Source organism: Kryptolebias marmoratus, linkage group LG4, assembly GCF_001649575.2.
Source record: "Kryptolebias marmoratus isolate JLee-2015 linkage group LG4, ASM164957v2, whole genome shotgun sequence".
NCBI classification, from domain to species: domain Eukaryota; kingdom Metazoa; phylum Chordata; class Actinopteri; order Cyprinodontiformes; family Rivulidae; genus Kryptolebias; species Kryptolebias marmoratus.
Genome location: NC_051433.1, coordinates 18,241,912 through 18,313,190, shown reverse-complemented (window position 1 = coordinate 18,313,190; position 71,279 = coordinate 18,241,912). Strand labels below are relative to the sequence as shown.

General features: G+C 38.3%; 4 protein-coding genes and 1 long non-coding RNA gene across 9 annotated transcripts in view; 3 read left to right on the top strand and 2 right to left on the bottom strand.

Annotated features, from left to right (window-relative positions):
* Positions 1-14,122, top strand: part of LOC108239883 — a 37,222-nt gene extending 23,100 nt beyond the window's left edge. For 2 of the 5 annotated variants that reach the window (XM_025007348.2, XM_025007347.2), the window contains exons 8-24: positions 46-162; positions 2,257-2,355; positions 2,437-2,585; positions 3,703-3,841; positions 4,043-4,165; positions 4,317-4,514; positions 4,622-5,562; positions 6,650-6,902; positions 7,315-7,404; positions 9,273-9,497; positions 10,112-10,282; positions 11,301-11,478; positions 12,136-12,252; positions 12,352-12,606; positions 12,916-13,190; positions 13,327-13,387; positions 13,509-14,122. In XM_025007348.2, the coding sequence (XP_024863116.1) occupies positions 46-162; positions 2,257-2,355; positions 2,437-2,585; positions 3,703-3,841; positions 4,043-4,165; positions 4,317-4,514; positions 4,622-5,562; positions 6,650-6,902; positions 7,315-7,404; positions 9,273-9,497; positions 10,112-10,282; positions 11,301-11,478; positions 12,136-12,252; positions 12,352-12,606; positions 12,916-13,190; positions 13,327-13,362 (3,366 nt within the window). In that variant the 3' untranslated portion in view covers positions 13,363-13,387; positions 13,509-14,122. Of the gene's footprint in view, positions 1-45; positions 163-2,256; positions 2,356-2,436; positions 2,586-3,702; positions 3,842-4,042; positions 4,166-4,316; positions 4,515-4,621; positions 5,563-6,649; positions 6,903-7,314; positions 7,405-9,272; positions 9,498-10,111; positions 10,283-11,300; positions 11,479-12,135; positions 12,253-12,351; positions 12,607-12,915; positions 13,203-13,326; positions 13,397-13,508 lie in introns of those variants that run through there. The other 3 variants (XR_003039414.2, XM_017422913.3, XM_037975290.1) reach the window with 3 other exon arrangements.
* Positions 14,123-16,441: 2,319 nt separating this feature from the next.
* On the top strand, positions 16,442-27,183 carry tgm2b (transglutaminase 2b). Its single transcript, XM_017422762.3, has 13 exons — positions 16,442-16,577; positions 19,573-19,752; positions 20,597-20,815; positions 21,083-21,201; positions 21,578-21,706; positions 21,823-22,000; positions 22,157-22,286; positions 22,415-22,518; positions 22,597-22,836; positions 24,028-24,303; positions 24,394-24,554; positions 25,968-26,104; positions 26,646-27,183. Exons 1-13 carry the CDS (start codon positions 16,568-16,570, stop codon positions 26,794-26,796), a joined length of 2,034 nt encoding a protein of 677 aa, XP_017278251.1. The 5' UTR covers positions 16,442-16,567; the 3' UTR covers positions 26,797-27,183.
* A 746-nt stretch (positions 27,184-27,929) lies between these two features.
* vstm2l (V-set and transmembrane domain containing 2 like) lies at positions 27,930-47,527 on the bottom strand. The gene is made up of 4 exons (XM_017422778.3): positions 47,248-47,527; positions 32,923-33,092; positions 31,817-31,861; positions 27,930-30,848 (listed from the first exon to the last, which is right to left on the bottom strand). Exons 1-4 carry the CDS (start codon positions 47,357-47,359, stop codon positions 30,660-30,662), a joined length of 516 nt encoding a protein of 171 aa, XP_017278267.1. The 5' UTR covers positions 47,360-47,527; the 3' UTR covers positions 27,930-30,659.
* On the top strand, positions 42,132-45,070 carry LOC112450735. The gene is made up of 3 exons (XR_003039410.2): positions 42,132-42,219; positions 44,199-44,286; positions 44,387-45,070. It is a non-coding gene; the product is annotated as an uncharacterized LOC112450735 (long non-coding RNA).
* A 21,601-nt stretch (positions 47,528-69,128) lies between the features above and the next one.
* LOC108239874 (keratin, type II cytoskeletal 8) overlaps positions 69,129-71,279 on the bottom strand; it is a 4,081-nt gene continuing 1,930 nt past the window's right edge. Inside the window, exons 3-9 of the mRNA XM_017422895.3 lie at positions 71,175-71,235; positions 70,992-71,087; positions 70,720-70,884; positions 70,501-70,626; positions 70,192-70,412; positions 70,046-70,104; positions 69,129-69,936 (exon numbers count right to left, since the gene is read on the bottom strand). Of these exons, the coding sequence (XP_017278384.1) occupies positions 69,830-69,936; positions 70,046-70,104; positions 70,192-70,412; positions 70,501-70,626; positions 70,720-70,884; positions 70,992-71,087; positions 71,175-71,235 (835 nt within the window). The 3' untranslated portion in view covers positions 69,129-69,829. The remainder of the gene's footprint in view (positions 69,937-70,045; positions 70,105-70,191; positions 70,413-70,500; positions 70,627-70,719; positions 70,885-70,991; positions 71,088-71,174; positions 71,236-71,279) is intronic.

Sequence of the window (71,279 nt, the reverse complement as noted above, 5' to 3'; positions counted from 1 at the left end):
TTAGTACAACATTCTTACCTCTTGTTTGTTTGTGCTGGTATTTAGATTGACTTGGTGACTTCAACAAGAGCCCTAAACAAGACGGTGGAAGCTTCCCAGCTGACCTCTGAACTAGGCGGGACTTTTATATACAATCACTCTGACTGGCTGCAGTTCCATCAGGTACAGCATTTTAGAAACTATCGTTCTGATTACCAGTCAAGTTTCACTTCAGAACTCAAGAAAAAACACATTTTATGCAGCTTTTATATTAAGTACATTGTTGCAAATTCAAAATCTTGTATTTTATGATGTTAGAACTTTTGTATTACATGTTATGTTGGGAAAACAGACTGAAGAGATGCTTAGAAAGCACAACTAACATTACTTTAAGGGTAAATACCATAAAAACATAATAAGGTCTTAAATCTTGTATCTTAAACACAATGATTTGTTTTGCTTTCGTAAGGCTGTAACTGTCTTGCCATCATATTTTTCTAACGACCCTTGAAATGTTCAACATCTCACTCCTCTTAACGTAACAACATGCACATGTTCTTGTGCTGCTGATTACATTCCTGCAACAGACAGCTCACTTTAGTTTATCTATAAATGCACATAAATAATCCAGCTGCCCTCTCTAGCATGAGGAGGCACCCAGGTAAAAAGAAGAGCAAGAAAACATCCGCTCTTTATTCGGACAGTTTAATTGACAAGATTAATTATATGCAGATGATTTGTGTTTGTGTTATGGTCTGTGATTTCTCAATTTCATCATAATCATTTAGGCTTTCACATCAAGTCAATAAGCTCTTCCCCTATGGACAAAGTTGGTTCCAGTTTCTTTAGTTATGTCTTTAAACTGTCAAAAAAAAGTGTATTCAGCAACTTAGTATAGAACTGAAGGATGGTGAATTTTTATGAAGCATGTTTTATGAAGCATGTTGGTTCTTTGTCTGCCATCTATAAACAACAATGGTTCATCATGTAAGTAAAGCTTATTTTAATACTTGAACACTTCGTAGATCTGTGTTTTGTGTCTTAAAAGTTACAATTCCTCCAAAACAGTCTGGTACAAGGACTGGTTGTAGTTTGAGGTGATGATGTTTGAGAGAGAGATAAACAGGACAGAGAGGCAACAGGTGGACTGGATGAAAGAATAAAGTTCTTTATTTACAAAAAAAAGAAGAAGCTTAATCAGGCTGTACGAGTGCTAGAAAAAAACAGTGAAATGATACAAGAGCCAGACAGGCAAAGGAATGACGAGGCTGTGACTGGAAGCAAATGAAAACCAGGGACTGCATATGCTGACTGAAGATAACGACTCACGCATTGTAGGTGGTATGATTAGTTAATAGGAACCCGATGTGCAGGGGAAGCAGAGGAGAAGATAAACTCAGACCACAGGGAATAAACTGAGTAATGAAACAAGAAACCAAATCAGATAGTGTCATAGAAAAACTTTAGTCAAGACAGACTGAAAATAAACATGAACACAGACAAACCGAACAAAAACCTCAGAAACTGTAAACTATGACACCAGGATTAAAATGAGTTTAAAAAAATGTAGCAAATATGTCAAACAGATGCAGAGATTTTGCTTTGGGCCACTATAAAACCAACAAAAACACCTTGGAAACAAAATAAAACCAGTCATTTTTAAAGGAATACATATTGTCCACTGCACTGCATGCAATCTGTTAGCACTCGGAGTACGTGATGAGGATGACTCTCAGCTACTACCACGCCAAATTTTAATTCAATGTTTGCTAAACTGAATCAGTTGAAGCCAAATGTTCTCAGTTGTAGATGTAGGTTCAGTGGTTACTTTTTGAGAGTTTCATTCAAATCTGTCCAGTGGTTCATGAACTATTTTCTGACAGGCACACACACATGCACACAAAGACAGAAAAATTATGACTGCTTGCCTTTCATGGCAGCAGGAGACTAAATTAGGCATTTTTCAAACATGTTATATTATAAAGTTTCATTCAATCCCTTAAAAACCATTTAAGAAAGAGTGTAAACTGATAATGTTTTATATACAAGCACCTATCTTGTCAGTCCTGTCTGTCAGTTTCCAAATTTTCTGAGATCTTTCAAAGCCACCATATAAGGTTCATTGTCCACCATGTTTGTAGTTCATAGCTAATAATCAGAAATCAGCATGCCTGCTGCCTGTGGTGCTCTCCATTCTCTACTCCTTTATAGAGTCTTTATATAAAGTTTTTATGGGTTCATTACGGTACATCATGTCTTGTGTTTAAATCATTTCAGAAACTAGTACCTTTCATGGCCGACCTGCGAGGGGCCAACGGTTTGCTGCAAAATGCCATCAAGAAGGTGGATAGTAGGAAACAGATGGACACTGCCCAGGTAGGAGGTGTTCACGTTGGGATGCGGGTCTAGTTTGTTGCAAGTTTCACACGCTGACTGCTTGTCGCGTTGCTCTTGCAGGAAGTGCAGCAAAGCATTCAGGAGCAAAGGGTTTTAATGAAAGAGGTGCTGGAAGATGCTGGACTGGTAACTCTGCAAAAGGAAGGAGGAACGTTACTGGCCAGGATGAAAAAAGAAGAGTTCAGATTTCCACAATCTGAGGACTACAGGTATCATATTGGATTTATGATTTGTTCTATCTTTTTAAAGTACTGAACAAAAGTCTTGAATCATCCCTCGTTTCTTGATAACTCGTTTCCAGAGTTGTGTCAACAGATAATAGACAAGTTGACAAAAAATTGGGATTAATAGGCACTTTGTTACCACAGCTTTTCACAACAACACAGCTTGTTTCCATTGATTCAGCAGGATTTATTTAAAATGCCAAAATTCACACAGTTTGACACATAAAATAGGATTTTAGCTCCAACAAGGTGATTCCCAGAGAGCTGAAAATTTTACATACAGTGCAGCAGATGCTCATTCATGTCTCAAGTCCTGCTGATTTTGTAAAGACATGGTTTTCAGATATTATTCATCTCCTATAGACTTTTAGGCCTGACATTCCTTCTATTGTCCTCTGCTTGTCCACTTTTTGTATTTTTAAACAAATACTTCACAATATGGTGTCGTGATTTGGCACAAGAACTTCAAAAGACCTTTTTATCAAGACAACTCTAAAAGATTATAAGTCTAGCTCATTTGAAGAAAACTGTATAAATTGTAGCATCTGTCACTGTGGTCCATTGTCTTCAAAGAGCTTTTTGTAAAAGTCTATGGTTTGTTTTTTTACTCTAATAATGCTTCTAAGAATGGGATGCTGCACCTTTAAGAGACGTCACTTGCTACAGTTTTTTTCTGCTTTTGTCTGGTTTCAGTTTTTGGAACCTTGTGGTGTGAGGTGGACATAGCTGTGAATGGATTCGTCATGCTGAAGCAGATTTTAAAGAGAACAAATGTTTCAGATGGAATTTAAGAGTCTAAATGTATTTATGTGCATACAAGTTACAAGACAAACAAGTCATAACAACCATCTTTTGAATCAACTGTAGGTTTTGGTAAATAAATGGCTAAAATAGCACAAAGTCTGCAGAAGTAGTTAGACTGCTAAAAATGTACAGAAAAAAAAAATAATAATATTAATAATAAACACAGGAAAACAACAGTGTGAATGATGAATCATTCATTTTCTCTTTAATGCAAAATATTAGAAGTTTTCCCCCAGAAGGGGTTCATAGTGAAAGTTAGTGGTCAGCTAACTTTTTGTCCCTATTTTTTTCTGTGCAGAGATGCTTTGGAGACTGTGACTAGTCTGTACAACCAGGTGGAGGAGAAGCTCCACATGCTGGTGATGAGATCGAATGAGTCCCTGCAGCAGCTGGAGTTCCTCCTCAAACTCAGAGAGATGGAGGCCAAAATCATCTCGGTACCTTTGGTTCTTTTATCGCCATCATAACTTTCTTTAAATCCACAATGAGCGAAGACACATCTAAGGCTCACTGATGGATTTGTGTGGCCATGAATGTTGGTCTGGTTTTGTCCACATGTGACTGTTTCTCATTAACCGCATGTTGAACCCACAGCACTGTAAGGTAACTCCGCATACGTTCTGCTTTCTGTGTTGCAGGCGGGGATATGGTTCAGTTCAGAAGGTGAACAGAGCCTGAAGAGCTCTTACACAACAAATGACACAGCCATGACCGCAGAAAAAGTGTTGCGGAACTTGAATCTGTTTCTCAAAACGTCTAAGGTATTAAAAACTTACTGTTTGGATGTTCATGTGGCATATTGACATTTTTGTCATATTTTTCCATTTGTTGCAAAAATTATAATTTTTCACATGAATGCAGTAGGTGTAAAATACAGAGAAGTACATATGTGACCCCTTCTTTTTGCTTTAGGAAAAACAACAGCATGCCCTGAGCCTTGTGGCGGAGGCAGAGAAGCTTGTTGGCAACAGCAGCTCCTGTCCTGCAACAGATATCTTTCGGACACTCGTTGGCACTTTCAGATCTAACGTAGATGACTTTATGTTACGGGCAGAGCAGAAGAAGAAGGAACTGGATTCACTGGTGCAAATGTACAGCTTTTGTGAAAAGGTTTGTTTTACTAAAGCTTGACATTTTCCTGTTTATATCAATTTTCTTCTCTTCTTGAGTGTATCTTGATTTAAATTTCCTTTGAATCTTTCACCCGCTCTGCCTAGGTGACAGCTTTGGCCAAAGAATGCGGTAACTTCTTGGCGCAGGTCGAGGAGGGATGTCTGTCTGCTGAGACACTAACCACACTCCAGTTGTATCAGGAAAGGTTAGATGGTGAATTTTCCCCCCGACACTTCCAGGCCCTGAAAGCGAAAACCTGCGCCATGGTAGCGGGGGCCTCTCAAGTGATGGGAGTGTGGAATGCAGCCTGGATCCGGAGCCAAGAAGTCAAGCAGCGTCTTGAGGAGATGAAGAAGAAGAAGAAAAAAGGCATAGATAAGAAGCAGATCCAGCAGACCACAGCTGCAAACCCTCCAGGAAAACATGGAGAAACAAAGAAGGAGGGTGAAAGGAGTGAGCTGGGGGAGGCTGAGAGCTCTCTGATGCTCTCTCAGAAGGAGGTCAACAATGCTGCAGAAAGTCCAAAAGAAAGCATCAACGTTGCATGCTGCAAGCACAACATTAAAACCGATCTCAAAGAGACTGAAAACCAAGGATCAAATGCGCAAACACAAGCTGAAAGTGCACCAAAGACTCCAGTTTTGCCAGAAATTGGCAACTACCCTCCAGAAAGCAAATGGAGACCAAGAGAGCATCACAGCGAAGCAGATCTGAGGAGTTTAGACTCCACGAAAGACGGGGAGGATTTTCCATCGCACCAAAATCTGGGCCGGTCTCTAAGCGAGGGCATGTGCGTGATAAACTTCTCTAGCTTATCACCTTTGAACATAAGTCCCAAACACTGTCACAGCAAGAAACACTCACTGGATCAAAATCTGCCACCCTCCAAAAATCATCATGTGAATTTATGGCCCGAGAACCTGAACTGTGAGCCAAAAAGAGAGGAGGAGGATGAAGGATGTATGGTCTCTGCTACGAGCCCTGAAATGTTAAAGACTTCAGAGACATTACTCTCACCAACAGAAAGCAATGGCAGCAATGTTTTGTAAGTTATCCTCCCTACAACTGAAGCTCAGTTAAATGCTGAAAAATTTAAAACTGCATTTAAATTTAAATTAGAATTTAAATTGCATTGCATTGCATTTAAATTAGAAATTTACTAAAGGATTTTAAAAGGCGTTAATGTAGCTACTGGCCAAACTTCCAACAAGTTAATGAGCAGCAGGCAGAAACAGACTAAAAATTAGGATTAAACAAACAGTTGTGCAAATACTATATGTAAGATCCTTAAAATGATTGAACGGTGGGCATCAGAAAACTCTGATGGTCCACACATGTAAAGGTTTATGTTTCTGCAGTGTTTGATGTAGCAGAAGTTCAAAAGACTCTTCACTTCCAGCTTTGAAAAGAAAATTTTGAGCAAAAACATAACTGAATCTGGGGAAATTTAGGTGTGCTCTGCATTCTGACGGGATTTGAGAGAAAACCCTAAGTCCTATATCAGTGAGAGAAACACTGGGTGAAAAAAGACAAAAAATATCTTTGTTTTAATGTAAGAAGAGTTTGTTTGATAAAGATAGGAAAATTTTAAACAGCTCAAAGTTAGTGTAACATCATCAACTGTCAAAAACTCAGATAAAATTACAAAATCTAAACTGTGATTGTGTAAAAACCGTAAAAGATGTCAAAATTTCTGTTCAGTTGTGTAAAGTCCAACTGTGATCTGATTAAACTATGAATCATGTTTTTAGTGTGAAATATGTATGGAATATATAGCTTTGAAAAGAGCTGAGTTTTCTTATCTGATAAGCTGAAATGTCATTTATTTCCATTGTTGTTCTTGTTCCAGTTTAATGTGAACTTTGTCTACATCATGTGGTGTGTCATAGCACACTACTCTAGATTGAGACACATGTTCTGGTGCATAATTTGCATGTTTTTTTCAAAAAGCAGAGTAATACTGGTGCTTCAATGCATTGGCACCCTTAAATGTACAAAAAACTTTATTCAGTAGCTGTTCAACTTATACATAATGTTAAAGAAATAAAGCATGATTCTGAGCTCACCTGTGTTTAGTTAGAAGCTTTAACACAGTAAATGATTCAACATGTTTTCATTTCCTTAACTCGAAGCAGGACAGTACAGAAGATCTTAGAGGAGCTGCTGTCCACAGAGAGGGAGTACGTCCAAGCCCTGGGTTATGTCCGCGAGCACTACTTCCCCGAGCTGGAGAGAGCAGACGTCCCTCAGGACCTCAGGGGACAGAGGGGGAGCATTTTCGGGAACTTGGAAAAGCTCCATGACTTTCACCGCCACCATTTTCTGGATGAGCTGGAGAGCTGCATGGCCGAGCCCTTCAGAGTAGGACGCAGCTTTCTGCGTCATGTAAGCACCTTAAATGGTTTTGTGTTAATCACTTTAAGATGAAGAGTTTGCTTCCTGTGCAAACTAAACATTCTTCGGCTCAAACTGACTTTGTAAAAATGAAACACGTACAAACTAGACCTATCATTGTTTATCGGAAAGCAACACAGTTTGCAACATGCAATTTTGTGTAATTTCAAGAAGTTGCCCAGATAAAGAAGTTTAATCAGTTGTAAAGTTTCCAGATGTTTCTTAACTGGAGGCTGATGCATCTTTGGCTTCCAAGACTTGTTTTTTTTTTACCAGCAACTTAAGGGCTGGTTTCACTGAACCGATACTGGAATAATTGTGTTGTTTACATTTTTTGCATCATAGATCTTGGTGGTTTTAATGATGGTAACTAATGGTGTTTATTTATTCCCTTTATTTCCAGAGAGAGAGCTTTGCTTTGTATGCCCTTTACAGCAAGAACAAGCCACAGTCAGACCGTCTTCTCATCAATCATGGGAAGACTTTTTTTAAGGTGAGAACCACCTCCAGCCTCAGACTTTTTGTCTCTCATCAATCTTCTCAAAACCAGCTTGTGAATTTCCTACAGGAAGGGAAAAGCATATTAAAGGTATATATTTTAGACCAAATTATTATGTGTATAGTAGACTGACTGATGGACTGAAATATTGTAAAAAATAATAAAAGGTAATATACCAATTTTTTTGTCTTATCTTAAAGATTTTTCTGTTTTTTGACAGATGTGAAAATATACTTAAAATTACAGAAATTTCCTGAAAGAATTATTTCTGTAATAAATAAACAATGTTGTAATAGAATTTTTGTTTTTAATATAAAAAAGACTGTTGAAATACATTTGTAGATTTGCCACAATTTCACTAAAGTTTATTTTTAATTTGAGAATAATCTAATTAATTTAAGTTTAATCTGAGTGGGTTTTCTTCCACAGCCAAAAACCATGTATGTTAGGCTAGTTTGTGATGCTAAATCCTTTTAGTGAGTTTGTACAGTCATTGGCTTTGTGCCTCTGTGTTGGTTATGTGATGGACTGGCTGTCATGAAGTAGTGGTGATAAGACTCAAGAGGCAGATAACTATGATGTAACAAACTCTAATCAAAAATAAAAAGTTGATAGAGCAGCAAACCTAAACCTAAAACCTAAATAGGTGTAAATACAAACAATAACACAAAGTACAAATACCAAAACACAGGACGAAACCTGTGTAGAGTCAATTTGTTAAAATAGAAAAGACTGGTTAAATATACATAATATTGTTTGTAATTTCAAACCTAATTATTTTTTATAAAAAAAATTCTATATATTGGTCATTTATTGTCATTAAAGGTCAAGACATTCTTCACTTAACAGTACAAAAATTCATAACATTAAAGGTAGAAGCTGTTTTAATTATTGCTGTATTTTTGTGACACTTCTTCTTATTATTATATTTGTCAAGTTATTTACTGTGCTTCCCCACTTGACAGGGATAGACATTCACACATCATCTTCACTGGCTTTCATCTTTCTTAATTTCTTCCTTTATTTTCAGGTTATTTTTTCAGATTATTTTTTCCAGGTGCATCTTGTATGTTTTGTTAGAGTGAAAGTAGAAGACTATTAGCTTGAATAAATACATTTTCATCAACAGTATTAAACTTACAACCAACCTGTGGCTATCTTCAAAATCTACCAAGTGCTTTATCCACAGAACTTTACAAAATTTAATACCAAGAAAATATTCTCATTATCTCATAATGCCACAAAGACACAATAATCAAATGTTTCACATTATCTCTTCAATGAGCCCATAAATCTCAAGACAGTTAACATTAAACATTTGGTAAAATCAAACAAAATCTAAACAATTGTTGCAAAGCAATCAGTCCATGACAAACGTCACAGAGCAGAAATGTTTGAGCCACACCCTTCAGAGAAATTAGCTCGGTGACTGCTTCACCTCCAACACCATCTCAGAAGCAACAGAGTTCGGACCATTATTGGTTCAAAAGTTTGTTTTCTTACCGGCTGCCTCTCTGGTGTTTGTAAATGTCGGTTCTGCACAGATTTTCTGTCTGGTTGGCACCATCCACAGCATTCAAGTGTTGTGCACCATGTTTCTGGTCCCTGTGTCATCAGGTTATCACAGAATGGTTCCTCTCTTCTAAGCTTGACTTAACAATATCAAAGTTTTATTCTGGTTGCAAGAATATGACTATGTTTAACTGAATAGTTATTTTTTCTATAAATCCTTCCCTTCTCTTAAAGCCCAAGTGTTTAGTTACTTTTTCCCAAAGTCATTCCAACACGAAGTCACCCCAGCACCTTCTGTCACGTTCCACCTCCTAACTTTGGCGCGCCGTTCTCCTCTGCTCTTGTTCCAGCAAAAGCAGCTGAAGCTTGGGGACAAAATGGACTTGTGGTCCTACTTGCTGAAGCCTGTGCAACGCATCAGTAAGTACAGCTTGCTGCTGCAGGATGTGATGAGGGAGTGTGGACCGGAGCAAAGCAGAGAGATCGCTGAGATCAAGGCAGCCCTCGAGGTCATCCACTTCCAGCTTCGCCATGGCAACAACCTGCTGGCCATGGATGCCATCCGCAACTGCGATGTGAGCAGGGTCTCTCAACAGTTGTTTTAGCTTAGTGTCAGCAAAATGTCAAGATTACCTTTCAAGTTGCACTTATTTATTACTTACATCAGATTAGGAAACATACTGATCATTCTCATTTAGTACTGTACAAGCATCTGTGAACATTAAGATATGTGCAGGATATTAGGATATTTCAGTATTTAATAACACACAATGAAGGATGTTTTCAGAAATATTCAGTTTGCATTGACATATGGGTGGTCAGTACAGATATGAGACGGAAAGGGATGAGAAGAAGCGATAAATCCTCATATTTCCACACTTTTCCAGGAAATTTATCAGGAGTTACTGTGGGGAGGGCATACTGGAAATCCATTGTTTGATGAGCCAAAACAAAAGGAATGGAGTTAGAGTTATTTTGTTAGTAATTGATAACCAGCAGATGGTTTCTGTTAACGATAAAGTGAAAATTCAGTGTTCTTTTGTTCACAGCTGTATGTTCACATCTTCTGCAGTAACAGCTGATGAGCTAAAGAAGAACTGGCAGTGGAAATTAGCACTTTGCTCATGTGAAGCACTTTTCTTCCCTGACTGCACTGGAAATGACCTCTGTTTCCTTTGTGTCACTGCAGGTTAATCTGAAAGAGCAGGGCCAGCTCATACGTCAGGATGAACTCCTGGTGACATTCAGGAAGAAAAAGTGTTTTCGACACATTTTTCTCTTTCAAGAACTCATCCTCTTTAGCAAGACCAGAAAAACGGACGTTGGAAATGACACATACGTCTATAAGCAATCCTTTAAGGTAAGCTCACTGTGCAGTATGTGCACTCTCACCCACAGAGAGGAGAAACTTCTCCCTATGTGTCACTATGATAGCAACATTTTTAACCTCACTTACACACTCAAGGACATGACAGGACAGGACTGAACATGACTTCAGATTTAAGACAAACTAAAGTAGCACTTAATTTAAACATCCACCTATTTTCTTTACCCACTTCTCCATTCCGAGTCACGGGAGCCTATCTTCAGTGTTCCAGTGTTCTTTCGAGGAACTCATATCACTCACTAACTTTCATATCAGAGTTTTAAACTAAGAACATCTCGTGATGAAAATGGACAGTTATTATCGTTTTGGTCAAAACTTTTAAAAGGACTTTATGTGCCATCTCATGTGAGAATGATGCGTTGAGGATGCCACTCAGCTTCTACCACACAAAATTAGCTCAATATCTGTAAATCTGACTGTGTTCTAGTTGTTTTTGTGTTGGCTAAGTCTGATTAGCTGTGGTGGCCACCTTGACCTGGGATGACTCGAAAAGTTGATTAGTTCTAGATGTAGAGTCAATAATTAATTTCCTAGTGTTTCATTAAAATCTGTCCATTGGTTTATTAAGATATTTTGCTGTAAGACAAACAGGATTGACATCAATGGGTAATCCCAAAGTTTTAAACAAAGATGTACAATATGTAACGCCTAAAATATGTATAAGAATGATGCTCAGCTACTATTACACAAAGTTCTAGCTCAATATCTGTCTATATGGACAAATTTGAGCCATTTTTGTGTTGGCTAAAGTCAACTAGCTGTAGCAGCCAGCTTGAATTGGATTAACTCCTAAAGGTAATGAGTTGTAGATGTGCATTTACGTTCAAGGATTACGTTCTGAAAGTTTCTTTGATTTTAACTTTCAGTAACCTCTCAGGCTGACTTCGTATTAAAGCAGTCATAGATTCTTCTCTGTGTTTCGATTAACTTTGATTAACACTGAAACTTCAACCTTATGAGTTCACATGATTTTTATTTTGTCTCTTAATAGACGTGTGATATAGGCATGACCCAGAACAGCGGAGACAGTGGCTTGTGTTTTGAGATCTGGTTCAGAAAGAGGAAAAGCCAGGACACGTACACCCTGCAGGCAGTCAGCCGGGAGACGAAGGAGGCCTGGACCAAGGACCTGGAGCGGATCCTGTGGGAGCAGGCCATACACAACAGAGGTATGATAAAAAAAAAATAATGTCATTTATGTTGTTTAAGACGGGCATTTTATTTAAAATAAGGGATCTTAGCTGCTGTTATTATCACTTACCACCATTAAAGACAGGGAATCATGTAATTGCCTCTGTGTCTGTTCGTCTGTCAACAAAACATCTCATAAAAGGTTAAACTGATTAACTTTGAAGTCAATCTGATTAAAGATGGCTACAACTAACTGATCTGTCTCAGTCAGGTTTAAAGATATTGAGCTAAACTTTGGTGTGGTAGTAGTTAGGAGTCATCCCCAACATACTCTGAGAGATAACTGATCATGCAAGATCTTTGTTTAAAACTTTGGCATTCAAGATGGAAGGCAACATTCGTCCCTTCAAAGTATGCTATTTTAATGTTTTTATACATTTCTGAGCACATCTTTATGTGCAGATGTTGTAATAGAGCACACAATCTTTATGTGGATACTCAACAACAACAACAAAAAAAAAAAAAATCCAACACAAACAGCAGATTTAAATAAAATAAAGACAGTAATCTGTTCCATGAAAACATTCCTGGCAGAGCTCAATCGAGGATTTAAATTCAAAGTTATCTGTTCAGCAAATGTGTGATGTAATGTCAGTTTCAAATATTTGTCTAATGATGTTTTGTGTGTTTTTAAGAGGTTCGCATGCAGGAGAGAGTGTTCCTGGGAATTGGAAACAAGCCTTTCATGGACATCCAGCCCAGCGAGGCAGCTATCAGTGACAGAGCCATAAACTGTGCGCTGATTGGAAGAGGTACAATTTGATCTTTTTAAATCAATATTTGAGTTTGTTGTTTTTTTTAACCTAATCGTACTTCCTGTTACTGAACCTAATGTCCCTTGTTCTCTGCAGAAACCAAGCTGCTCTCCTCTGTGAGATCCTGTGGGTCACATGGTGAGCTTCCAGCAGGGCGACCAAAATCTGTTGGTTCAGGCAGCAGCTCTTCTTCCTCCTCTTCCTCTGGACGAGGCTCCCTGTCCCCCGTCGGATACGCGATTGGGCCTAAGAGGAGGGTGGTTTCAGCAGGGCTTCCAGGATACGTGTCCCCCTCCGGAGCTCTGGAGGAGGACGACATGGACCATGAGTGTGGAAACCAGAACTTATTGTGTGAGTAAAAAACTATTTTCATATGGAGCACAGGAATCTGCTGAACAGAAAAGGTATAAATCTCTGCAGAGGCAGATCCTCCTATTGCTGCTGGAGTGTTTTTTGATCTCGGGGTGTCATACTTCAAGCCAGATGACACCTCCTCTACAAAACTGGAAGGCAAAAGGTCAGAGGTCTGGGTAAACACCTCTGAATCATGACAAGTTTATTTCAGGAGTAAAACTTATTCCTGACACCGTGTTTGCTTAGCTGCTGTTCATGCATTTATGATTTTTAATCTGCACAAAATAATTCTTCCCTTTTCTCCAGTGGACAGCTCGGAGTCTTCAGGGGAGAGTGTGAGCGGTTTCAGCAGCTCCAGCCACAGCTACCAGTCAGCTGTGGGAGAGATGGAGGACAACTCCTCCGTCTGCGCCTCGATAATCACTGTCAAAGAGGTCGGGGCTGCTCATGCGACTGAAGCCTCCACCGTCATCCAAAAAGCAGATGCACTGCCAGGATCTGCAGTGAAAAAACAACCACAAGTTGCACCTAAGCTCCAAAATCAACACCAGTGCCAAAACAAAGATCTGCCTTGCAGCAAGGTGCAGTAGAAGGCATGTCTGAGTGACATTTCATAAGATTCGATTCAAAATGTTAAAAATGCTGAAAACATTTGTCATATTGTAGGTTAGTCACAGTTTCTGGTTTACACTAAACAATTGCTTTTTTTCATCTCAGACCCTGAGCACAAATGTAAAGTCCACAGAGGTTTGACCTGTGAGAAAAGGCATAAAGTGAAGTAAATATGGCACCTTTTCTTCTACAATCTGAAACTAGAATAAAACTTCAAACTCTATTCAATTTTTATGCAAGTAATCTTTTGCTCTGTTGTTTTTTTTTTTTTTTTAAATATTTTTTAGAACCATGAAAAAAAGAGAATCCTGTTTGTATAAGAAGCCATGAAGAGGAAAATATTCTGAAGAAAAACATCATCATTCCAACCTGTTACTGTAATGACCTGTTACCTGATTGTAAATAAAGTTTAGTTTTTGTTATTATTTTTTCCACTAAACCAACAGGTCAGTTGTGTTTGTAACTGCTCTAGGTTATGAATATAAACCGGGATCGTTTTGATTTTGAAACACATAGACAAATAATGCATTACATACATTAACACACTGTAAAGGCAAACAAACAATGAAACACACCGTCGTTGTGTGACTTATTCATAACACAATGCCACAGTAAAGTGTACTGTAGTCTGAAAACAGGTAATTAAAGATGTCTAATACTAAGTGTGCTGTCCTGTGTGCAAAATTGAAATACTTAACACAACTTAACTGCGACAGATTTGTGCATTTGAAATTAAAACAAGTGTTTTCTTGTAATTATCATCTTTGTCACTGATAAGAATTGTTGCAGACCTGTTTGGCTTTCTGTAATTGAAAACAAATTGTTTGCAGTGATGCCGGTTTGCTCTGATATGTTTGTTTTTACACCTCTTTTTTTGTAATAAACATAACCGTCACTGACAGCCAGTCTGAAATGTCCTTTCTATCATCAAAATGTCTCTTTAACACAAGCTAAAGTTAGAAACTGATAGAAAATACAGATGTGTTGAAGTTAAAGTGAACAGACTTTAGAACCTTTGTTTTTATTTGCTGTTTTGTTAAAGGTTGTATTTAACTCCCTTTACTGCAAAACATGCAGCAGTAAAAGTGCCATGGGTGACATATAAAAATGATATTTATATATAAAAATGGTTATAAAAAATATAGAATTGCCGAAGTATAAATGTGTGCAGTATCAGCTTTGCAAAGGACTGCAGTAAATCCCAGTTATAACCTGCATAACAGATCCCACTTCCCTGAATACCCACAGATGGATTTAATGATAGTGGCCAAGATGATAAAGCACACAAAGTTTTTTAACCCTCTCGTGGCTTTTGGGTCAAATTGAGCCAATGTTACAAGGGCTTCTCTACCTCCCTTCATCTCTCTCTCTCTCTTGAGAGTTTCAGGAAGGTTAAAAGTCTCATGATGATGAAAGAACGGAAATAAAAGACTGAAGATATCCAATAATAAGGTTGCACTTGCAAGTTTTCCTGGTATGGTGCAGTTACAAATATTATTATAGCAAATGTGTATGTTTCCAGGTTGTTTCTGTAGAGCTGACAGCTTCATCTGTAAAGAAGACTGGATAATAGATGCTGCAGCTTAACTGAAGCTGCAACAGCTGTTTGATGCATCTGTTAGAGTAACATCCTTGTGTACTTACTGTTCAAACTTAGACTTTAGCTTATCACTGAATTTACATTCCTGGGATACCTTTGAAGCCAAAACTTTAGTCTTCAGAAATTCAGTTCTTTTTATCTATGTATAGGAGAAAAAAAATGTATTAATCAGCTTGTTCTCCATTTTTTGTGATGCTGGAGTCTTGTGTACGAAGAGGAACTATTATAACCTTTCCTCTATTAAATGACAGCTTAGAGATGTAGTCTATCTGAATAGAGCTTATTACTTTTCATGACCAACAAACCTAATTTAACACAGAAAAATACATACATATCAACAACTAAAGGTCTGTCTCTATGTTTTTTTTGTTTTTCTTTACCATTCCACCAGTCCTCCTGACTAAATATAGTAGACTGTAATTTAGTTCAGAGGAAATGTTGTTTATATAAGAGCTCATTTTGTGTTTGCTGGAGACGATTTCATCAACTGAATGAACTTGCCACCCTATTTAATTCAGTTAAATTGATAAAAATGTCTCTGTGGCACTGAGGTACCTGTTAACCTTCATTGGGTGTGTATTTTACAGGAACGTGGGGTGTTGGTAATCATACAGCAGATCATACATACAGACTCTCTTATTGCAGGCTGTGTGCTTTAGCAACTTTCATTGCTTTGCTCATCATTGCCACTGCCATATTCCCACTAATAAAAGCCCTTTTAAAGGTAGAAATCCAAAGATACATTCACAAATGAGAATTTTTGTTAAAATAAATTGTACTAACTTAAGTACTAAAAGAGAGAACATGACAGAAAACAAAACCTTTTACCTTATGAAAGTCACATAGATGTTTCTAAGACCCAAATCTCCCTTTTCCCATCAATTTTTGGTGTTTTTTAATATTTATATTAAAACAGCTACTGTAGGAGTTTGCCTTATTGCCACTTAAATAAAAAAGGCTGTTTTTGGAAAATTCTTTGTGAATATAGCAAAGTTTCTCTCTCTCTCTCTCTCTCTCTATATATATATATATATATATATATATATATAAGGCAAACTCCTACAGTAGCTTTTTAAATATAAATATTGAAAAACACCAAAAATTGGTGGAAAAAAGGGAGATTTAGGTCTTAGAAACATCTATGTGACTTTCATAGATGTTCCTTTTATACATATCCTGACACTTAAATAAAAAAGGCTGTTTGTGGAAAATTCTTCGTGAATATACCCAAGTTTCTTTAATTTGATGTGAAAGTTTTATTGGGTCACAGGAGACATATTGTAAAGTGGGTCTGGCTGCTCCTATGTCCAGGAAAATGTGCCTGATGTGTGTGTGCAGTATTTATCTGTGTGTTTACCGATTTGCTGTTTTATTTATTTATGCATTTTTTTTAACACCATATTTATTGAAATACCTCTCGGTAGCTTTCCACTGACCGTGCTGCTTGTGAAACAGTGAACTATTTGGGTGCACCAAATAATGAGTAGTTTTCACTGTAACTGATGACTGAATCCAATGACGCGTGTTCGACTGAATCAGGGTTTGATGCGCTGCGTGTGCTCGCGCAGCGGATGCTCGCGTGCGCCAGCTGCGCGCTCCTCCTCGAGCCAACAGCTCCCCCACCCCCACCCCTCCTTATTGAGGAGGGTCGTCTCACTCCCTCTATAAATGACCGAAGGAAGAGCACAGAAAGGACTGAGAGAGCAACAAATTCATTCAGACCAGTTCAGGTAAACCTCAGGAGTCATGGCGACAGGTAAGTTCATTTAACACACCTCACAGATGATTAGTTAACATGTTCACCGTTTTCACAAACTAGCTGAATCTGGTCACTTCACAGCAAGTCTTGTAGATGTGGATGTGTATGTCTAGATGATGTTATGGAGGTGCAAATGTCACAAAATGTTTCCAAAGATGTGGGAATGTGTAGAGTTCTGTTTAAAGTTGCACATCCATTTGTGTAGAAGAATGGCATTTAGATAAGCTGAATTTATAAAGGAAAAAAAAAAAAAGTATGAGAACCAGCAGGAAAAAACTCTGCACCTGCATGTGAAGTTTACTCAGAATATTTTCACAACTGAATGTAAAGCCACAGAAAAGATTTCACGGATGTGCGATATGGTTTTTACGCACACATGGCAGCTGAGAACATACATTTTGATAAATGTTTGTTCTCATATCCTATACTTTAAAGCGCAATTACAGCATGATTCTCAATTCTGCTGCTGCGAGGTAATAAGCCTGCTCTCGGCTATCTGACAGACCTGCGCTTTGACTTAAATGCTTCTTGTCAGACATGCTTCAGAAGTCACTTGGATCTGAAGCATGAGGAGCAGAGCAGGTGGGCGGAGGTGATGGAGTGATCAGTCAGAGTGAGAGGTTCAAGTGCTCTGTCTTTATCTTACCGGTTTATTTTTTATGAACATGCACCACTTGGGTCTTACTTAAATTTGATCCATTTGCACAGTTTTAATTGTGCCCAGAAAGATAGATAGATAGATAGATAGATAGATAGATAGATAGATAGATAGATAGATAGATAGATAGATAGATAGATAGATAGATAGATAGATAGATAGATAGATAGATAGATAGATAGATAGGCATGAACAATAAACATCAAATTAAATGACAATTATTTCCCATTCATTCTTACTATACGTTAAGCTTGTTTACAGTCTTGTCTTTGCTGTTGATAAATGCAGCTCCTGTAGGGTTAAACTTTCACACAAAGCTCTTGCTGTCATCAACACGCTGTAATGCATAGCTTCTAACGTGGACCCAGGTCACTTTCCACTCCAGCAACACACAGCTGGAGATCTGAATGTTGAGATCTGTCTGAACCTTTTAAAGAAACGTTTCTCTCCGGTCTCTGGTGCAGGTGGCAGTTGCTCTGAGACCTTGAGATATAACATAGCAGCTGAAAGCAGCTGAAGCGTCCAATTATTGAGTCTATTTTTAAAGGCAGAGCCAGAGCACACAAATAGTTTACTTTAAAAACCTGTCAGGGTATTTATAAAGCGCCAAACATTGAGCAATTAACATTTTTATGATCAAATGCTATAGGTTAAAAGCTTGATTTTGACCTGGATGTCAACTGAAAAGAAGCACAAAATTTAAAAACCTTTCAACAAGAGCTTTTTCTCCTGCCTGTATTTTTTTATTCACCTTTCAAGGACTCTAAGTGTCCATTGGAACATCTAAATTTAAGTAAAGTAAACATTGCTGAGAACCCAAACACCAGTTACATCTATTTTCCGTTTGTTGCGAAGAAGCATTCATTTGGTCTTGAAGTGCCTGAGATGGAGACCTGAGGTGGGTGTCACCGGGAGGACTGAGCATTTCTTTCACTGCAGGCTGTTTGCATAGTGGTATTTCCAGGACTAAAACAGTGTCACCACACCATGTCAGGTATTTTTTGTTTAAATTCCCTTTTGAGGTTCATACTTGCCTCGGTGTTGGTGGTGAGAAAGTGTCTTTGAGTCGGAGGGGGTGTGGTTGGAATGGTGGGAGGGCAGCATGGCATTTCAATTTGATGCTAAGTAATGCGCAGGAATTAGCTGCAGGTGGAGAATGTTTAACTGTGAACCATATGTGTGCAGGGAGTCCACAACGGCTTTAGTTTAAACTCATACACGTGTGATGTTCAGGAGACTTTTCTTTTTTCTGTTTTTGAGGTCAATCGCTTTCTCCCAACAATAACCACAAATCAATATAGAAAACAAGACATCTTGCAATTTCTTTCTCTCTCTTTTCTTGTTTTTCTTCTTACGATTCTGGGTCTCAGATCAGCACATGGCATTAATTTAGTAATCGTTTTCATGTTCTTTCACAGGTTTTAATGGGTTCTCCTGCCTTTACAGTAAAGCCTTCTCCTCCAGATGGTTCTTCAATAACCTCTTAAATAGTAATAGCTCTCCAGGGTTATTCTCATAGTGTTTTGGCAGCTCATACTGTATATGAGTTTTTAAAAAACAGCCTCAACAATGCTTTTGCTGGTGTACACTACCCTAATGTTTTTTTCAATTACATCTTGGACTGAGACCATGATCAATAAAACACTGGGTCCCAGGCCAGTTCTGAGAAAGAATCTGTCTCACAAGTTTATGTAAAACAGCAGGAAGTCTTTATAGCTCAGTATTTAAGTTTGAAGCCCAGACTTGACATCACCTCCTTGCAATGGTTTCACGGGCTGGTTTTACACAATGGCTCAGTGTAGGGGGAGATGCTAACTTACAGAGAAACTTCATCATTGGGAGCGTTACATCAGAGGACCCAAGCATTTCGTTCAAACATGCATTCAAAGGGTGGGACTTTATTTGTCAATGCAAGCCCCCGGAGAGGGTGAATGTGCAGGGAGTGACTGTCTGACTTTCACAGAATATGAGCATCATTTACAATCTTGAAGAAACAAGATTCTACTTGACCAAAGATGAGTGAATTCGGCTTGAAAAATGTGCTTGTTGTTCTGTGGTACTCTCTAAATTAAATAAAATTTCCTTTTCATTTATACTTCAAAATTTTAGAGTTTTGGGAGCTTTATAAAAGAACATATTTTACTTTACTGCCATAAATAAAAGAAAACAAAATGCAGCTTATTACCCAAACACAAATAAATACAGTTGTAAAAAGTTAGGATTACTATGAAATAAACTTTGATCTTATATGAGAGAGTAATATAAAATTTCAAATGGAATATCTACAGTTGTTAAGTTAGTCTTTGACCTATGTTTGTATTTTCTTCATTGAAGCTCTGGACATCGATCACTGGGACCTGGAGTGTGGGTTTAACAACTATGACCATCATACCGATCTCAACGGAGTGGATCGACTCATCGTGAGGAGAGGCCAGCCGTTCAGCATCAGTTTATATCTTCGATCTGGGAGCTACCAGCCGGGTGTCAGCTCCCTAGACTGCATCGCGGAAACAGGTGCTAACTCCTTTGAGTCAGCTTTTTATTGGACTAAATCAAACAAAAAATATGTTTCTTCTAGTTAAAGTTTTTCTTGTACGGTACAGTGGTCACTGAAACAACATTTTTGCATCGAAGCTTTGTGTCAGACTGTTAACAGAAAAGCATTGTGCCTATTTCCTTGGATTCAGAAAGTCAGGGTACACTTGACCACCTCTTACTGTGTGCTGACATTACTTTTGTTGATACCTATTCAAAAGTGAAAAGGGAAAAGGAGCAACAATGTTAATGGAAAAAGAAAAGGAGAGCTTTCATATTGTAGCTGTAAGATGTGTTCTGATTTCCACTGTTAACTCCAAAGCCTTTCTGAACTTTTAAACAAGTGTAAATGAGCTGTTCTGTTATTGCTGGGAGCCCAGGACACTGTTGTCTTCAGAATATGAGAACTGAAACCCCTTTGTGTTTTTTCCTCTTTCAATGGAAGAAACTCTTATGAAGACTCTTATCCGACCCGTTGCACAACGTCGGATGGAACAGGAAACATAGCTTGCCAAAAGGGAAGCATATGTATAATTGTAGATAACACTATCAAGTTTTGAAACAAAAGCATATTTGAAATGATTGTAGTCAGTAAAGATGAGGTGGTCCAAATGTTTGCATTTGCTTTTGTTGGCCTTACCGAATGGAAAATGTCAAGTCTTTTAGACTTGAATCGGAATAAATCACTGAAGGAAGCTGTTGCTTTTACACAGTGAAGCTATCCATGGACAAATAGTACAATATAAGCTGGTGCAAATAATTAATAAAGCCACTTTTTTTCTTTCAGACAATTTGCTCTAACTATGTTCACTGTTTGGTGCAGGTCCTCAGCCCTCTGAGAAGTACGGCACCAGGGCTTGCTTCGGTCTGTCTTGTAACATTGACACATCCTGCTGGAGCGCCGCCGTAATCAGTCCCGCCGGGGACATGGTGGCCCTGTCCATCTGCTCTGCTTGCGATGCTCCCATTGGCCGCTACACCCTCACCCTGGGGCAGTCAGCGAGGATTGAGTTCATTCTGCTCTTTAACCCCTGGTGTCCAGGTGGGTAAACACACAGCGTGAGCCGTCAGTCAGAGCTTTGCAAAGTGCTTTGATGATCACGTTTCACTTCTGAGGAACAGAGCTACTCAGGAGCAGTGAAGAAATCATACATGGTGATTGCTGTAATCTGTTCCTTAATTACTGTGTGGCGTCAAGCAATGCTTTAGAGTTTCAGGAACATGTTTGAAAGAAACACCACTACATCATCAGTCATGTTCGAGTTACAACATGTATGAGGACATTATTTGTATTGTGTCTTGGCAACAGGGGATGCAGTATACATGGACAATGAGCAGAGTTTGTCAGAGTATGTCTTGTCTCAGGATGGAATCATATTTCGGGGCAACTACAAATATCCCATTCCCACTCCCTGGAACTTTGGCCAGGTACCAACACCAACATTGACACTGTCAGCCCCTTTACATCCTACACACAGTCAATCAGATAAGCCAGCACCGTGTCAGAGAGGTGAAGGAGTTTAAACTCCTCTCCGTTTGATAAGAGAAAAGATATGCAACAAATAATTTAAGATGTGCTATGTATTGCAAAAACCTTTACGTGATGGTACACTTTGGTACCATGGACGTCTAATCTTTTACATCTTACTGCATTTTACTCATCAGATCACATTTTCAGAAAGGTTTTCATTTAAAAAAAAGAAAGAAAAACAACATGAATCTTGATCTTAGTCTGTTTTTTTATTTTTCCATTTTTTATTTTTTACTAATAAATTAATAATTACTTAACTTGATGTTGCTACAGTTTGAAAGTGGAATCCTGGATATTTGTCTGAGAATTCTGGATATGAATCCCAAATGCCTGCGTAATCCTGGCAAAGACTGCTCAGGGAGAAGAAATCCTATCTATGTGTCCCGGGTTCTGAGCGCCATGGTACGGCCTGACACTGCTCATTTGAATCTGTTCAAATATAATAAATTCTGTTTATATATACATATGTTTTTGTTGTTGTTATTATTATTGATATTGATGTGAAAACTGTCTGGCAGGTGAACTGTAATGACGACAAAGGGGTGTTGCTGGGAAAGTGGGAAGGTGGCTATGAAGGGGGCGTGAGTCCATTATTTTGGCGGGGCAGTTTGGAGATTCTGCGTAACTGGGAGAAACAAGCCTGTCAGCCGGTTCGCTTTGGACAGTGCTGGGTGTTTGCTGCAGTGGCCTGCTCAGGTAAGGATAGGTTGAGTTGAGAGGAAAAGCATTTTATTTATCTCAAACGTACACAATATATCAAATGACCAGACATGTAAAAACACGACTTTTATAGGTAATTTGACTCTCCCTTAAGTATCGTGGTACTTAATATGTTATTGTTCATACCATCAGTTTCCAGAGCTCTGGGCATCCCCTGTCGAGTCGTAACCAACTACCTGTCTGCCCACGACAGTAACAACAACCTGGTGATTGAGCGCATCGTTAATGAGAATGGGCAACTCATTCACAAAGAAATGATCTGGTTAGAACTCATTCTCCTTGTGTTTTACTTTAGCCTACTCACAGAAAAAGTGAGTAAAACTGATTCCTTTGCAGCAGAAGCACATGTCTTCCATACATTAAGAGTTATGATGTGTTTTATATTTTCAGGAACTATCACTGCTGGGTGGAGAGCTGGATGACCAGACCCGACCTCAAACCTGACTTTAACGGCTGGCAGGCCAGTGACCCCACACCCCAGGAAAAGAGTGAAGGTGACAAATGCTTTTTCTTTTTTTTAAGACTAGGATGATCAAGTCAGTTTTAGTTCTGACGTTTTCCTCTTATCTCAGGTGTGTATTGCTGTGGCCCCGTTCCCCTGAAGGCCATCAAAGAAGGCGAGCTCACCTTCAAGTATGATGCCCCGTTTGTTTTTGCTGAAGTCAATGCTGACGTTGTCACATTCATGAAGAAAAAAGACGGCAGCACTTCGAATGTCACTTCAACCACTTCGGTGGGTCAAAAGATCAGCACCAAGAGTGTTGGCAGTGACACCAGAGAGGACATTACTCATCTCTACAAATACCCTGAAGGTAACAAAGGCTGCTGTAAATACTTGACAAATGGTACTAGGGACCTCCGTTTTATTACAACAATAATGCAAACTGCATGTTTTCTTTTATTGCTAAGATTTTATGTGTAAGGGCATAATAAAAGTTATCCAGTCCAGTCCAAATTTTAAAATTACGTAAATAAAACTAGCTTTGTTCAGTTGAGAAAACCACATCAAGCTAAATACATGGTCTCATGTCAAAGTGTAGCGATCTATTATTAGCTATGTGGCATTCTGAAAAACAATTTTAAAAAAAACGTTTCTTTTTTGGCTACCCATTACCCTTGCCTTATCGAAGACTTTTGCCCTTTTTATGACTGATGCCACTGCTGATAAGTTATTGATAACTATTTGATAGATCACTTCATAAATGACCAGAATATCCTTTTAAGGTGTTACTGTCTAAAAAGCAGAGGCAGTTTGCTGCTCTGAAGGATTCATGTTTCCACGAGCAGTGTCACAGACAAGCAGCTGTTGCTGTCCATAAATCTGCAAAGAGTTATGTGTCCATTTTCAAAGGATTTGTAATCCATCTTTCTACAGTAAAAAAGGCTGTTGTAAAATGTGAAACATTAAACACAGTGGTCATTCTTCTCAATAGCTGACATCCTTAGCATATTAAATGTTAAATTTTATGATAAAGTTAGAAGACTGATCATGTATGGCTTGTTTATAAAAAGAGATATCAGAAAAAAGTCACTTTTCTTTAAGAAATATTTTTGTATCTAGGTTGTATTGTTGTTAAAGTTGCATCTTAAGAAACCACAGAACAACGTAGACAGACAAAACCAAGGTGAAGAAGTGTGGACTTGCTTCACAGCAGCACCATGTTAGCTGAAACCAGATGCAGGGTATCAGTACAAGAGCCTCATACCAGCTTTCAAATACAAGGGAGGAGCAATCATAGTTTGAGCCTGTTTTTCTTCTCAGGCCCTGCTGTCGCTGAGTTGACCATGAATTCCTCTGAACAAAAAAAAAAATCTTCTAGAGTCAAATATGTCAGACAGCTGAAACTCAGCCAAAAGTGGATCTTACTAAAACACGATCTACTCCAGCAGAGCAATAAATCTACAACAGACAACTTTACATAAAGTTTATTAATTTGTCATGTTAAATGTTTCACTGTAATATTCTGAACACAACACAAAAACTTTGGCGCTTCTATTCTCAGGTTCGGACGAAGAGCGGGAGGCTTTTAAGAAAGCCAACCATCAAAACAAGCTGCTGCAGCAGAAGCCAGATGCAGGCCTCCAACTCAGCATCAAAGTGACATCAGACATGAAGAAGGGTTGCGACTTTGACGTGTTTGCTGTTGTTACTAACAACACAGAAAGTGAGAAGACGTGTCGCCTGGTGTTTGGATCCTGCGTTGTGTCCTACAACGGGGTGCTGGGAGGGAACTGTGGCTTTAAAGACCTGCTTAATGTGGCGCTCTCTCCAGGAGCAGGTGAGCCATGTCAGCACGTGTCAGAGTATGACGTTGACACGCCGCTAGCTATTTTTAAACCAAAATATTCTGCCTGTTTTCTTCTTTTAGAGAGACGAGTTCCACTAAGGCTGAATTACTCCAAATATGGTGTCCAACTTACAGAGGACAACCTAATCCGTCTGGCAGCTCTGCTGCAGGACTACTCCACTGGGGAGGCAAAACTGGCTGTGAGAAACATTGTTCTGGACAATCCTGAGATCAAAGTTAGAGTGAGTACAAAACACGCTGCAGAAAACAAAGCAGGAAAAGGGGGTAACTGTTTGTGTCACTCTCAGTAGAATAGTAAAATCTAAGTTATCTATGTATGTAATGTTTCACACAAATTTGTGAGAAGGTGATGGAGCCTGAATGTGTGTTTAGCATAGATTTCTATACGGAGAACAGGGTGAAAGCAGAAACTACTATCAGTGTTTTCATAGTCTTCACAGGCTTTCATTGGCTTGTGTCTTCTCCCAAAGATTGAGTGCAAGCAGCCCTGTGGGTTGTTGCCCCTCATGTTCAAGTGTCCTATCATAGGCCTTCAACAACCTTGTTTATAGTTCTTTATGTTTATGTTTTTATATTATTGTTTAACCTGCCCTTTAAAAAACATTTTTGACAGTGAATGGTACATTTTCATCCTCCATGCCAAAATGGCCCACCCCTTGAGTCACTGAAACTTGAAATTTATATGAAACAAAAGAAATTGGAATATAATACAAAATTCAATTATAAAAATGTGATGGAATAAAGATTTTATGTGATACAGATGACATAATTTGTTCTGAAGGAAACAACAAATTATGAATTAACTGAAAAAGAGCCTTTATAATCTCATCTGATATCATCGGAGGGAACAAGCAGCAGACGAACTGTGAGATGAAGAGGACCAGAAATACTTTATGTCCGATTCTGATTGTGGCTGGAGTTCAAGGCTGGTTTGGAAGCTGACTGCCCTGGACAGGACTGGAGCGGGAGGATTCAGGCAGATGTGATAATTATCCTTAAGTCCGGGAGATAACAGTGTAAATTACAAAAACAAACTCTTAATGCCTAATTAGGAGCTGGTCGAAGAATGTTCAATGCCGCCCTGATGGAACTTCAAACTGAAGAATAGTTACAAAGCTCGGGCTTACATACCGCAGACACTGAGTAAATGTTGATTATTCAGGAAGTTTGATTATCAAGGAGTGCCGTGCTCTGAGACACATAAGGAACCTGGAAGAAAAACAATGAAAGGAGATTAAAAAAAATAAGAAACACAAAGACTGAGGTGCTGCGACAGTTCATTTAGATTGTGTCCTTTTGACTTCATAAACAAGGCATGGACTGTTCTAACCAGTCCTTTACAGATCTCGGTTTCATTAAGTGTATGTGTTCACATATATATATATATATATATATATATATATATATATATATATATATATATATATATATATATATCACATATGTTATTTGACTGAAACATTTTTGAAGCCAAATGAAGTTGTGAAAGCTCAGTATTAGTCAAAGGTTACTGTTCAAATGAATTTTTGTTGCATTATTGTGGAGCTACAGAAGAAAGTCCACACAACTACAGATTTCTTGATAAATCAGCACACAATATGGGTCTCTATTTATGTAGTCCCTGTGCCCTACAGATCCTGGGTGAACCAAAGGAGAACCGGAAGCTGGCTGCTGAGATTACCCTCAAGAACCCCCTACCAGAACCTCTGGACAACTGCTGCTTCAGCATCGAGGGCGCAAACCTCACTGGGGGTTGCATCATCTCTGAGAGGTTGTTTGATTATGTCTTAATCCAGTTCAGCAGTGAGTTATTGAAGTAGGAAGGAAGACAAGTTAAACTTTTGACCTCTTTTAAAAAATATTACTTCCTGATTTGTCATTCAAATTCTAAGAGAAGTTTTGTTGTTGCGAGACTTGTTGCCCTGCCCTCTGCAGTAAAGAAGCACACTGATGCAGAAATTTACTGCACAGGAGATCGCTTGTGTAGACAGGAGATTTAGAAAGAACAAATAACCACCAAGCCTTCCAAATGTAACTCCTTCATGAATCTACATGTATGATTTGATCCTACAAAGTTAAACAAGGATTAATTGTTCATTATTAATGACCACATGGCTGTTCAACAATGTATCTGTATGATCCAGTGCTGTCACATGACCTTTTCTGCAAAGCAATTCAAACTCTTCAGCTGTGTCTGCATCATTTCCATAAATGGCCACAAGAATGGTTTCTTTCTTTGTCGTAATCTATCTTGATGATAACACCCTTCCTGCTGCTTTTACGACTTTAATGCTTAAATATTTACCTTACAGGCTGGGCTGCACGGTGGGACCTGGGGAAGAGGCCAAAGTTAAAATCTACTTCACTCCCACTCATTCTGGGCTGAGAAAGCTGGTGGTCAACTTCGATAGTAACAAGCTGGGTCACGTCAAGGGTTACAGGAATGTAATTATTGGAAAATAAAACTAGTGCTGCTTCATTACGTTGGAAACTTTTCCCTCCCTTTATCAGATCTTTAGAGCAATACAAAAACATGTAAATGCTTTCTTTGCTTCACTTGTATACTCTGTTATTTTCTCATTCTCTCCTCCTATTGTTTATGTAGTGACTTTTATGTTATCTGTTGCAGAGCGATCATCATTTTAATGTGACTAAAGAGTGCTTTGTGCTCATTAAGGCTAATACACCTAGCAGAACCTTTAAAAAACAATATATATACTTTTATCCAACAGTCTGAAGTGCTAATTGCTATTAGTAGTGAGTAGTAGTAGCATTTACTGTAAATCCTTTGTACTTTTTTATACATGTACCACAATAAAAGGGCTGTTTGCAAATGCTGTTTTTCTCCATAAGAAAAGAAGTATGAATGCAATGCGTAGACTGACATCTGCACTGGTGAAATGGGGTACGATGTAAGTAGCATCTGGTGTGAGGCTGTATCCCCTGTTCACATTTGGCCAACATTAAAAACTGTATTTCTGTAGCTGATCATAAATAATCATGAACAGTTTATGTTTGACATAACTCATAGGTGTAATCCTGCAAACGTTCTTCTGCAGGAGCACCTCCATTCACTGCAGATATGCTGATCTAAGTGTTTCTCCACGTCCCACCTAGCATATGGAAATAATAGATGCCATGTATTCATCTTAAGAAGCTTTCCAACTCAAACTCTCCCTTTGCACCTGGGGTGCACATCACTTCATTTAACAAACATGCACAGCCACACCAATGGTTCTGCATGCACTTTTAAAAAAAAGAGCTTGAGGGGATAGTTCAGATTTATTGTTTATTTATCTAGCCCCAAGTCGCAACAAAAGTTGTCTCAGGGCACTGTACAAAAACATTTACATACATTATAAAAGCTAATAAGTAAACGTTATCTATCTAAGGAAGCCAGCAGATTGCATTGAATCTTCACTTTGTCATAGTCTTCCATCCTGAACAACACATTGGCAACAGTGGACAGGAAAAACTCCCTTTTAACAGGAAGAAACCTCCAGTAGAACCAGGCTCAGGATGGACGGTCATCTGCTTCGACCGGCTGTGGTTAGAGAGGACAGGATAGAGAGACAGACAAACAGACTGACTGGTCCAGGTTTAGTTTATAAGAAAGAAAAAAAAAAACACGTTAATGATAGAAATAATTACAAATACAAACATAGAGTAGAACAAGTAAAGATAGCAGCAGAGTGAGGAAATGTAGTCAGTTTGTCTTCCAGCAGTCTAAGCTCTAAGCAGCAGAACTAAGGGATAGACAGATGAATGGGAGATTAGATGTAGGTCTATAATCAGCCAGAACTCCTGAATCAAGATTGGGTTTCTTAAGTAAAGGTTTAATTACAGCAACCTTAAAGCTCTGTGGTACATAACCATTCATTAGAGCCAAATTAAACAGATCTTAAATGGGGACATTAATTAGGGTAAAAGCCTTTTTGAACAGTCTGGTTGGGATGGGATCTAGCAGACATATTGATGATCTGGATGAACCTATTATTTTTGACCATTCAGGAAGTTCAACAGGACAGAAACAGTCCAAACACAAATCAGGTTCTAATGACACTTTTAAAGCTGCCTCATCTGACAGGGAATCAAAAGCAACAGTAGGAAGAATGGTGTTAAATTTTCCTCTCTATTTGAAATAACTTTATTTAGAAAGAATCTCATGAAGCTATCACTACTTAGAGTTATATGGTTACATGGTTCAGCAGATAAGACAAGTTATGAAGTATTACTATCCTACCTGTTAGCTGGGACAGATCTGTGAACATTGGTTTAGAGAAAGAGTTTCTGACCAGACACTGCAGTCAGTTTTACATTAAATGGTATTCTGAAATTGAGATATTCCTACAGGAAGTGCCCCATGCTGCACAGGAAGAGCTTCAGCCAGCTCCTCCTACAGATTATTATTGAATTCCGTGTAAATAATTATGCATTTCAGAATTGACAGCAATGTAAAGACTTATAAACTAGCTTTTGCATGTACTGTTATGAATTATTTTCAGACTGAAGCTGTTTTAAGATGGCAGTAATCCACTTTGGTCTTGATCCCGCTCAGATGAGCTCAAACTATCAGAGCTGGACTGATTCTTCAAACTGAGGTCATTCAAAGAGCTACTTACAACCAATAACATAATAGTTGTTCATAATCTACCCAAAGAACCCACTTTAAAAGGTCTTTTTTTTCATGAACTGTCACACACAAAGTTTTCACCACCCCTTAAACTTACAAAATAAGAACAAAGTCCAAGTTATATCATGCTTGAATCATTTTTATATTTCTGCCAAGTAACCCCACACCCTTTTTTTCCATGTTCTTGTCATTTTTTATTTTCTTTTTAAATTACACCCTATCAGAAGCAATATCAGCAGGCTTTTGCTGCCACAGGATCTGCGTGTTTAAACGTTTTGTGTGCGCAGTCTAATTCAAGATACTCATAAATGACAAGAATGATTCATCAGCTTTGCTTGAACAGGTGTTTTTCTGGGGGGTGGGGGTTCTGTTTGTTACTTGAAGGCGATAAAACCAAAAATAAAAACTTGTTGCAAAATTACTTAAAAAAAACAACCACACATTTTGTGTTATTGGTATGTTCAGCGGTTTTGCCTAATTTGTATGAATATGAGAGTTTGCTGCCCCCTGCTGGACAAAAATATAAACTAATCTGTGTTCAGTTGCACTTTCAAATGGTAATACTGTATAATTATCCAACAAATTACGTTTTGGAAATGTGCAGAACAGTTCATGAGTATATATTTATGAGAATGTTTAAAGAAAGCTACAACCAAAAAGGTCATGTTCTTTTTTTCCCAATAATCCACAAATTGTTCAGTTTAAGCAACGCAAAAATGTGAATTTTCTACAGAAATCAACACTGATATGATACAGTTTGTCTTTGCTGTCAAATCCCAGATTTCCTTCAAAAATGTAGAGTTTATTGTCTGATACACAGTAAATGCAACATAGAAACATATAGATCAAATCAACTAAATAGAAACTAAGTATGTTTTCTTACAATCAAGTCATAACATTAACAAACATCAAGAGCACTAAGAACAAACAATAAAGAAGATAGCTTCGAATGAGAATCTTAATGAAAATTGAGACAAAAATGGATACTAAAAATAATGGCAAAGAACTGGCACCAACACAGTACACTAGTTATGCTTGTATCATTTGGTTAAGATGCACTTAGTATGTGAGTAGTCAGTGTACATTCAAAGTCCACAATAAAAAGAAGATACTAAAGCATTTCCTATTGTTTTTATGAGACAAAATCATACATTTGCATGGTGACATTTAAGACATGATTTAGAAAGCTAAATGCAGACTATTTTACTCAGAAGGAAATAAAAAGCAATTTCAGATAAACAGAATTTTACACAAAGCCCAATTTATTCTCCCCGTCTTTGCAAACTTTTAAACCGTTCAGCTTTTATTGTATGTTTTTGTTAAACATGACAGAAACTGGACAACAGAAAAGCCTCTTTTTTGTACCTGTGTCAGTGAATAAAAAGCAAAGACAAAATGAATTTAATGACAGTAAGAAGGGTCACAAACAGCACCGGCGTTCAAGCAGCAACATGAAGGACAGGACAAAGAAGTCTTTAAGCACAAGTGGTTTGTAACAACATCTGGTAATAAATGAAGAGATGACAGTTCCCCCCCCCCTTTGCAGAGATAAATCACGAACATGCAGATGGGCTAAAGCCCACAGCTCCTCTTACAGTCAGTGCTGCTGCCAGCTGAGCTCCTCCTCACCTCCCTGCTCCCTGTCTGCAGGGAGGGAGGGAGGGTGACTCCCCTGTGAGCCCTGTTCTGGTTCCTACAGCTGGACTCTGTCTGACTCCTGGCTCCTCTTGGGCTCCACTTTGAGATACGCCTGCACGCGGTATCGCTGCGCCGCGGGGCCACTGTGATCGATAACATGGCACTCGTAGGTGCCCTCGTCTGCTGGTTTGACGCTGGAGAGGCGGAGCTTGTGGGAGATGTTGCTGCCAGCCACTTTTACCACCTAGTGAGGAACAAGGCAGCATATCTTCAACTAAAACCTCTTGGAAATAGCATAAATCTTCTGAGGTCTTTAGAATCAGAAACTCTCTGCTCTCTTTTAGTTCGAGGATTTTATATATCAGGACATAATGAAAAGGATTTGGGCTTTATCAGGTTCTAAAAATATTCAAATCTAACCTCAAGTGTATCCAAACACACAACAGATTCCACTTTGACATTATTGAAGTAGAAAAAACTAACTGTCCTGTAATGAACTTTAACCTTTAACCTGCAAATTGATGCCTGTAGAGTCTGAGATAAAGGTCTTGGGATTTTTTGTAAATTCTCTGTGCAGGGCATGGTCTGACCTTTGGTGGGATATCCACTCAGGAAAGATTGGCAACTATTCTAAATATTTTCCTCTTGTAAATAACCTTCCTCACTGTAAAATGATGGACTCCAAATTGTTTGGAAATGACCTTTCACCCTTCCCAGATTGATAAGTGGCAACAGTTGCTTTTCTAAAGTCATTGCTGATATCTTTCCTTCTTGACATTGTGCTAAGACACACCTGCACGCTTCAGACCATCAAACTGCTACAACTCCTGCATTTTTAGAGATGATCCCACTGATCATGATCGCATAATCAATACATATGATCAGCTGCATCAGAAGCAAGTCCTATGGAAAAAGCAGGGTTAGACAGTTTTCCAAACACGTTTTCTGTCTTGGCTCTGGTGATGTTTAGTCAATAATGTCATGATCAAATCTGTTATGTGTTTTGGTACATTTGAAGTTAGAATTCAATCATTTTACAACCTGGTAAAGACCAGACCAGTTTTTAATATTTCCTAATATGTAAAACCCTAAAAAAATGGATTAATTGTCTTTTTTTTACCCTTGACCATATATTTCTTTAATGAAAAGGAGCTTGAAAATAAAGTCCATTTAATAGGTCATAATTTGTGTTAGCCAATAAATGCTACTTACACTAATTTTTGTAGCGTCTTTGGACTTTTCCTCCAGGGTCTGAACCTGCACAGAAACAGGGACAAAGCATCAGCTGCAGAAAGTCGTTTATGCATCTTTAAAAGGATCATATTTATGAGCAATGTCTCACTGCAGCAACGTGAACAAACAAGTCTGATGTTTCCAAAACCTTTTTCCCAGGATTTCATGTTCTTGTTGTTGTTCTTCTTGTTGTCACCACTTCTTGTTGTTCCGCCTCACATGTGTGCATGCTTACATCCCCATACACTCCACATCACCGAGCCTGTAAGCCTCTGAGCAGGAGTGTGTGTGTGATTATGTATGCAGAAGCACAGGGGTATTCTTTTGGGCATTGGTATGAATTATGCATGGAGAGGAGAGAGATTTTGAAAATCTATTTCTTTCTCAGTGCCAATTATAGTGTCTAGAGGCACAACAGGGGAGTCTGAGCCTCCCCCATGATGGGAGGGAGTCAACCTGTTCCCCTACTGCTGGAAAATGCTAATCAGCAATTATACCTTCGTTTCCATGCCACAAGGTTTCTGCCACGGCTCATATTACATTTCACTTTCACTGATATACAGTAAACTTTAGGCTCAGCCCACGCGGTTTCCCAAAAGTGCTGGAAATTGTTGGGATTCAGCTGGATTGGCTAAAACGTGAGAAAAAGGAAAGACGTGCTGTGACTCCCAAAACCAGACAGGTGCTGTGCGAGTCTTTACACAGATCCAAAGGAGTGTCAGATCAAAATTTGCTGTGTTACAACCATCATCACGGTCATAACTTTTCTGATTAGTTTGCTGCCTGAGTTAAAGATGTTTATTTACATTTTTGTATTTGTTGTTCATAACCTTTTCACAGAGCCCCACTTCTTACCTCTCAGTCTAAAGTAACCATTTAATCTGTGAATGTTTTCTCATCATTTTTGCATGTCTTACTTCCATATCCTACTGTTTGTTTTTTGAGTTTACGAGTTAACTTTCCACACATGGTATCAAAACCATAAAGGTGCTCCCATGAACTAAAAGAATCCCTGGCTGAGAATTACTATATAACTGTGTTTATATAAGGGGAAAAAAGGAAACCTGACTGCCCTGACAGCTTACGTTGTTAGTGACGTGTGCAGGCCACTCTTGCCAGTTTCTGTGGTTCCTGATGTACCACCACTGGATCTCCAGGGAGTAAGAAGTAAAACCTGCTCCTCGGAAAGAGCAGGCCATCTCCACATCCTCACCGCTGTGTGTTGTAATGTCATGTGGGACCTCAGTGAAGAGAGCTGCAACAGAGAGAAAAAAAAAAAGACTAAGAAATGACAGAACAGCTGAAACTCGCCTAAAGTCGTCCACTCAGTGCCAGAAACGAGATCTTTAGGATTTTGATCACTCTGAGTGCTCAGTGACAACATTTTTCATCTAATCTAATCCTGCTTTTCTGCTCAAGCAGAAAACAATCAAAACACTGGACATATATGTGTATTTTAGAAAAAAAAAAAGCGGCCTATTCATCTGGTCAGTGTGTTAGACACGTGTTGTTTAGATTTAAAGAAGTAAAAGTCATGAGCCAATTTCAATTTGCACAAATAATATGCAATAATTAGTTTTACGTTCATCCTGCAGTAACTTTAGCTCAGAAAAAGCTTAAAAAACATGTATTTATTGGTCTTACTTATTTATCCACATTTAATTAAACACAACAGAATCACACATTTGTGCCTTAAACTGCTGGACATTTCAGTTTTAATACACAAACACTCAATAGATCGTAACTCTGTTACTGTGTATGGGATTAAAACAACAATATAATGAAAATGATGGTTGTGTGTGGTTTCTGGTCATCAGACAAGTTCAACATGCAATCTGCTGATTTCCTTTGATAGATAACTTACAAATAAGTTTTTTATATTTTACTGACTCTTGGTGTTTTTACTGTAACACAATTGGCTTGAACTGGACTGTCTTTGATTGGAACAAATCAGACTGATTAAAACAAATGTATTTGGATTTCAAAATGATTACTTTTTATGCTTTCAGATGACTTATGTTGTGAATTTACACTGTGTAAATAAACTGAATTGAGCAGAAGTCCAATGTTCACTTTATTTTTAGTTTTATTTTTGTAAAACTACAACAAATGAGCCAGAAGACATTAATAATCCAAAACAAATCTTTTTTTTAGACAAATTCATGTTTTAAAAAAAATCTCTTTTAGGTTTATTTTCCCATTTTACTAACAATCTACATTGAAACTATGTCTCAGCTGTTTGGAGGTCAAAACAAAGTAGTCAAACAGCATCCTCCTGTGGTTAGAGGTATGTTTGGTGAGTCATTATATGAATTATAAACCAATTCTGCAGTGAATGTTTAAGTCCCAGAGAGCCATTTTTCTGATCTGGTAATATTTTCCACCTCATCAATCAAATAATCTTCTTCCTTAAAAAACAAACAAAAAAAAAAAAACGGAGAAATCAACAACAATTAAACAAATAATTGGATCACTTTTTTGCTTTATTACATCCTTAGAGCCTCGTGGAAAGCTGATCCTGAGGCTGAACAGGAAGCCTGAAGCTAGAAATCGAAAGAATGCAGCAAAGTAGTTTGGCGTCACAGAAGTGACCGGGTCCTCGTGAGTCATGCCCTCGGTGCACCGCTGTTTTTAGCCTTATTCATCAGGAAGTGACATAATGTGGGGGTGAAAGCTTTCAGGGGCCAGGACGGGTGGAGGAAAAAGAAGAGAAGACAGATGAGGCCAGAGGTGAACTGAGGTAAGTAGGCTGAGAACAATGACCTGAGAATGATGGATGAAAAGGAAGGAAGGTAACAGTGAAGCTAAAATGGCCATGAAAGATACAGAATCTTAAGAAAGAAATGGTAAAAGATGAATAGCATGGAGACTCAAATTATGATCATGAAATTTCACCTTGCTGTCTAGAGGATTGATACAAAAGTTATTTTATAGGAATAAAAAACTCAGGTTGCCATTAAAGGAGGAGAGAATATTAAGATTTAAATACTACCCGCTGCCATAAAAGCTGGGTTATCCTGTGTTTGTGTTTTGTTTATTTGTCTTTACCATTAGCAAGATTTGTATTAAACCACAAAACAGATTTTAATGAAACTCTCAGAAAATAATTATTGGATGTAGGTCTACATACAACTGGTTAATCTTTGGAATCAACCCGATTCATGGCGGCCACCACAACTAATCTACCTTCTCAAACAAAAAAATGGTAATAACTTGCTGTTTTTACAGATATTGAGCTTAAGATTTTGTGCGGTTGTAGCTGATCGTCATCCCCAACTTCAAGTTCTATTAGATCGTGTGACATCCTTGTTTAAAATGTTGACGTGCTTTCCTTCGAGGAATGATGCTTCAGTTTTAATTGTGCCCAATAATTCAGACAGACAGTCAGTCAGACAGACAACTTTAAAATCCCCACGTGAGAAATTGGATTGCCACAGCAGCAGGTACAACACAGTGCAAAACCAGGTGTGAAAACAACAAAATGTAAGACAGATGCAAAGTCTACACAGTGATTAGAGGTGGTGTGATGGCTCTGATGGGTGTCAGGATGAGGGTGGGTGGCATAGGGGCTGGATCAGGGCTTAAAAGGGCCATTTGCATGGTGTTGGGGGATGGGACACGGAAGTCGAACCTGTTAAAAAACTGGAATAATTAATTTGCTTTTTGTTTGTTTCCATCTGCGGCCCCCGCACCTTTCTTCTGGAAGCTGGTGATTTCTTTTATTCCAGTCCACATATCCATAGTTCCTCCACTTTCTTCCTGTAAATGTCCTTGCTCAGTTTCAGTCTGCGTTTCAGTTCTTTTTGTACCTTCTTGAGTTCTGCTCAGTCCACTGACTTGACCCCATTTCCTTTGTTAAGTAGGGCCTTCGGGTCGCTGGTAACCCAGGGTTTGTTGTTCGGAAAGCAGTGGACCTCTTTGGTAGGGACGGAGTTGTCCTTGCAGAACCCAATGTACTGAGAGACACAGTCGGTTAAGCTATCGATGTCCTCTCCATGTGGTTCACACAGAGCCTCCCAGTCAGTGGCTTCCAGAGCCTCAGGAGACCATTTCACCACAGTCCTCACTGTAGATGGTTGCTGCTGAACAACAGGCTTGTATGATGGTGAGAGCAAGACCAAACTGTGATCTGATCTGCCCAGTGGAGGGAGGGCAAAAACAGATATAAGGTTTTGCTGTCCCTTGTTGTGCGTTTGACAAACTGGTAGAAGATGGGAGGAGGGAGGAGAGGGAGACATAGTTAAAGTCACCTGTGATGAAGAAGAATGCTGCAGGGTGTTTTGTTTGTTTGAATTAGCAGTTATTTTTAGCTTATCATCATCATCTCAAGATCCCCCACTTCGTGTTTCATGATTCACAGTGAGGACACAAATTTACTGTTTCAGGGTATAACAATACAAACTTTTTGACAAAATGTATAAAACTGAACACAGTGGCAATGAATGTCTCTCAGCCTTAAATAATTTCTTTACTGCATTTCCTTGTGGCATAAAAAAATATTCCAAAGCATCGTACAGTACTGGGGATGCAGTTTCTCTCCTTGCGCCATTCTTGCAAAGCAGTGAAAATTAAACTCACGCTGTGTTCATGCAGCTTTAGTATTTTCTTTGATGAAAATTATACTTAAGTTGGCAGACTAAATGTGTGTGAACACACTCAGCTCCTATACTCGACAAGCTCCTGAGAAATCTGTGGAAAGACACATACTGCGTGATGTGCTTTTTGCTTAAATCTTTCAGCCGGGAGACAAAGGAGCTTTTTAAACCATGGTGCACAAAACAGAATGTCTCTGCATTTTACATTTTAAGCCTTGGCGTGTATTCCTGATTATGTAACACGGTGAAGTGCTGAACTCTCCTCTGTTATGCAAATGCACTCGAGACAGAAAATCCATTTAATCAAAACTCACTTCAGTCTTGTTCTGCCTGCCTCCATCTAACATGCTTTTTAAGGTGAGTGCAGATAAACAGGCAGAAGACGTTGCTTCTTTCGTTTTTCAAGGATCATATAAAAAGGCTTTCATTGTAAGACAGCGTGTATCCATTTCTCACTCAGAGCCTGACGATACAATATGAAATATGCTAAAATATGGACGCAATGAAAGCGGAAACTGTCAACATAAGCCATAAGCTTTTAGCTGAGGTTGAATTGAAAGCAGCAATAACTAGACAGCAACACACTCTACTTCTAAAGATTATAATGATGATAAAATGCAATATTCAGTCAAAATAATCTGTTTCCAGGGGATCCAGTTCTACAGCAGCCCAGCACCAGCTGTGTGAAAGCTCTTATCCAGGGTGAGAGAGCCCCTCTCCAGAAGATTGATTCCCAAACACACCCGGGAGTCAAGGTGATTCTGACTTTATTTAGTTTGTATCTCCTGATGTCTCCTGTACGGCTCAAACTCCTTCCCCACCCATGGAGACACAGGAGTCCAGAGCTGTAGTTTGACAGCTTTTTCCATTTTCCTCTCAGCCAAAAGGCCTTTAATATTACAACCTAAACATCATTATTATTATTACTATTATTATTTTACACCTCTTTCCTTGACTTGTTTAAATGCTTTTTGCCTTATTAGCTTATTAACCTTCACAATTTATGACCCATGCTGGCAAAATGAGTCACAATGAGGGATTTTTCAAGACTGAATTATTAATAGTTTCTAATTCTCCACCTCAAAAGCTTCAAAATGATACATAGTTTGTTGAAATTTGGTGGTTCATCAGCTGGCCTGGCAACAAGCTAGTTTTGTTTATGAGAGTGCCTGTTGAAAACTGCATTTTAATTGGTCCAGGATGACATCATTGGGAATCCCAGCCTATATTTACAAAGGATAATCCCTAAGCTTCACAATGACGCCAAAAATTATACAAAGCAATTTCACAACACTATGGCAGCCAGCAGAGAAAAATATTCAGTTTCAAAGGAAATTATAAGTATTATTTCTAAAGACATACCATTAGAAAACTTTGACTGAAGTGTAGATTAGGAAGATTATAAACTATTTTAGTTACTGGGATAGCTAGATGTTTTTTTACTCAAATCTCAATTATGGCAAAAATCAATATTTTCACTTTTTTGCACTGTGGCCTGTGCTCATTCTGCCAGTATGGGTCATATATTATTATTAAAACACAGTTTACCTTTATCCAGTCTTTTTAGCTATTGGACAGTCACCTATCCTTTTTTTTCTATTTCGGCCTTTTATATAAATCCTTTTTTTCCTTCCTCCTTGCTTCTTTGTTTCGCTGCTTCAATCACTGAGTGGACAGTCTGGATGTGTTGGATCAGGTGTGGTAAAAAGAAACTCTGAAGAGTGAACTTCATCTCCTGGAGTCTTGTTTGTTGGCTCTGGCAGATGTTCATTGTTCAGCAAGATTACTGTGTGTGTGTGTGTGTGTGTGTGTGTGTGTGTCACAATGAGAATGGTGCTCTGTGGCTTGACTTCATCACTCTGTATATGTGCAGCTCTATAGATCTGAAATGTATGTTAATTACTATTTCTCATTACATAAAACCAATCAGCAGTTCAGTTGGTGCTTCCTGGTTGTCTTTCATTAGAAAGCTGAAATGCAAACTTTGATGCACTTTTTTGAATCATATGATTAAACTTACTTGTTTTTTACTGTAAGAAGGAGCTATTGCCAGAGTTAAGAATAAGAGGTGAAAAAAATATGGAAAGAGGCAAATAAAGATGAAAGCCATTCTGTTAGAATATAATATGCAAACACAAACACAGTTTTGTCCCTGGGAGTGCCACGCTTTGAACACTAAAGTGAAAATCTTAATGTAATGAGAACCATTATTGTTACAGAAAAACATGAGAGGTTTAAAAACTCACAACCAGTTCGCTTTTTAAGAATATTGCAATGAGACAGTACAGCCTTTCATTTCTTTTAAAGGCTGTATTTGACTTAAAACCTTTTTTTCCCTAAAGGCAGTATCTCATGGGGCTGCATCTGTTGGGGACAAATTGTGAACAGAGTGTATGAAAACTTTTATGTATTTTTGATCTCAATTGTTTAAACTAGCTGACTAAAATGTGCATCGTAGTGATTGTGAAAAAAAATAAGTTGTACTGCAAAAAATCTTAGATCAATAACTGCAAAATTGACTGAGTTATAGCAATTTTTGTGCCTTCTGAATGTCAGTTATCTGTTATCTGTGGGGGCCAACTTAAATTGGGTTTATTCTAAATACAATCAGTAGGTGCAAATCCAGTGATTGCTTTCTGCAAGTGTTATGCTGAGAGGTGTGGTGTGGAAGAAACGCCATCAGTCAGTCTTGGCTGTACGGCAAACATCAGTCACCTCAGTCATCTAGCAGTTCACCTATACACAGGTTAAATCCCGCCTTCTCAATTCAATTCGGCCAATTACCTCAGCCTTCCAGAGAGGGGAAAAAATAAAGGAAACAGTTAACTTTCACATACATAGTGTAAACAATTATTTTTCAATCATAAAATTTTAAGCAAACCTCTTATGTGTGCAAATACAGCAACTTACAAACCATTGTTATTTTTGTTACTTTAAGTTTTAACCAATCAAACTCCAGCTCTTATCGCTGCACTTCCTATAAAAGAGCTGGGTTTGAGGCGGGCCTCCTCTTTAGCTGGGACCCAAGATGGCTGCCACAAAGACACAACAAGGTAAACATTTCATCAGTACACTGACAGAATGCTCACATCCACACACGCTGGAACCAGAAAGGAAAAGCTAAAGAAAAACTTGGTGCTTCGTAACAGCAAGTTTCATTAAAATCTGTCCAGTGGTTCATGGGATATTTTGGTAACAGACAGACACTCAAACACAGACTTGGGCGAAAACATTATAGCCCGCCTTCGCCTTTCGCTAGCAGGTGATAAACATTCTCCAAGCCATGCGGTGCTTATTTTATGAACCCTAAAAACAACATAAAAGTTACATTCTGACTCTGCTGCTGTACATCCTTCCCTAATCTCTGACAGGCTTTGATAATCCCTGTGACAGTTGTCAAATTATCTCTCCGTTCCTTTTGCAGGCAGTCACTGAAAAACTGCTTGTAAAACACGACTTGTTGACAGACTTCCTGCTGGTGTGTGCAGTCAGGCTCCACATGTAACAAGCCTGTTCGGCAGACACCCAACTGGTTCACGGCTTTAATCCCGAAATCAATTCCGTAACCTCGGTAGAACGCTAAATCAACACAAAAGCAGACTCTGCTGGCAAACTTTCCTGGCTCGGGCTGCAAAAAGATGAAAAACATGTAGGTCTGAAGAGAATATTGACTTCCAGGTAAATCTTGAGAACACTGGGCTGTCTCATTTATAAAGGGCTGGCAAAGAATGAGTTTGCTTGGCTTGGCCTTGTGTACGATTGGATTTTCATAAAGGCAGCACTGTCAGAACCACCCTCAAGATGAGGCAAGTAACTTTTGTTTGAAGCTGCATGTAGAGTACATGCGTATTTAAAATGGCCATCCTTAGTATTTTTCACTTTATTGCTCAGCGAGCAACAATAGAAGTGATAGCTGCTCTCCATCCACAGAAGGCTCATTAAAATAAAAAAAGGGACACAATAATGAAAGAAAACAATGCAACGGAGAACATAAATATGTAAACAAACCACTTCAAGCAAAAAGGAGACCAGCCTTTTTTTTCTGGTAATGGTAAATAATTTCTCAGTTCAGGTCTGAGGCAAAATTAAAGGCATAAATCCAGACTCATCGATTTTTTTTCCGTCTCCCCTGCTTCCCTGTGGAGGGAGGTGGAGCTGTTTCAGGATGACTAAATTACACAGGACTCATTAGCATGGATGAGGAGCAAGTGGGACAGCCGTATCTTTCCTTATTCATGCGTGTGAGCTTGTTTGAGCAAGAAAGGGAACAGCTTAAAGGCTGAGCACAAAGACCTTCCATTTTTCTTTGTTAAACTATTAAATGACATAGTTGACTTGTTTCTATATCCAATTTACTGCCACATATCACATGAAAGGTAAAAAAAAAACATAAAAAAAGAACAGAAAAGTCAATCCATAAGCATTTTCTTTAAGTTTTAAACTGATAAATTAAGTAAAATTTAACTGACAAACAATGTTAAATTGTTACCTAAAACAGAGCAAACCTTACTAAGAGTAAAAAATGCATTTATTGGGAAAAAGTCTGACTTGACACGTGTGGTAGCTTTTACGCTTTCACGTTTTAAAAGAAATTAGTCATAAAACTAGCATTGCTTGAAGAAATGCATATTGCCCGCCACCTTGCATGGCAAAATTTTAAATTTTGCATGATTTGTTATCGCCTGTAGTATGTGAATAAAACTCTCAGCTACCACCACACCAAATATTAGCTCAGCATCTGTAAAAACTGATTAAGTCACAGACATTTTTGACTTGTAGATGAGTTGTAGATGTATATGCAGTAACTACTTTCTGAGATTTTTAAAAAAATATGTTTACTGGTTCATAAAATATTTTGCCAAAGCTACAGAGAAACAAACATACACACACACACACACACACACACACACACACACACATACACAAATGCATGCTGGCTCATGTTGACGTTGCTGACTGGAGTAGTTTAAAAGACTTCCTTTAATGTGATGGCTTATCAAGATGAAAATTCAGAAAGATAAAAAAAAGAAATCTTCAGTAGGCCTCGTCTGAGCACTGAGACATCTCCACCAAGGAAGATGCTGATTTTGTAGCTGTTCTGAGTCAAACTCCAGCGCTGCTTTCGTGTTTTATGCTCCTCCTGCATAGACGTGTTTGAAGAGAAATGCAAAAATGATTCTTTAAGTAAAGTGCAAACATTTTCCACAGGAAAAGGTGCTTCCTAACAAGAACATCTGGTAAAACTAGGCTCATTAATTGAATGCCACTGTTGGAGTCATGTCTGCAGGACAGCAAAGAGAAGAAACGATTTACTGAGGAAAAAGAAATGTAAATACCAAGACACCAAACTCCAGCGTAACGTCATATTTTCCACCAAGGTGAATGTAAATAGCCTGTGAACAGACAGTTTCTGGGAGAATGCATTTTATTAATTTGATGAATGGGTTTGTAAATCACAGACACCCATAGAGAATGGTGGATGGAACAACAGAAGACGCTGCAATGAAATATTAATTGTGAATTAAAAAAAAACTTGATACTACAAACTAAGGCCATGGTCACATTAATGGTATAGGATGTTTGTAGAGCTCAGTTATCTTACAGGCAACTGCTTGAAGAAAAACAAAACATTGCCTACCATTAATAAGCAGAGTGGGAATTCATCAGGAACTCAATAATGCTGTGTTTCTTTTTTTTTCAGAATCAACAGTGGCGCACAAAGACAGGAGAGTCTTTGGGGAAATAAACATTCGCTGCAAAACCTTCAACCAGAGTTCAAGGTGGAAGGTAAAAATAATGAAATAAGGATGGCACAGGTAATCAAGCAAGCAGCTGTCTGCTAGTTGCCTCCGTTACTTCTGGCTCGTGGCGTGAATTTTTCATAGCCCCTGGGACATGGGACTCAGAAGCTATTTTGGCGTCTCCTCTCAGGATGTGGCAACATGATGTAGCACATGTTGTTGACAACACATCCCGGAGCTCACAGGCATTTTAAAAGTTACATGCTGTAGTCCATCTGGACTACTCAGTGATCAAAGACAGTGTTACGCTATGTTCGGCTGGGAACTTCTATATGATGGTGTTTGTATTTTCTTTGAGATGTGGCTACTGAATTCAGGAGTATTCAGCCTGGCATGATGAGTTCTTTTCAAGATCAAATTTTTTTTTTTTTAACTGCACTGGAAGGTGAATTACACACAATGTTTCAATTTAGTAAAACTTGATGCTGTCACAAAGATGCACAAAAAGCTTCATTTCCTGTTCTCAATTTTGCTAAGGATAGCAGTATACCCCCTCCATCCCCATTTTTAAGATCTGTTAATTTGTTCCAACATGATCACGCTTCTTTCTTCTGTCTGTTAGTTCACAATAAATCTGTAAGTTTATTTGATTGTAGGGTGGCACAGTGCTGCAGTGGGTAGCAATGTCGAGTCACAGCAAGGTTTGCCTCCTGGCCTTTCAATGTGGAGTTTACATGTTCTTCCCCCTGGAACCAGCTGCCCAGCGACCCCGAGAGGAAAATCGATTAAAAAAAATGGATGGACAGTCATGCAGGGAAATCGAGGATATTGCTATTTTGTGGTACTGTGGTTCCTGGGAATAGCTGCCTATTTCTACCCAGAGACAGCAGTAGGATTGTCTGGATACAAGGGGCTTTGTGGTTCAGAACCGGGGCTCTAACCACTGTCTGGAGCCTCTCTGCCAGCGGTAGCAGGTTCTCCCGAGCAGCTTCCTTAGCCTACAGCCACCCTACCCACCAGCTAGGGCTCTGACCGTGATTACAGCACGGCCAGAGCGGGCAGCCAGATTAACAATTCATTGACGCCATGTTGGTTATTTTCTGAACATGATACAAGCGGGTGGACCAGCTAGAGAGTGAGTGTCAGCGTGCAGAGTGGGAGAGAGGAGGACAAAGTGTCGGCAGCAGCCTGGAGACAAACTTTGAGACACTGTGATGTGCTGTTTCAAATTTTTCTTTCTGATCATCACTCATCTAAGCATAGCTGACAGAACGGTAGAGACAGTTTTTAATGTGCGGTTGGAATTTTGTCTGACGATGTTGTGTTCAAGAAAAATCAATATTTTAACAAAATCGCACAAGACCGTTTTTGTTCTTTGAACTCTGAACTATCCCTTAAACACTATTATAAATGTAGGATTAGACCCAAATGTGACCCACATATTCTAAAAAATAATTTGAATTAATATTAATTTTTCACAAAAAGTTACATTTTTGTCATCGCATACTTTAGAGATCTTTTTGTAGCTTTTGATTGGTTTTCCGAATTACGTCACATCAAATCATCTGAGATTTTTAAATAGCCAGATGAAGCAGACGTCCCTTCATGTCAAGTTGTGACGTCCTAATCCTCACCTCTGCAGTCAGCATACAGTCAAGGCTTGCTTCATTTCAGCCGCCCTCTATTGTTTTACTCTTCTAACCAGACCTCCTCCAGCCTCTGCTGTGACAGCATGACTCTATAATCTGTCCACCCCCACCCCGACTCACTCTGTCAGAGCTCCATTAAATTGAAAGCCAATGAAAACTGCCTGGGCTGGCCGTCCTCATTAGGAGGACACCTAGCAGAGGATCCCCGACACTTTGGAAGCCTAATGAATTGGTGCACGCCCCCACACTGTGAAAGTGGTGCGCTTCCAAAGGACAAAAAGATGAACTCTGCCAAAATGCACTGAAATTGCAACCTACTGAACTAGAATTGTCAGATGCGTCATCACCACCGTCTCTCTGTTATGCGTGTGTTCAGTTTTCTTCAAGGACAAAGCCCTCCCAACAATTACAGCATCCTCCTCTTTCATCGTTGCTAAGCCCTGACCTCCACGTTCACGTCGCAGGTAGGAGCCATGATCTGGCGCACGTGGCAACAGGGATGTGAAGCTGTTGGTCCGTCTGCCGGGGGGTCTTTGTGTCGAACGTGTAATTTTTTCGTCGCAGGTGATCTAATCTACACTTCAGCTCAAGTGGAAACTGGGGTGCCGGGGCCAGATGCACTTATCTGAAACGAATGAGTCAAGGCTGAATCTAACAAGCACTCTCCAGAACAGCGCGGACAGCCTCCCTGCTCTGCATGAAGGCTCAGCTCCCCCTCTGCCTGAGCAATTTATCAAAGAGTCTGGTTTTTAAAAGAAAAAATCTTCTGAGGATTACCTAACTATGAAGGATACTGCAAGCCGGTGCTCTGGTGCTGGAGCTGCTGCTGTTTGAAAGTGGTTTTTATTTTGTTCTTTGACCCTGCTTATTTCTCCTTGTTGTGACTGAAAACCCCGAGTTGCACACTTTATGGTGCGGGGTTAGGATATTTGCTTAATAAATAGATTTTAAAACCTACGTTGTGAAAGTGACATGCATCAAAGAAGCCTTCTGAATATTCAAGAAGTTTAGAAAAAAAATTGCAGTCCTTTTATAATGATTGCAGACATTTTAAAACAATGATCTTAAAGAAATGCTAATAACTGATTTTCCGGTTTCTTTTGGAGCTACTAAGTTCATTTAAAGTAAAAGCCCAGCATTTCTTGAAGGAATGCATGTAACTCACCTCCTTTTGTACCAGTTTTAGACCAAGATCACCTTATGTTGAGAAATGACAGAATCATAGTTGTTTTAGACAAATCTTAAAAATAAAATCCCATGTGTTATTACAAGATGTCAAACTCAGAGTATGTGTTGTGAATGACTCAGCTACTACCCCATCAACTGTTAGCTAAATATCTGTAAAACTGACTGAATTATAGCCAGTTTTGTGTTTGCTAAGGTGGATAAGTTGTGGCAGCCATCTTGGATTGTGTTGACCCATACAGGTGACTATTTTACCTGATTATCACTAATATTACCTCATAATGGAGTAATAATGCTCGGTATTGTCTGGTGTTTCAAATCCTAATTGGAAAACTCAATTTTTTGCATTTCTTTAATCCCCCCCCCCAGAAAATGCAAGAAATTTACAATACAATTTTTTCATTTGTCAGAGAATGCAGCTGACATAAAAAAACAAAAACATTTGTCATTATTTAAAATTTACCATTAGCCTTTAACAATATACATGGATGTACAACGAAGCTTGTGGTTTCTGTAATGCGTGTTCTGACCAGCCTCAGCTGCCGGTTACGATACTCTGCGATGTCTGACTTTGTCTCACAGAGCCCCTAATATCAACTGCAGGAAAAAAAGAGCACAAAAAAGACCAAAAATAAATGGTCTGTGGTACTGTCATCTTTGTGTGTTTCAGTCAAAATGCATTAAAACCTTGGGAAACTGTGTACACTGCTGAAAGAAGGCATTTTCTGTAAAATCTTGCTCTTTACAGTTGATCTTTGTTAAACGCTGCCAACAACGAGCTCGATGTTAGCAGTTTGATTTTAATTTGAGGCCCAGAATGCACCTTATCTGCACGGCTTCTCTACAGTTTCCTAGAAGCTACTGCACTACTCCAGTTGTAAAAGATGAATCTGTATTATAAACATATTTTAGTATTCTGAACGAGTTACTCGGACTAAAGACTGAATGCCTGAATAACATTTCATACTTTTGCACACTGTTAAACATACACTAGCAACGACCAGGCTTTTACTTTCAAGGGTAATGTTGCTTTTCTGGTAACAAAGCTGAAGCCTTGAGGGAAAAAAGATGAGATTTGCATTAATTTAAACAGAAGATTTATTGAAATTCTCATGTGGTTTAGTATCACATGCTTTCATTTTACTTCATATGTAGAATAGTTCAGATTACAACAACCTTTATACTTTGTATAAAATTTAATATAGTAATCTAATATAATATCATGTAATTTGGTTTAAATGTTATTTTCTAAGAAACAATTATTACCAATCATGTTGCTGTTATTAAATATGCAGGTTTTTAGGATTGTTTTTAGTGAGATTAACCAGAAAAGCATAAATCTGTAGGAGGACAGCAGGTGCTGTTTACCTGGAAGACACATACACCCGATTAGTTGTTCTGGTTTGAAAAGTGGAGGCTGATTAATTCTTGAGTTGTTGTTGTTTTAAAAATTATGTTGTATTCAGTGTACTGTACATTCAACTCTGAACGGACTCAAATTAAAGTGTAGTTCAGAGTTCACGCTGTTTTCCTGTTTATAGTGTCTCCCATGCAGTTTTTGTAATCATACTACTTCTGCACACTTTGTGCTTTTTTACTTATTCTTACATTTAAAAATCAGCTCAATCAGGAATAGTCTGCTTTTAAATTCTTTAACTTTATTTACAAAATTTCCCCACAGAAACACAATGAAATATCTTCATTTCAATTCAGTTTGTTCAAAAACATTGTTTCCTGAAATCCACTTCAACATACTCAGATGTTTGTCTTCTCGTAGCTTTCAGCTACTGTCTTGCTATTTTTAGCTTTTAGCTACATTGTAAACTTTTGCTTTTAGCTACAGCTTTGGCAACCTTAACTCTTAACTACAGCTTTGCTAAGTTTAAACTTTTACCTACAGTTTTGCTCATTTTAAGCTTTTAGCTACTGTTTTGCTCATTTATGTTCTGTTCAGCTTGTTTTAACTTTAACAATTCAGTTCCAGTTACTTCAAATTTCAGCAGTCATTTCTCAGTCAGTATTCACTGCATGTTTGCAGGAAAAGCTATATTTTTCTAGTTCAGTTTAATTTAACCTTCCAATCATTAGGTATTTAAACTGGGTATTGGCTGCACCTTCTTTAGGACCTAAATAACTGAGAAAAAAATGAGCCAGAATTAAATAAAAAATAATGTTCCCTGACATCGTCCCTGACAAGGATGTGAATCTTACCTCTCCAGCCCAAAGGCAGAAGAACTCACCGTTTCCAGAGACGTGGTTATCCACCTGGTTTCCGCCGTGCAGACCTGCGTTAAGTTGGATGTAAAGTCCGGCGTACTGTAAGAAGCCCAGCATCAGCCCGAACCCTCCCATCGCTGCCGCCGGCTTCCTTCAAGCAGGTGTGTAAAATGCAGACATCAGGTGGAAAGCATCGAAAAGAGCGCGTCTCCACCGGGCCGGTGCCGGGCAGCCCTCGCGCATCCAGCCGGAGCTGAGAGGGGAAAACACGGCGTTTCCTCTGCTCGCCGAGCGGTCAGGCGGGCGGAGGGAGAAACAGGTGCTGCGGCTCGGCTCAATTAGGCGGAGGGATATCAGACAGATGTGAGCGCTGAGGTAGAGACTGGTAACTATCATTACTAACTGGTTCAAAATCACCTAAAGCCGACACATTTTGGCTTATTTTTATTTTAATAAAAAAAAAGGTTATGTCTTTACCTACATTAGGCGACAAATGAAATATAAATATAGTTTAAAGGGATAGTTCAGATATATTGAAGTGGGGTTCTAGCTGAAAACAGCTTTGTGAACAGTCTTTAACATAATAATAATAATAATAATAATAATAATAACAATAATAATAATAATAATAATAATAATAATAATAATAATAATAATAAAGGAGAATATTCTTGTCTGTTTCTATTTAATTCTTTGACATTTTATAAAGAAATTGTACAAAGGTCATATTTTCATGCTCAGGCATAGATAACTTCCATGGATATTTAGATTCACCCTAACTGTAAAATTTTTATAATTTGTCACTCATGATGAACTGAGTTTTCTATCACATCTAAAATAATATTCCTGATGTTCACTTTCTTTGAACAAACGTTATGGGGACAAGTATATGAGAAAAAACAACATCTGAGAAAGTTCCTGGTCATTTCTAACCTAATATTCCAATATGGCCGATTTGTGCATGAAACGCTACTTTTCTTTATGGCTTCTGTCAGTTTGTATTTGAGTAAATCGGTCACCCACAGAAGTCTAACACCGTCCAGTTACTGTTAATGAACATGTTGCTAAACAGCGTCTGAATCATCAACATATATTATAATATTAGACCACCTGTCCCTGCCTTCTGGTGTTTGTTGGGAATTGAAGCGAGCAGGACCCAGTTTATGGGAGCTTTGATCCATATGTGCAAGAGCCAGACATTCAGAGCTCACATATTAGTATTTTGTTTGTTAGAAAGAAAAAAAACAACATTGTTTGAGAATTATCTTCTCCTGTTTTGATCACTCCTGCTCATATGACTTGTGTTGGAGTCCCATGGGGGGGCAGTGAATAAATTTACCAGCCTCAGCTTTAATAGTTTATTTAATACCAAAGCACCTTCTGCTTTCACAGCTACGAGCTCACTTATTATATTTATTAGCATTAACAAACAGCACCATTTGATGAGTGTAGAAATCACTTCACTGGGACAAATGAAAATGAATTAATTTCAGAGATCTCTGAAAAGTCCTAAGAATCTTTATACCTCTCCTGGTTTAAAAGGAGGCTCATACATCTGTTCATTTGTTTTATTTTTTGTGCAGATATTTGTTTAAGGGCTACAAACAGAGGGAAAAGTCTGAAGCTTTAATGTATGCAGACGGACACAACACCTGGGTGAGATCAGCACCTCCACAGCATTAACTGATTTGGACAACCCCCACCAGAGATGAGGTGTGTGTGTGTGTGTTTATGTGTGTGTAGAAATATTAGTTATACAGCGCAGGGCCAGTTAAATGTAAAATGAAGAGAGTGAACTGGGAATCTGACTCAACCAGGGAGTGGATTTCAAAGCCGACAGCCTCCACTGAAGCTTCATGACATTCATTATTTATTGGATTTCCTTTCACACATTCAGCTGCCTCTTTTACCTCCAAGTCTTAGATAGCAGAGTTATTCTGTCGGAGCAAATTGATGCACCCCACAAAGAAGGCAGTGAATATGAGCTTCTTTTCAGTACGACACATTATTTTTGTACTTTGGTTTATGTAAATGTATTTTTTTGTGGATAAGCAAATGAAAATTTTCTATTGTATGATGTGTTTTTTTTATTGATATACTATTGTGGATAGCTGCATAAAAACTTAAAGCGGAAACCTATGAGTGTAGATTTTATTTCACTGCAACTAGATTATATTTTTATTTGTATGCTGGTGTGACTTTTCAGCCTTCCAGGACATGATGACCTCAGCAAGTTAAGTCAAACTTTCTTGGTGCAGTTTGAGTTCTTTAAACTCTTCAGATGAGAAACAAAATGTCTTTGAAAATCACAACCGAAGTCCAGCTGCCTCCAATTCAAGTTACTGAGATTTTTATGAAACATATTAATAAATAAAATACAACCAGTTTTTTAATCTGGGCCTAACTTTTCACTTAATTAAAAAAAGTAAAAATAACTGATAGTCCAAATGCAGCCAGGACTAAAGTTGATTGTGACCATCTTAAAACAACTTCAATCTCCAAAGATTTCTAGTGTTTCCATCAAACGCTATTTTATGAACCTTTGCATAACCACCACCTCTTTACATGAGCTCATCCCCACCACCTTTTGTGGATTTTACTTTCCTCCTCATAAAATTTGTGTCACTCGAGGAACCCTTGGTTTCCTGAGTTTTGTAACTTATGCTGCCATAATAAAGGAAAGGTTAGAGAGTTATAGTGTGTTTCTGCTCCTTCTCCTGTGCTCTGTTTACCAGACCTAATAACAATATATCTTTGGGCTCCTGACTGAGTAGAGATCTCAGCAGTGTTCAGCACTTCATGAATATTAAAGGAAGCTCCCAGCAATAGAAAAACACTTTTACGACAGGTTTCAAATGTGGTAGCAGCTGCTAACACACACACGTACACACACACACAATCCTTTTTCTTCTTTTGATGGTACTCAGACATTATTGGATCCTTTAAACAAACCCGGAGGATTTCACTTAACAACATGCACATGGCTATCCCAAAGTATTTAATCTTTTGGAGCAATCTTAACATGCTTGTATTGCTTTGAAAGAAAGGCTGTGTTGTGAGTTTGATGTTGCCAAACCCTGGTGGAGACATGCATGGATTTTAGTCAGGTTAAAGTGGAGGAGAAAGCTGCAGGATGTACAGAAGCAAAAAATGAATTGCAGAGCTTATGTTGTAAAATCATCAGCCATTACAAAAGCACCAGACTGGAAACTGTCAGACCCCTCCTTTGTTGGGCCTGTGTCGTTTGCTCAGACAAGCCCCCTCACAAACCCTACACCGTGACTCTAACTTACAACAGTGGGGAAGTGTTTTCACACTCCACAGAATTCATCACCTGACAGGCAGATTGTTTGCTGGCCTCTCTCCTCTGTCTCCACCTGTCATCTCTCTGGCTGCTCAGGAAAAATTATATAACGGCAACAACCTCACCACCATTTTCTGGTTCACTGGATGTGACTTTGCGCTCCAGTAAATCTTTGCTGTTCAATTCTGGTGTACCTTTTCGCTAAACTTGCTGCTGCAGAGACGACATCAACTGGTTTCCCTGGCAGGAGGAGCAGGTGTGGCACATTAACCACTTTTCTGTTACCTGCCGTCGTCTGGAGGCTAATGTGGCCTGACGGAAACCTAAATTAAAAAATATACATCAGGCTCTGTTGGTGATGAATGCTAGCATCATATGTAAATAAAACACTGATACAAACTGAAGTTTTGTGATACGGTTCTGTTGGGTTAAAATGTGCAGAAGCTTTGATTAATGAGGACAATTTGTGTGTTTATTTCCAAACAGCAATCTTGCGTTATCTTCTTCATCATACTTGCCCTTTACCCAAATTACTATGCAGTCAGTGCCTCTGTGGTCACTTAAATGCCTCTTCTGAAGACTCACAATGCCTGCTAGTCTTTGGAGAGCTGGACAAGTAAAATCAATTTAGCTATTAAAGTGTGCAGTGTTAGTACACCTTCATTAGTGCGAGCTTTTCAAACAGGAAGGGATGTAATCGTCTGTGCTCCCCCTCTCTCCGCAGCGCTTGGCATTTCAGCACAGTGGGACAGATTGCAGTCAATAGACTTTTAATCTTTTACCAGTTTTCATAACAGCATCTTTCTACCAGCCAGTTAAGTGACCAGAGACGATTTTGGGCCCCAGCATCACCTTTGTCACCCCATTATTGTAAGTTTTTATTTTAAGACTTTTTGCAATAAACTGCACAGAGACAAAGCCTTCAGATTTTTGTGACAAACTAATTTCTTTAAGTTACATAACAAATAGTTTATTGCTTTCTTCTCTGTTCAAAATTAGTGTCAAGCTACAAGAAAGCATGTGTAAAATTAATATAACACTATATATATAGTTACTTTCTAACAACACAAAGCAGCTTAGTTCATTCAATACTAAACCAGATAATGAAAACTAGTCTAAATCAAATGTTTCCCTTAAAGGCAGTTTAAATGTTGGATTTCACTTCTGTGCTCAGGGATCATTTGACAACGAGTTAATCTAAAATTAAAGCTCTGGAAGTCTAAATCCAATAGAGCACCTGACGAAACCACAAGGATGAGCTTCATATGTGGAAGATCTATACACTGACCCTCCAGGAACTACTTGATCTACTGCCAGAAACCTATAGTGGACAGAGGTGAGTCCCAACAGAGTTGTGTGGTTTTCATCTTCTGGTAAACATGCGCAGATTACATTTTTCCCTGACTAACCTTTGAACCCTTTATTGTGAAGTATTTGCGGTACTGTAAATGCAGTACTTGTGTGCAACAACAAGTGTGCATGTTAATAATCCGCTTTCTCTATTTTTGTATTCTTACACTACTTTTAGCTTTTAACCTATAATTTTGCTATTTTTAACTTCTAACTTTTAGATACTTTGAGTAAGACATTTGCTCTTTTTAGATTTTAGCTTGCATTTTTGCTATTTTTAGCTTCTGTTTAGCTTGTGTTTTGTTGATTTTAGCCAGTGTTTTGATTTTGTTGGCTTTTAGACTTTGGACAAAACCTCAATGTTCTTTTAAAGAAATACTTTTTTTTTAAAAAAATCTGATTATTTGAAATGTCTGCTAGATATGAACTTATGCACATACAGTATATACATTATATTATTACAGTATACATTATCTGTAAGTAAGGTTTATAGCTGCTCTACATCTCCTCACCATTTTTAAATAATACAAACATTTGCTCCTGGATAATATCCAAACTCATGCATCCTCAACAGACCTCACAGTCAGGAGTTGTGTTATAATGACACCTTTTGTTGTCATCAGCCATTACAAAAATGCTGTACTGGCTTTTGAGGAAAAAAAAAAACTAAAGACTGTGAAATGGAGCGCACAAGGAAAGATGGAGCTCCACATGTTCGTGGCCCGTTGAATAATGCATCTTTTTATTTGTGAGAAGATGAGACTTCCAGCGTGTGCAGGATCCTTCAGTCTGATGTTGTCAGGCGAGACTCGCCTCAGGTTCATCAGCATTCCCAAAGACGAAGCACAACTATGAGTGTGCATTATGCAAAATCAATCAGTTCTGCATTTTCTTGCGTGTTCGCCAACTTAATTCCATTCCCTAATGCCCTGTTGTCACGACAACTTTATTGCATATTTCCATCACTTTCCAAAAATAAAAAAAGGGAAGAGAGTGACTGATGAGGACTTGCTGTGCATCAAATCTGTAGCTTAAAGGCTTTTCATTTTAATATGCACTGTGACAGAGTATGAACAATAATTTAAATGTATCAGGTTTTCATTAAAAAACACCTTCTTTTCTGTCTTTTTCCACTCCAATTTATATGCTGCACATGACATGCATGTATGTAAAACCCAAAGCATGCTTTTGATTTTATCAAAACATTTTGAAATTACTGACAAAAAATAGGAGAAACCTTTGATACTGTCAGTCAAATTCCCAAGGGTGAGAGATGACACATGACATGAGACAAAACAACACACTCTCACATGCAGAGGACAAGCTTCAGCTTCTGTTGATTGGCTTACCTTCAGTCCTCCAACAGATGGGTTTTTATTACAGTTTCGTGTGCCGATGTGCCAACCTGCACCCAGAAAATTGGCATGTGCTCCAAACAGGCCTTCTGGCAAATTCACACAAGGGCTCCGGTGTGGTGTGCCAGGCTGAGCAAAATCATTTTAAGAGAAGACAGAGACTCAACCACCAAGGTTCCAAATTTACTGGGATAATAAAACACAGAGCAAAAAGGTCATTTCAGCCAAATCTCAAAAGGTGTGGTTTTAAATTTTCTTAAAGGAGCTTTAGCATTCAAGATCCAGCTCTGCCCATTTTGGCCAATATGAGGGATGTTGTTAAAACATGTCATACCCAAAGACTGTAAATATAGGTAGACCTTGGACCAGAAGCCAGAAGTTGAAGCCAGAACAGGACCAGCTTCCCTGCAGGCTGGTTCCAGTACAAGTTTTAAGTCCCACCTCCTCTATGTAGATCATCGGAAATTGGGCTTGTTCAAAAATAAAAATACACCTCAGAATTTTTGTTTCAGGTGTTGACTCGTGTAGATTCACATCGATCTTACACTGTTGCTGTATGTTCACATATTTTTTTTTCTAACATGTTCAGCTGTAATCACGTCATATGTTCTTAATAGAAAGCTAATGTAAGACCATGATAATGTGCGGGGTAGTAGGCAGCATCAACACTGTACAGATGCTGGTTCAAAAAATACAACATGGCAGCTCCATTAAAATGGTTCCTCCCAGCTTCAATTCCCAACAATGAGAGAAGGCAGGAACAGTTGGTCAATCAGTATAATATGGTCATGCCTGAAACCTAAATGATTGAAATAATGTCAACAGTAAAGCAGTAAAATTATTCTGTTTTGTTAGAATACATTTTTAAAAACTGCTGTCATACATTCCTATCCGTCTCTATAGTGTATGTAAACAAAAACCACATTGTAGAAGGGATTTTTTTCATAACACCGGTATGAAGTTTAAAATGTGAATAAAAACAGAAGGCAATGATTTGTAAATCTCATTTACCCATACTTTATTCACAATGAAAAATAGTTAAAATGAAAATATTTGCTCCTTTTTTGGAAAAAGTTTTGAACTTTATGGCAGCAACACGTCTAAATACAGTAGAGACATGGCCAACAAAAAGCAGTGAAAATAGTTGGCACAAAAGAGGAAAAAGCTGGAGGAGCAATTTGCAAAGAATTAGGTTAATTAGCAGCTGGTCAGTAAAAGATTTGGGTATAAAATGATCATTTTATGGAGGCGGAATCTCTCAGAAGTAAAGATGGGAAGCGATATACCAGTCTGTGAGATAAATGTGTCTAAAAATATTTGCATTTATTTAATTTTTACCCAACATCCAAACTGTTTTCGAAACTGGTGTTATATAAAAAAAAGTTTCTCTCAAATCCTCATTAAAATTTAAAATAAAAATGTTATGATGCAACTGTGAGCCATATGGGATGAAATAGAGAAGAAGACATTTTGAATCTGGGCAGCAGTCACGGTGGTCCAGTATAATGAATACAAATGATGCCTCATGTGCAAATTGGAACCACTGGAAATGTGACCCACAGTCGTGGCACTAAAACCTTTTTATATTACACAAAATAAAATGGTTTGTTGAATATTGAACAGAACGGCGCAGGAATAAAACATACACGGTGTTTGATTATGTCAACTTTTATTTATTTATTTACAGGTATTTCATCAGTACGCAAAATGGACTCAAATTAAAGTCATTTTGTGAAATGTCAGTAAAATGTCAAAGAAAGGCACTATTTCCCCCAGTGAGGCTTGTTAAGCATGTAGTGAAAGCACAGTCCTCCCTTTTGTTCATCATACTCTCTCATCCATTTTATTTAGCATTTTTGTAAACACTTTGCCATTTGATTCATGATAACAGCTATAGTCTCTCGGAAAATGATAACAAAGCTACATTTCCTCATCAGAGAATAGTGATTACTCAAATGTGATGAACAGGGTGCACCCACATCTTTCATCTAAATGTCAACTTTAAGAAGCTCTGCCATAACTCACTCTACCTGAACAATGCTGACTATAAAAGGATGAGATACACATCTGGTTGAATGACTGCTATTTTTTATCACCCATCATTGAAGGCAAACGCAGGGAGATAATGTTTTAGCCCATGTCTGTGTGTGTTAGTTTTTTCTGTGCTGTTAGCAAAATATCTCATGAACCACTGAAGGAAATCCATCAGAAAGTAATCACTGGATGTTCGTCTACAACTGATTAACTTCTGGAGTCAACCCGATTCAAGATGGCTGCCACAGCTAACTGACCTTAGCCTACACAAAAATGTTATGCTATGGTAAAATTTATTGTGGTATTAGATGATACACATACCCTCAGCTCTAACAGATCATGCAAGATATTACAATATTGCATGAGATTGTATCTACTGTTATTTTCATGGTTTTAACAAAATGGTTACAACTCCATTATTTCTCAATGCAGGATGATCTTCATCTAATACTCTGGTGGGAAAAGAGAGGGCTGATAAACCTTTAATTATTATACTATAAACATTTACCTATAAATATGACCCCATATTAATGTTCTCAGTGCTAACAGGATGCTGCATGTTCGAATGTATGCCCTTATTCATGTGGACAGTCCACACTCTTACAGGGTAGGAAAATTAAATTTTAACAATACTGTAAGACCCGGCGATGAACTGTCCACATTTTCTTGCTAAGGCAAGCTTCCTGTAGGTTGAAAGATTTGCCCTTCCTGTCTTCATGTCTTTAAGTCATGCCTTTCTGTGTAATAAGCTGCGGACACCTCCCCACAGTGTTTGCATTAGATATGTGCTAAATGTGGCCATAAAAACGTCTCGCTTTGACAACACCATTAGAACAGATGAGGAGCAATGAAAGGTGAAACAGAGGTGATCATTTCCAAAGGCCCGCCGCCAACATTCTGATTGGCCTTAGGTTTCAGGTAATGACCTGCCACTGCGACTAATCTATTGCAGAGCGGAAGCAGAAGACACCTTCCTCGTCTTGTTTCTCTTCCTCTTCCTTCAGTATGAGAGGACCTGGTTGGATTATCAGAGACTCGTAGGCTCTCTGAAGTTCAGCAGGAATGATGTGGAGGTCACTGCTAGGTTACAGGCTGCAAAGTAAAATAAAAGTTATGCTTGCTGTTTATTCAGAGCAGTGAAGTGAGTGTATGTTTAAAAGCAATTTAATAGGTGATGGCTGAACTGCTTTTCCAAATGTGTAAATCTTTCCACCTTTAACTGGGCAGCAGATTTCACTGTTCAATTGACTGATCCCCACTGAAATGTTGCTTTTTAGAACAACACCTTTCCAAAAAAGTTGGGTTTATGAGCTCTAGAAATTATTACATTCACTTCTTTATTCACATTTCACACAACATTGCAATTTTTTCAGAATTAGGATTGTTTATCAGCAACAGTTTAAAGAGCTGTTTTTAACAGTCCAAAGGACATTGTGTAATTATACAACAGTACCCTGACAACAACAACAACAACAACAACAAAAATACATTTAAAACCTGCATTCTAAGCTAACTAGATAACCAACACATTTTTAGTATACAGCTTTTTAAAACAAACTCTTACAAGACCTGTAGATTTCATGTGGCAATGTATAAAATGATTTGCATAATTCAAATACAACAGATGGTGTTAGGATTAATGATGCGTGAGCAAGTTGTAACAAAACATATTGATCCTGTGGTTTCTTTCAGAGAAGATCAGTAAACTGTGTTGAAAGTGAGGACAGGTCAGAGGAGAAGAAGCACTGAAACACAGATATCGATTGAGTGATTGATTGATTAATTGCTGAAGTGCTGGGAAGAAAACTGACGCACAGATAACAAACCATGCAGGTGTGCAAACAAAGACAAACACTAAAGAGCAATTTGGAGGTGGATGGCTGTTTGCAGCTCAAGGAGGCAGCACGTCGTGGAAACCAGGAATTATTTTTACCACGGCTTAACTACAGTTTAATAGAAAACAGGAACTTATTGAAATACATCAAGTCAGCACAAGCAGCATAAAAGAGACAAACAAAATCTAGCACAGTCCATGCAGGAAGGAAAAATAACCAAAATCCTGTTACTTTAACAGATCTGACTCAAAGGTTCATCACTAATGAGAACATTTCTCTTTTTTATGTCTTTTTTGTTACACTTTTTTTCTTTAACATAAAGAAAAAGCAACTTATAGCATCCATTATGTCTCATAATGGGCACAATTCCTTTATATGACCTTTAAAAAGTCTTTCTTTTACCCCTTTTGTTGTGGGAACACAAGCAACCTAACACAAGTGTAAAAGCCAAAGCCCGGATCCTCCCTGGACATATGAAAAGAGTATAATATTTCATAAACCCCAAGAGAGGACTGCAGTGAGGTCAGGCAGGGTTGAACTTTCTCAGCCTGCAGCTACTGTGACACTTTAGAGTTTAAAGGAGACAAATTTATCCCTGCCCATCCTGTCAGAGCTTTAGCTTGTTAAAACTTTCAAATGTAAATATTAAATTGGGCATACAGTAAAAATAGTAGCAGCTGTCAAAATCTCTCTGAAAATGTGCATCTTTACTGTCTAAAAGAATATATTTCATACACAATCATGCAGTTGTGTCTAGTTTTGTGGGTATGGTGTTCCCACGTTGCCTACCCCCGGGAGATTGAAAGTAGCAGACAAAACAGAACAACCAGAGATTCAAAGTTTATATGGAAATACACCACATTGTCTTTTTGAAAGACTGGTTTCTGATCCTGTTATGATGTGGCCACTTTCCGCGGTCAAAGGAGTGACGACAGAAGGACACGACGGAAAAAAATGTCACGAATCCACAGTTACCCATATCTGTGATTTGACTGTGTTCCTTTCCTCCACATATTTTATGTTTACATTTGCCATAAAATAAATTAAAGCCATTTAAAACTTTAAAACTACAGTTTATTCTGCTGCCAGCAGAGGGTGCAGTGGCCTTCCTGCCCTGCGTGACCACAGATGACCTGCAGCCTCTACATATGCACTCACACCCCGGGGCAGCGGCGTCAACAACACAGTTGCACAACAAAAAGATGGAGACAAGTTTCATCTAAAATCTGTCCGTGACACAGAATACAATTCTGAGATGTTTCTACAACCATAATCAGTGCGTAGCTATTCTAAGCACATTCCTGCGGAGTCGTGACCACAAACAACACAGATGAGGGGCTGAGGAGCACTGTGTGATGACTCAACTCTGTGTGTGTGTGTGTGTGTGTGTGTGTGTGTGTGTGTGTCTGCATACCAAGCAGCTAATTCTGTGGCCTTCGCTCAACTGAATGTTTTCACATAAAAGGCCTCAAACAGTGCAACACCTGAAAGTGCTACAGGGTGACTGATGAACAAGAAAGGACAATCAAAAAGCCTTTTTTAGGCAAGAAACAAAGGTTTTCATGTCATAAAACCATGGTAACAATTATTAAAAGTCGTACAAACTGCTATCAGCTTTCTCCGGCTTCATTTATCAAAGAAATATCATGATTGTGAGCAGCTTTAACATGCTTTTCTGTCTTGCTTCGCTATATCACGGGTTATTTGTCTTGTAGGAATGCATATTGCACTCTGCCTTGCATGCCAAAGTTTCAAACAAAAATCTCTGACGACCTGTTAACACTTGTGTTAGGGAAGACTCTGAGCTACCACTACACTAAATTTTAGCTCAGTATTTGTAAAACTGGCTGAGCTGTTTTTGTGTTGTCTGTTGTTAAATGTGCAAAATCAGGACAGTGTCAGGACCGTGCAATTTATACAGAAAAAACAAACAAACATTTGAGCATGTAATTTAGACTAAAAAGCGCAGTTTTTTTTAAGTGAGGTTCTGTGGAAAGAATATGAACAGCTAGTATCTTACCTGTTGCAGATACCTGTTTGAATAACTTAGTTTTGGAGAAATTAAGTTTACTCTGATCAGAATTACAATCGAACAGATAGTCTGAGTGGAGCAAAGACCAAAACAAAATGCTGCTCTTTTAAAATTGCTCCAAACTCAAACATTTATCAGCAGTTCATGCAAACACTATTTTATAAACATTCACATCCCACTCAGTTTCATTTTAAATATGAGTTAAACATTGCTTTTAGTTTACTGATATTTTACATAATGGTCAAACCTTTGGATTCAGAAGTACACTGAACTGTGTGGACACATTTATATACTTTTACTTCTATTTTTAATTTTTTTTTTTTTTACAAGTTTTCAAGGTTGAAGTTTAATTTATTTTGCGGGAATATGTTGGAATTGCAATTTGAACATAAAGTCTGACAGATCACAAGTGTTTTCGCACTGAAATCTAACGGCTTCTGTTCTGTGTGTTTGTTTTTGAAGGATCTTGTTCCAGTACGCTTCAGCTGAGAGGGAACAAATTAGAGGCCCACCAATCACTTTAAAGTGGCAGCCTTGTCAGTTCTTCTGTGAAAATTCACTTTGAGGTCTCATTCAGCTGCAGTCTTACACATTTCTGCTTTAACCAGCAAATGACGAGGCTTCTATAAGATGTGATAAAACTCATAAATAAACATTTTAACAAGTCTCCTCAGTTGGCCTGTTCTCACATCCATTGCCTGTCCAGCTCCATCAAACAGCCAAACCCAGCAGGGTTAATCAGTGTCACTAATGGATACCGAGCTGCCGGGAGACATGGCCATTACAAGTGGGAGGAGGGATCATCGTCAGAAGGATATCAAATTAAACATTGTTTATGGTTAAAAAACAAAGAATGAAACAGGATTCTTTATTGGACAAGCAAATCTAAGAAAATCAGGTATAAATTTTATATATGTTGCTTTAACAATATTTTGATGTATAGTACAAGTATGAACAATTAATATCTTACCTATTTGAGACAGATTTGGACCAGATCTGACCAGACTGCTGAGCTAATGGCTAGTCTGAACAGGGCTAAGACTGAAGTGGGTTGCTGCCAACTTAAAACCGTCCCGAGCTCAAAACATTCACAACATCTCAATTGATCTTGTGAATGCTATTTTAAGAACCTTCGTGTTTTGCTTTATTTGTACATTACATGATTTTTGACATAAAATTCTGTTATTCACAAATGCAAATAGTGGTGGCAGCAGCAGCTAGCTTTAGCACTTCTATGCAGTTTGGGACACTTTTGGCAGGATTTTTTTATAGTTTCTGTCGTAATAACATGCAATGCAATGATGTAAATGTTTATAAAATAGTGTTTGTCTGAATCACTAAAGTTTTTAGGATTGGAGTAGTAAGAAGATTAGAGTATTCCACTTTGGTCTTGGGCCTACTTGAACAAGCCATTAGCTCATCTGGTCAGAATTAAATTCTATTTTGTCAAAAAGAGGACATTCAAAGAACTATCTTTAACAGGTATGATATTAACTGTTCATAACCTTTCCACAGAACCTCACTTCCACAAAAGTTTGAACTGAAACTTCAGAATTACACACATTTCAGGTAATTATAATAAAACTTAGTTGTGAAAAAGACTTATTACTCAGAATAAATTCCTTCTGCGCACAGAAGGAAGGAGGAATTTTGTTAGTTTTAAAATCCTCATTAAATGAAAACAACAAAAGCACAATGAATTTCAAAATACATTGAGGGAAATATTATTAACAAAAATGATAAATTTTTGCCCATTTGTTTAATTTATGAGCCATTAATTATTGGTGATTGCACAGGGAAATTAGGAAAGGATAAGTCAAGCTACATGTAGCTCAGTTTCAAATTAACATTCAAGAAAAGCCCTTTAAGCAAGGCCTATCTATCAATTAAACTGATGTCTCATCAGTTAAAGGTTATTTATACAGCATACTGTATGCTTTAGGTGCTCAGTGTTGTGTATGGCAATAAGCCTCCGAGACAAATCAATCACAGCACCGTTTGTTGAATCATGATAGAGCTTGGTCAGTCATGGCCAAATTAGCTTTATGCTGCTTTCTGGAAGAATTGTGTAACAAATTTAAGGCCTAGTGTGTATTAAAGGAATTTTGAAAAATGATGGAGTTATACCCATTCCTGGATAAAAAAAGAAATGTTGTCTAAAACAATTAGTTTTATAGGACTGACTATATTGACCAAAAACTTAAAAAAAACCAACACACGTAATGCTTTATTTTATTTCTATTTTTGCTCAGGTTACACACCTCAATTTTAAAACAAAGCATATAATTTAGATTCAACTTATCTTGGTCGATTCTCCCAAAAGCAACCAAAGCTCTTTTCACACTCTGTTTGATTTGGCGTGTTTACACCTTGTCTGTTAATTCTGCACAGCGAGACATCCTGGTAGGGATTATTCCTGGCTTCTTAAAAGGAGAAATCCAATACGTGTCATATGACCATGTGAACCAGCAGAAATGTGACTGTCTCTCACTGTATGTGATATTTGAGAGCCCTGAGTTTGGTAATATTTACAGTACATTCACACAACTTTTGCTATTTGAGCTTCATTACCCAAACATATCAAGTAATAGTTAGAAGGCCATAGACTGTGTTGAATTGTGAACAGTTACTCGTAAAGTGAAGAAGTTATAAAACCGCAGATCATTGTTTCGTAGAACCCTCTGAAGGTGGTTAGGTTTGAATCCAAATGCAGGCAGTGCACAGAGGAACTCAAAGAAAAACTAATTTAGTAAAAGGCTGACATGGCAACAACAACAAAAAAAAAGACCAGAGTTGCAATGAACACGAGGGGTGAGACACGCAGAAAACCAGACAGCACATGAGAGCCACAATAAACCAGAGGGCAAGTGAAGGAGATGAACCGGTTTTAAAGGCTGAGGGTGATTGCAGGTGGACACATGTGACTGGAACGAGGGACAGGTGTGGTTGGTTAAGGCAGGCTGACAGATACTGAGCAGAGGAAAGGTGAATGATGACAGGGAACACAAAGGGCACAGGGACCAAAAACCATACAAAGATTTACAACAACAAAACTAAACATAAGGACAACCAAATAACAGAATAAAAGAAATAATAAACCCAAAGATACCCAAATCCTGACACAGAAAAATTAAGAGGAACGTCAAGAGTCCAATCAAGGATTTCAAAAATTGCAAAAAATAGCTCCCAAAAAGAGCAAACAGATTATTACAGTTTGTGAATGTCGACTTATGTTGTAACTCAAGAGAAAGCATTGGTAAAACAAATTATAATCATACGGTGACAAATCCAGGAGTTGTTAAAGGTAAATAATGTATTCTGCAGGGACCAAGTCAATCACCCCGATCAACTGTGCTGAACATAAAAATAAAGGCAGAAAGGAAAACAAATAAGATCTGATAACATTTGCAGTTTGGGTCTTGAAAATCCGAACATCGGGGACACTTTAGGTTTTATTGTTTTATCCTGTAGATTTAGGCTCTCGTTCCTTGCACAAAGGTGTCCCCTCCCCACAAAAAATATGGTGATGTTTATTTGTTCATTTATATTTTAACTCCTGAACTAAATGATAAAGATAATAATAATCCTAATAAAACTAGCTATAACAGACAAAGCCCCTCCTCTAATCTGAATATGAGTTGTTTGAGATTAAAGCCAACAATCTTCAGTTCTAACAGGAACTTTCTGAGCTGATTTTCCAGTTTAAACCACCAGACAACGAGTAGCTTCATCTGGAGCCACATTTCACTAAAACATGGGAACAAACTGCAGTGCAGCGCATTGGGTAACAGAAATTGAGTTAAGTGACAGATAACTTGATTGCCAAACACCTGTAGACTGGCAATTTCACTGAAGATCACCTGATCTGTTATTTGGGAGATTGTCCCAAAGTTCACACATATTTCTAAGTTTATTCACTTTTTAAGTTACTTCTTGATCATACTTTTCTTGCCTTTAGAGCAGGGGTGGGCAATCAGGCTTCTGCAGAACATGAAACGGTAGTTAAACCACTGAATTGGGTGTGTTGGAGCAAGGAAACAAGGAAAACATGCAGGATAGTGGCCCTTGAGGACCAAGATTGCCCACCCCTGCTTTAGAGTATTTTGTTAACAATCTGTCATGCAGCTCCTCTTGCCAAGAAAAACTCTTAAGTTTTATGTTATGTGGTGAAAAGTAAAAATGACCATTGTCCACAAAATAACCATTTGGTTTAGAGTTACTGACATATTTATTGAGCAAATCTCAGTAATATTTTTGCCAAAGTTCCCAGATTTAATTATAGTCTTTGTGTCCTTCATCCTTCAGAGTGGACAGCCCAATATTACGATGTGCGTATTTTATTTTCTGCACCACTCTTTTCTGTTTTCTCTCCTCTAAGGTTATCATTTCTCCCTGATGGGTGCCACCACGTCAGACTGTCACTGCCTCTTTATGGTTTTTCTCAGCGCTGGCACCTCCCTGCCTGTGACACACTATCATTTTCCCCTCCAGCAGTTTTCAATTTAGATTGTTAAAACCAGCATGTTCTTCATAGACAGGAGGGAAGTAAATAAATCTTAAAGGCTGCTGTGAAAGCAGTGACTGTTTCTCTGTAAAGCGTTTCCATTTGATCCGGTGTCAAGAGTCAGATTGGTCCAACGATCCCATTAGTCTGGCACGAGCTCTTACATGGTCTTGTCTGTGTTTTTGTTGTTTGGTTTTCTTTTGTCTTATTTGTCCCCAGTGAAAATGTATATCTTTTTCAAAGAGTAAAAAGTGTCTGCTTCATTTTAGGTAAAAGGATGTTTTAAACTAAGGTAATTTTATCATGCTATGGGATGGAGTTATGGCTGTATTGGTCAAACCTTGTAAATGACGTTTAGTGCAATCTGTTAACACTCAGAGTATGTGTTGATGACGACTCTCAGCTACTACCCCACCAAATTATAGCTCAATATATGTAAAATTGACTAAGCTATAGCCATTTTTTAGTCAAAACGTAGTGCAAAGATTTTAAACAAATATCTTGTACAATCTATAAGCGATCAACATATGTAATAGTGATTAATCTTAGCTACCAAATTTGATGTCGATATCTGTAGAAATGATTAAGTTAAAGTCAGTTGGCAACCATCTTCTATTAAAGTTGAGTCCAAAAGTTATTCAGTTGGAGATGTATATCCAATGATTACTTTCTGCAAGTTTTATTAAAATTTGTGTCGTGGTTCATAAGAAAATTTTGTAAGACATGGATACACACACGCCTACACAACACATGAGCAAAAACATCATCATCCATCTTCATCTTTTAACAGCGTGTGATAATGAGACACTTTAAGGGCAAGCTCAAAAATTGCATTGTATCTTGTTGCGCTACTTTACTTTTAGTCCCACTTCATTTCCTAGAAACTTGTCTGTGTTACATCTCCATTTGTCTGCAACTCTTCCAAGCCCCCCTCGACTCTGCAGAACCAACTCTACTCCACTCATCCTGTAATGAACAAGAAGAGAAGTCATCAGGTTGCTAATTTTCACCCACAGAGCCTCACTCCTGGGCTTTGCACAAAAGAGGCAGCACCTGCTTGAACTCAATTCATTTTCAGCAGAGCCGCCCTGCTTGTTTGACTGAGACGAAGCGGGGCATAACATGATACCAGCTTCGGCACTCATTATTCAAAAGACCCCCAGAGAGACGGCTTTCTGTCCCAGGCCGACCTTTGCTGGTTCTCTGCAGACCTGATTTAGAGAGGTGCCAGAACAGCTGATCCAGTCTCACCGAAAATAAAATGAGTACAAGCAGGTGTTGCCCTTTTTGAAAAGCCCATGATTCTCACACACAGGGAGTGAATTATTAGTCCTGGTCATTAATTAATAGCTGTTTGTTTTCTCGCAGGCCAATGGTCACAGTCCTTTGTTCAGAGGTACTCCATGCTTTCATGCTGGGGTTGTGATCTAAAGTCTGGTACACAGAGGAAATACCAATAATAAGCTTGTTTGTTGTATCTCTACAACTGGCTATTTGATTTTTATTTGCTCAGTTAATGTCTGCCCTAAAACTGAAGACTATTGACAAGGGTACCCTAAGGTGTTTTGGCTCAACAATAAAATGTCTTCAAACTAACTGATTGAAGCCATTTTCATCATAGTTAAACATTTCTTAGCAGGACATAAAGCTTACCAAAAAATTAAAGGCTTAAAATCTTTTGTGCCATGTGTTCTGCAAAGCAGAAATCCTCAGTCTGTCTTTCTAATTTGGCTCTCAATGTTTTTTGTAACTGGTGGTGGTTATCTTTCAACAAACAGAACAACATTTTTTTTGGAAAACTTTATTACAAACTTTTATTTCTGTTGGGACAAAATAAAAGAAACATTTTTCTTGACTACTCTGCTGGTTTTAGACATCAATAGGGCCTTTCGTTTGGCACAAAGAGGGTTCCTCCCTTGTGTTTGTCAATGGTGTATAAAATGATGACAAGTGAAGATGTCTGCTGTCGTAACAAAAGCTCCTCAGGGAGAGAGGCAATAGCAACAATGCCAACCCAGTAAAATTACCCAACTTCTGTTATTGATTATTAACTAAATAAGATCATTTGTCTCTTTTAAACACAGAGTTGAAGTTAGGTTTGATCAGGTGCTGTGAGCAGGAAAATTGATTACTGTTGGCATAGTGCATTTGATTTATTATTAATTTAAGCCTCTGTAGACCAAATGGTATGAGCTTCCAGACTACAAATTGATGATCACTGAGCTTGTGGAGGGATTATGTATCCTCTCTGTCCCGGGAACACCTTGGGATCACCCAGGAGGAGCTGGAGAGTGTCACTGGAGAAAGGGATGTCTGGGTTTCTCTCCTGGACCTGTTGCTTCCATAACCTGACCACGGATAAGCAGTAGAAGATGGATGGATGGATGGATGGATGGATGGATGGATGGATGGATGGATGGATGGATGGATGGATGGATGGATGGATGGATGGATGGATGGATGGATGAGCTTGTGGCTGGTTTGTTGGCATTGTTATCAGTCTGAAATATATTTTACAAAGCCCAGATGACAGTGCTGTTTAAAAATGACTTCATAATGTCTGATGATAAGCAGTTGCAATACTTTAATGAATCTGGTGATCACTGACTAAACAGCAGGGCAGATGGATAAACTCCAAGAAGATTCCAGTGATTTTATTTGTGTGCAAGCCAAAGAGATGGAACAGCTCAGAGTGGTTTTACACTGAAAGGGTTATTAAATTCAAGCTGCCAGAGTATAGTTCTGTCCCAGATGTTTCCACCTGATCATAGCTGGTGTGCATTTAGCAATTTACACATTTGTTTTGTTATATCTGTTCTACATGACCTGCGATGGACTTGCGACCTGTCCAGGGTGTCCCCCGCCTCTCGCACAGTGACTGCTGGGGATAGGCACCAGCTCCTCACGACCTGGAATGGAGAAGCGGGTAAAGAAAATGGATGGATGTTCTACATGACATCTAGCCTCAGACCCATTCAGACCTAGTGCTAAATTTCATCCTGAATGATCCAATTGCTATCAGAAAGCATTAACTACAAATGTAAATGGCCTCAATACACATTAAAACTGTCCTTACTCAGACCAACTTCAGAGGAAGTCTGGACCTTTTTTTATCTACATATGTTTAATAGTCTGAACACACTCCATCCTGAGCACTACCATGAAAGCACCTAATGAACTGACATGACCCCACAAGCTGCAGATTCATTAATTCAACTTCTCAAAGTAAAAAACTTAAAAATAAAAATCTGCTTAGCTACCGGCTGATTAAAGAAAATTAAACACGAATCCTTGTGAATATTCTTAAAACCTGGCTTTTTGTTTGTTTGTTGTTTTGTTTGTTTGTTTGTTTGTTTGTTTGTTTGTTTGTTTGTTTCTTTGTTTTATTTGTTTGGGGGCTAAAAGACTCAATGAACTATTTATCAAAATCATTCTTAATAAAAATGTCTGTTTTGTCAGAATTTTATCTGTTAGAATTACTTGCGCCATACTTTTGGTTGGGTTTCATGAAAATGCTGAATAAATTCAATTCAATTAAACTTAGACAATATTTAAAGGAAGGCGTACTGCCTGCCACTTTGCATCCCAAAGTTTTAATTAAAAACCTCAGGCAATCTATTAGTGCTCAGAATATGTGTTGGGAATAACTCTCAGCTACTACCACGCCAAATATTAGCTCAAAATCTGTAAAACTGACTGAGTTAGTCAATTTTGTGTTTTTTTATGTTTGATTCACCATGGTGATCATCTTGATTTGAACTGACAACAAAAGTTAATCACTTGTAAAGGTACATTCAGTTATCACTTTCTGGGAGCTGTTGTAAAATCCAATTCTGGTTCATGATATATTTTGCAAACAGACAAACAAATGAACACATGCAGACACACACAGGTGCACAGCTGCCTGCCTTTCATCGCGGCATGCAATTATAAAAGGAGTGATTTCCTTCTGTCTGCCTCCAGGTAAAAAGATGAATTGCCTCTAATTGTTTTATTGCTGATGTAACTTTAGTGGAAAATTGAAGTTTTGACATGCAACTAGCATCTTCAGTATGAGGCAATCCAACTTTAATTCCTCTTGGCCCAAACTTGAGAATCGCTGTCAGAACTCTGAGCCTGAGGTGAAGATTAAACAAAGTTTACCTGTCACTGCAGGATTCACGTTTGAAAAGGCACTACCATGTGCAACAAAAACTGTTTGTGTAATTTGTGTTCAGTCTACAGTTTAAGCAGGATAAAAGATTAAAGGCCTATTTCTCTTAAAGACATAGTTGTTATCTTTTGATGTGGGGTTTGGTGGAAAGGTTGTGAAATAATTAATAACTTACTTTTAAATAAGTTTTGATTAAGCTGAAATCTTTTGACTGAACCAACAAGCTAATTGCTAGTCATAGAGTAAAGACCAAAGTGTTTTTTTAAAATAACTTCTATTTAAGTTTTTACACCAGTTTTCTTGGAAGCTATATTTAGAAACCTTTACACTGCTGTCAGTTTAGCGTTGTCTGGTTTGTTTTGGCAGAAATATTATGATATTCCTGCAGGAAGTGCTCCAGGCTGCACCAGAAGTGCTAGTTGTTGCTCTTGCTATTTGCACTTGAAAGAATCATAAAATCCTGTGTAAGTCATTGTGTAATGGAAATTAGTGGTAATGTAGCGGTTTATAAAATAGCATTCGCATGAACCGCTATGAAGGTTTTAGGATTGAAGTTGCTTTAAGGTGGCAGAATTTTTTTTTTTTTAACTGCGTTCCGTTTACCCTGGAAGTAGGAATTCAGTTTTGAGATTGATGATAGACTCAACTTTACCGTGTTCCAGTTGCAACTTGGAAAACCAGTAGGATTTTATTTTAGTTGTGCTTGGTGGCCAGGCCAAGTCTTAGCACTACAGGCCAGTAACAATGGATTTTTCAAATGACTGCTAATGCGACTAAAAGTGGTTAAACAGTACTATGTGTGATTGGATTACTGAGAAGCAAACTGAAACAAGTTTATTACTGCAGCTGTCATGATGTTTCATGCAAAAGTTAGCCATGTTGGAAGTTGGAATTACGACTTTGGGGGAGATGCCAATTGATTTTTCGGACTTGTAACTTAAAACTTTTGACTTCTGAGTACAAATTATTTGCCCTACCTATTAGCTCATCATTAGTCCTGAACAAAATAAACTATATTTCAACAAAATGAGGCCATTAAAAAAGGCATCTACAACAAGTAAAGTATACTATGTTCATAAGCTTTTCAAAGAACTCCACTTCAAAACATCTGAACTGTAGTTTTAACAACTGTCAGAGCACATCGTTATGAGATTATTTAATAATATTTAATTTATATTTTTTATGTTATCTTTAGTTTTTGAGTGGTTATTCTTAGCAGTAGCAAAATTAGTTTTTGAAATGTTTTTTTTATAGTAATAGGAGGTGTTCGTGTCTGTCTACATTAAAACATGAGCTTTATGTTTCTTGGTTGTCTAAAAAAATGAGTGAGGCAGTCATTCTTTTTTTCTCAAATTCATTTTATTCAGATTTATCTCATGGTACATTCACCAGTCTTGTCACCGAGAAGGAGTTTACGAAATAAATCCGGTCTCAACATAGTTTTTGGTTAAAAGGCTATTTGGAGGCAAAACTAAGAGAAAACACTGACCACAACAGTAAAAAAAAAGAGCAAGCCAATAACCAATCTGCTCAAATTTGAACTGTAAACATATAAAAGTCACTCTTTTTCCCAATTGTGTATTTCTTCATTGATCAGATTTTGTTATTAATTTACTCTTCTTAAATATATCAGCTCTCAAAGATAAAATCCTCAAAACATGAGCCAAAGGATCTTACATAACAGGCTGTGATGCACAAAGTTGACAGCATAGTGGCAGATGTTCAGACGTTTTCCTTGCTTAATTTTAAAACTCCATAAAGGCCTTTGTTTTTCTTTTTCCTTGTTTGATGGATGTCAGTGCAGAAAGGAAATAACTTTGTCATGTTAACTGACCTGAAACTTCAGAAACTTCTGTTATATGATGTTAAACAGAACAGAGGAGAAAGTTGCCAGTTTAAGGAAAAACTTATTTTTGGGATGCTCAGCTCTCTTTTCAAACATGTTTGACAGCATTGCATAGCACCATGAAAGAGTACAGATTTAGCCTAATTTCAAAAGTTTCTGAAGGGGAAGAAGGATGGCTCTCCTTTTTAGACTTTAATAATATTTCCTGGAACTGGTTGTTGTGACTGTTGACTTGATGACACCACCATAACCACCACCATAACCACTGCTATATCCATCAGAGTTGGATTTGTACTGACCTGCAACAGAAGACAAATGGTGAGTGTTATTACTTGTTTTCATCCTTTTGTGTTGGCACATTGCTTTTTTTGCCACATTTAATTATGATATTGAAAATCAGACACTTACCACCTCCTCCAGAGGACTGCTGCACATGGACGACGGCGTTGGCGCCACCACTGTTCAGTCTTAAAGTAGAATGGTGGAGAGTTAATACTTAATTCAAACCTAAGGCTTCATCTATTAAAAAAAGCAAAAATTTAGGTTTCACTCACCTGTGCTCCTCTCCCTCCAGCAGTTTTCTGTAAGTGGCAATCTCAATGTCCAGGGCAAGCTTGACGTTCATCAGGTCCTGGTATTCACGCACTTGGCGGGCCATGTCTGTCTTGGCTCTCTGCAGAGCATCCTCCAGGTCCTTGATGCGGCTTTTGGCATCCTTCACTGCCAGCTCACCACGGTCCTCAGCCTCTGTAATCTGAGCCTCAAGGTTGGCCCTCTGTGAAAAAGGATGTGAGAAATGACTGAATAACTTCACATGCTCTTGAACGGTGCGGTCTCACTGGGGATAAGTTCTTGAAATTCACCTGTGCCTTGACTGCCTCGATCTCGTTCTGAAGCCGAGCAATCATGCGGTTCAGTTCAGCAATCTCAGCCTTTGTGGAGCGCAGGTCTGTGTCACACTGTCCTGCAGAGCTCTGCATCTCATCAAACTGTCAATAAAAACCAGAAGGTGTATTAAGAACATGATCCAAAAAGAAAGACGGTTATTCATTACAAACCCACAAACCTTTGATTTTATTTACCTTCTGCTTGTACCAGCTTTCTGCCTCAGCCTTGCTGCGGGCGGCCATGTCCTCATACTGAGCGCGCACTTCAGCCACAATAGCATCCATGTCAAGGCTACGGGTGTTGTCCATCTCCACAATGACAGAGGTATCCTTGACCTGACCCTGCAGCTCACGAAGCTCCTACAGAACCAACAGTTGAACCTCTTTAGCTATTTTTTACAGTCTGAGAGAACATCAGTAATAATTTAGATTGTAAAAAAAAAGGTTGATTTAAAAGTTGTACGTACAGCCTCAAATATAGACCTGAGGAAGTTGATCTCATCCTGAAGAGCATCACATTTAGCCTCCAGTTCCACCTTGTTCATGAAGGCATTATCAACATCCTGGAAAAAAATCATACAGTTTTTTTAACCATGTCTTTTTAAAGTACAAATACCAATGTTTAAAGAGCCGTATTAGTATTTGCTCACCTTTTTCAAGAGCACAAACTCATTCTCAGCAGCTGCACGATTGTTGATTTCGTCCTCGTACCTGTTGAAAGACAAGCCAAAACATCAGCACAATGCCATTTATTT

Excerpts from the sequence above, each read along its gene's own strand:
- tgm2b (XM_017422762.3), top strand. Across the intron at positions 22,519-22,596 it reads ACCCCAGGAAAAGAGTGAAG|GTGTGTATTGCTGTGGCCCC; the intron begins GTGACAAATGCT and ends CTCTTATCTCAG. Across the intron at positions 26,105-26,645 it reads GGTTGCATCATCTCTGAGAG|GCTGGGCTGCACGGTGGGAC; the intron begins GTTGTTTGATTA and ends TTTACCTTACAG.
- vstm2l (XM_017422778.3), bottom strand. The coding sequence starts at position 47,359 with ATGGGAGGGTTCGGGCTGATGCTGGGCTTCTTACAGTACGCCGGACTT. Across the intron at positions 33,093-47,247 it reads TAACCACGTCTCTGGAAACG|CTCTCTTCACTGAGGTCCCA; the intron begins GTGAGTTCTTCT and ends TCTCTGTTGCAG. Across the intron at positions 31,862-32,922 it reads CTGCACACGTCACTAACAAC|GTTCAGACCCTGGAGGAAAA; the intron begins GTAAGCTGTCAG and ends GTTTCTGTGCAG.